The sequence below is a fragment of the Hyalella azteca genome, unplaced genomic scaffold (assembly GCF_000764305.2).
Source record: "Hyalella azteca isolate HAZT.00-mixed unplaced genomic scaffold, Hazt_2.0.2 contig1888, whole genome shotgun sequence".
NCBI lineage: Eukaryota > Metazoa > Arthropoda > Malacostraca > Amphipoda > Hyalellidae > Hyalella > Hyalella azteca.
In genome coordinates, this window is record NW_025932183.1 from 2256 (window position 1) to 74344 (window position 72089).

The 72089-nt window shown below is 38.6% G+C and overlaps 5 protein-coding genes across 5 annotated transcripts in view; 3 read left to right on the top strand and 2 right to left on the bottom strand.

Moving 5' to 3' along the window:
• The first annotated feature begins 4167 nt into the window (after window positions 1–4167).
• Window positions 4168–8356, top strand: LOC108675100 (aspartate beta-hydroxylase domain-containing protein 1-like). Its single transcript, XM_018163085.2, has 3 exons — window positions 4168–4899; window positions 5454–5586; window positions 5877–8356. Exons 1-3 carry the CDS (start codon window positions 4240–4242, stop codon window positions 6104–6106), a joined length of 1023 nt encoding a protein of 340 aa, XP_018018574.1. The 5' UTR covers window positions 4168–4239; the 3' UTR covers window positions 6107–8356.
• LOC108675099 (putative uncharacterized protein DDB_G0289263) lies at window positions 7176–43466 on the bottom strand. The gene is made up of 3 exons (XM_018163083.2): window positions 43320–43466; window positions 12492–13453; window positions 7176–12104 (listed from the first exon to the last, which is right to left on the bottom strand). Exons 2-3 carry the CDS (start codon window positions 13167–13169, stop codon window positions 9021–9023), a joined length of 3762 nt encoding a protein of 1253 aa, XP_018018572.1. The 5' UTR covers window positions 13170–13453; window positions 43320–43466; the 3' UTR covers window positions 7176–9020.
• An 8480-nt stretch (window positions 43467–51946) lies between these two features.
• On the top strand, window positions 51947–54943 carry LOC108675104 (NADH dehydrogenase [ubiquinone] 1 beta subcomplex subunit 2, mitochondrial). Its single transcript, XM_018163090.1, has 3 exons — window positions 51947–52089; window positions 54439–54562; window positions 54795–54943. The coding sequence occupies exons 1-3, from the start codon at window positions 51998–52000 to the stop codon at window positions 54870–54872; spliced, it is 294 nt and encodes a 97-aa protein (XP_018018579.1). The 5' UTR covers window positions 51947–51997; the 3' UTR covers window positions 54873–54943.
• A 2-nt stretch (window positions 54944–54945) lies between these two features.
• On the bottom strand, window positions 54946–60014 carry LOC108675103 (isopentenyl-diphosphate Delta-isomerase 1). Its single transcript, XM_018163089.2, has 4 exons — window positions 59656–60014; window positions 57692–57916; window positions 57103–57240; window positions 54946–56199 (listed from the first exon to the last, which is right to left on the bottom strand). Exons 1-4 carry the CDS (start codon window positions 59731–59733, stop codon window positions 55879–55881), a joined length of 762 nt encoding a protein of 253 aa, XP_018018578.1. The 5' UTR covers window positions 59734–60014; the 3' UTR covers window positions 54946–55878.
• A 3090-nt stretch (window positions 60015–63104) lies between these two features.
• Window positions 63105–72089, top strand: part of LOC108675102 — a 14649-nt gene continuing 5664 nt past the window's right edge. Inside the window, exons 1-13 of the mRNA XM_018163088.2 lie at window positions 63105–63429; window positions 63994–64170; window positions 65773–65883; window positions 66281–66409; window positions 67433–67599; window positions 68009–68129; window positions 68413–68541; window positions 69033–69164; window positions 69789–69947; window positions 70315–70542; window positions 70734–70856; window positions 71408–71518; window positions 71837–72010. Coding sequence (XP_018018577.1) covers window positions 63421–63429; window positions 63994–64170; window positions 65773–65883; window positions 66281–66409; window positions 67433–67599; window positions 68009–68129; window positions 68413–68541; window positions 69033–69164; window positions 69789–69947; window positions 70315–70542; window positions 70734–70856; window positions 71408–71518; window positions 71837–72010 — 1770 coding nt within the window. The 5' untranslated portion in view covers window positions 63105–63420. The remainder of the gene's footprint in view (window positions 63430–63993; window positions 64171–65772; window positions 65884–66280; window positions 66410–67432; window positions 67600–68008; window positions 68130–68412; window positions 68542–69032; window positions 69165–69788; window positions 69948–70314; window positions 70543–70733; window positions 70857–71407; window positions 71519–71836; window positions 72011–72089) is intronic.

Sequence of the window (72089 nt, forward strand, 5' to 3'; positions counted from 1 at the left end):
AAAGACTATGAGAGGCAGGAGCCAGCAATTTATGATGAGTGAAGCTAGAGTATAGACCTGTATTTTGCACGTTTCAATTCAAGTTTAATTTAGCTAGTAAAAAAATGGCATCATTTATAAAAAAAATGGTCTAAGTTACCCCATTTTACGGTATATCTCTTACTCTCCACACACTCTATCATCACAATTGATTTCCAGACTGCATTGCAACTGATTTCCTTCACTGCATCGCAACTGATTTCCTTCACTGCATCTTGATCCATCTGATGTACGGTACTGGAAATCACTGTGTGCGCTTGCGGTCTGCGAGATTTGCAATAATTGAAATAATTTCTAAGTAATTTCTAAAATGCAATAATTTCAATCCAAATGTGCTGGCAAGATCTTCTGAAGGTGTAAATTTTGCTGCTGATGCGTCACCAAAGATCTTATGATATTCATCCAATTTCTGCACCCTGGGCCTGGATGAGTGCACTAGAGTAGTCCACCAACAAAATAGCTGCCATTTCCTTAGAAAGTAACAAACTAAGCAACACATTGTAAGAAGATTGCACTCTTAGAGGGCTTTTGAATTGCTCCATCTCCCTCCCCAGTACTCAAGTGAGCATTGCTGGAGTGCTCTGGACGTTTGTGTGGATCTATATGACCTAGCAATTCCCCAATGCTTGTAAATTGCAATGGACCCCAGTCCACACCATTGTGAATTCTATGAATAGAGTTACTTGTGGCATTGTCATATCTGCTACCATTGAGTTAGCAGCAAGGTGAATTTAAAGAATCTATTGTGTCCTAAGATCTATTAAGAAGTTTTGCTGTGAAGAAGGTAACAAAACAAAAGCACAACATAGTTTTACCTTTATTGAACAATTCTGCTGTATCAAAAAATGGACTATTTGGAATGCTGCCTGACAACCGCCTCTAGCTTGTTCTGTTTCCACATGCTTCCAGGCACACGAGTTTCTTCCTGTTAAATATTTATTGCATTTGGGATCTTTGGATTTTTGGCACACTCCAAAATTACATAGGTAGATGGTCATTAACAAGGCAAATGGAATGGCACCATGCAAGTTAGTGTCCTATAAGTAAACCAGTGAAGATTATGTATACGTACCGTACCAGGCTATCACCATTAAAATAAATAGGATTAAGGTATTGAATGAAATTTTTAATGAAATGGACTGAGAAATTGTAATTTTGTAATTGAAATAAGTAGAAATGCGTAATAACTACCACCCAAGTCCCAAAGTGAAAAAATTGGCAGAACATACAATTGAATCAGACAAAAACACCTGCAAATCTTGCCAATTGTACCCATTCCTGGTTTTTCCCCAATTTCTTTGGTGAAGAATATAAAATGGCCTACTTTTATCTCCTACTAGTTTCTAAAATTACCTGTGAAATGATCATTTTCATCTGCAACATTTGAAAATTTCTGCCTGATATTACAAATTGGCCACCACTAATCATAATGCATGAAACATGTTATGTTATGTTGCCAAGTTGCCTACTTGCTGGACTTCAATGGCAATATTTTACTTTATTAACAATCTGAACATCAAATTTCTATTACAAGTGAAGTAGTTTTGTAATTATTATATATATTTTGAAGAAGAAGAAACCTTAACAGATTAAGATTACCAGATTGAAAAATTCCTATTTATTACTAAGTTTGAAATCTCAGAGCTCAACTGCAACATATTTTTCAATATTTTTTAATTTCATGGCTCAATCCTACACTTTTGTTAACATTATGATGAGAGATTATTCATCTAGCAGGAATCTTGCAGCTCCAAAAAAGGGCAAGAAAGCTTTAGGCCTAGTGGTGTCTTGTAAGAAAGTTTATACATTTGAATTACCATCATACTATGTCTGTGCAAGATTAGATCATTGTTCTCTTCAGTATTATTGATAGTTTCATCAATTAGAGGCAAGTAAGTGGCAGGTGCTGAGTGGTACCAGCATAGCTCATGTGTCAATAATGGCCATAATTATTATGATCTAAACCTCTTAGTTATTCTAATGATGTAGCACAAGTTATATATTCAAAACTCAGCAGATAATTGTGGCTCATGTACATATTCAAAATTGTACCAGCTTAAGCTAGGTCACTATCTCAATTGAAAAATGAATGCCAGCTGAGTTATAGACCACTGGGTATACCTATCTCCAGACTCCAGTGTGATAAGTCCCAGCTTCTTCCCTTTTTAAAAACATATTTTACTTTATTCTTGATTTTAATGTTTAGAAAATGAAGCTTCAAGCTTAATATCACTCTCAGCATAGTACGCAGATTATATAATTCTTCATTGATGTGAGATTTTCATCTAAATGGTCATTAAAAGTGTATTCAATGTACGTCTAACTCAAGTATTGCATACAACCCCTTGTCTTCAAGCAACTGTTTACTTCTGTATTTTTCTGCTAACTCCAAGTCTTCAAACTTCTATTATTATTGTATATTTTTCTTAGAATAGAATAGAAGTGTTGGCGTTGAAGAAATAGGCCCATGGCCTGTTGCCGATTCTTGAACTTTTTGTGACTTGATTCACAAGGGATCCGGCCTTTGGAACCCGATCTTTCCATAGCTGACGATTGATTGAGATAGCTGCTGGACTTATTGCCTGGTCCGTAATTTGCTAGGCATTTTAAGACTGAACATATGCTCCTGCGTAGCTTCGTCTAGTCTGTTTTTGAAGATGTTCATACTCGGAGCGTCAATGATGCTATCAGGGAGGCTGTTCCACATGTTGGTGACTCGAAGCGAGAAGAAATGTTGTCGCATGGATGTGTTCCAACGCTGTTTTTTTGGTTTATAGCCGTGGCCCCTGGTGTTGGTTCTTGTTTCAAATTCTAGTAATCCTTCTGGGACCTTGTATAAGCCATGAGTATACTTGTATACTTCAATGAGGTCCCCACGCAGACGTCGATAATGGAGGCTTGGATGCCTCATAATCTTTCATCTTTCCTCGTATGACTTGCCTTTCAAGCCCGGAACTATCCTTGTTGCGCGTCTTTGAACACTCTCTACTAAATTTTTGTCCTTTTCAAATTTCGGTGACCACACGACGTTTCCAAACTCCAGGTTCGGGCGCACGACAGCGACAAACAACTGCTTCATCGTTTCTAAATCTAGGAACTCGAAAGAGCGTCTGATCAGTCCAAGTTGTTGATTGGCTTTATTAACTTGACCTTCAATATGCTTAGAAAATTTCAACTCATTGTCGATATTAACTCCTAAATTCTTTTCCGTTGTCAACTTCGACATCATCACTCTGTCATTGCAACCATGTCTTCTCATACTGTAATCTTGCTGTTCATTATTCTTGCCAAGGTGGATAACTTTACATTTGTCAGCATTAAAACGTAGCTGCCACTTATCAGCCCAGTCAACCAGCCTGTCAAGATCACCTTGCAACTGTACTTTTTGCGACGTATTCTTCACCGTATTATAAATTTTTGTGTTGTCAGCATACATCGAGCAAACGCTAGACACAGCTTCTGGCAGATTGTTTATAAACGCAACGAATAGAATAGGCCCGAGAATGCTTCCTTGTGGCATGCCGCTGCGCACTGAAGCCCAGTCTGATATGGACCCATTAATTCTTATTCTTATGAGAAGACCATTCTTATACGGACCCATTCTTATCAGCAGTTAGCACAGTACTTTGCCACCAGCTAAGGTATGATGCTATATTCATAGTTGCTTCAATATAAATTTTGGCTTCAATTTAAATTAATTGTTTGTAATTGATATTAATGCAAGAACAAGCTAGCCATTGAGTATCCAAGAGAATTTGCTTTTGAGCACATTGTGTAGAAATAGAAATTTGCCTAAAAACAATTCCAAATAAGGAATTACCCTATCCCAAGGAATCCCAATTGCCCTACAGTTGCTGTGAATCTACCTCTAGCTAAATTTTATTCTCCACAGGACACTGTTCAACTTTTTAGAATATTTACACACTAAATTGTCTGTTCACGCTCATGATAGCTTGCAGGGTGTCCTCTACAAGCAGCACTGATTTAGTTGAGTCACAGGTGCTGCAAAACTGTACTGGCCAAATTTTCTTGTAGTTTTAAGTTATGGATTCCCTCCTGCCATTTGTTGTAGTAAAGTGATAATTACCATGTGCACTCTCCTAAAAAAACAAAATTAATTAATGAAACTAAAATATTGTGTGTTGCAGATCTCTTCTCTGTGAATGCTGGCTGCTACATGCAGCTAACAATATCCTGACAATGGATATGATAAGTTGGTCTCAGACAGAAATAAATAACACAATTATGAACTTGAAAAATTGCTGTTCTTCCTTCATTGGAATGTTGCCTGAGCCTGAATTGCAATTCCTGCCTGCATTTATTCTAGGAATGTTAGTTTCCTCAGCTGTCCTTGTTTATCTGGTGCAGAAAGATACCAAAAAATCCTATAAGGAATCATTTATGATTTTCATCAGGCAATTATTTTCTGCATATGAAAAAGATGGCTCGACTGAAAGGCAAATCAACTTACAATGCATGCTTGATAAAGCTAGCATGAGACTAAACAACACAGCCATAAAATGTAGTGACAGGCTAAGAAATTCTGTAAAAGATTTTGTTGAAAACTCAAATGAGGTTGATAACATGACCAGCAAAAATGTTTGTCTACGAATAGAACAACTTGCTTCTCATCATTTTTGGAATCAATTCAATGCATTTGATTGTGAGAAAGAAATAATCTTGAGAAATCTTCCAAAAATAAAAGAGGAATTCCTAAAAGTTTTTAAAGATTTTCAAAAAGGCATTTGTAAGCAGTGGACTAAAGATGAAGTACTAAGAGGACACAGCTGCCACTTCTCTCTCATCAGCAAGGGAGTGATCAACACAGTCAACTGTCAAGCATGTCCTAATACTTTCCAGGTGAATTATGTGACAGTAAAAAATGAAACATTTGGAATGATTTGCTGCATCTTTTTAATTCATCAATAATAACTGTTTTGAATATGTTAACAGCAAGCAATGGTTCATGAACTTGTTATTTGAACTAATTAATTTCAAACTTGTTATTTATATCATTCAGAATTAGATAATTACAATTAGGAAGACCATGTCTATTCTAAAATTATATTTGAATGTAATGATGTCAGGTGTAAAGTATCACTCACTGTTTCTTTTGAAATATCATCTGTAATGTTACCTACTAGGTATTCCTTGTTTAGAAGAATTCAGAATATATTTTTTGTTTATCCTGTCATAAAGATTAATCATACATTATACCTCACTAAATTTTATTATTTTGGTACAATTGAAGTTTCTGAAGCAACTTTGGATTTGGTGAAAGCTAACTCACTTATTCCCCTTCTTTAATTAATGTTGTACACACAACACTTGACTAATGTGGTAACTGAGAACGAAGGCCTTGTCTGTGAACAATGTTGTGTAAATGTCTTGTTTTAACCTCTCTCATTTTCCAGACTCTGAGTGAGTGCCGGGTGATGGGTCTCAGTGGATGTATGTTTGGGTCGGCAAGCTTCACTCTGCTCTACCCAGACTCCCAAGTGGGGCCCTCATGTGCTCTAACTAATGCTCTTGTCAAGTGTGAAGTTGGTCAGTATATAGAAGTAGATTGATATACGGTACCACTGTTGTCATGTTATGCCACTTTAAACTTTAATTCTTTGTTCTACCAGGTATAAATCTTATTCTCCAACAGCTATTTAACTGATTGTTTTGATTATTTCAGTTGAAATAATTATCATAATTGAAGTCAAATTTGATGCATCAGCTTTGGTCCTTCGTGTTCACAATATTAATTTATCCCAAATAATTCATTATTATTAAAAGGACACCCATTTCAGCCAGAACTTTAATTTTACCTCATATACTTTATCCGTCAGTGTTGCAAACGAGCACAGCGGGAGACTTACAAGTGGCAAGCAAGAAACGCAAGTGGCAGGTGGACGACATCCTGCTATACGACGCCTCCATCCCATACACCGCCTCGCTTGCCTCCAGCAAAGACATGACCATCCTGGCTACGCCGCTCGCACGGCTCTCCCTTGATCTATGGCATCCCGACCTACTCACCCCTGAGAGAGAAGCTCTTGCCATGCTGTTTTCATCATGAAGATATAAGGTTTAAATTTCTTTTGTTTTAAAAATACCGCCACACAAATTGATTCATGGGTTTTGGTTTAGTAAATCACGTGGCAAAATATTGATGATTGCTTTTTCAGTGTGATTATTAAAATTTTATCTTTAAAAATACTGGGAAATGAAATTTTTGGCTTCAATGTTTCCTCATCAATTAAGAATATGCATATTCTTATTTTGTCAGAGAAATATAATTACGCAAATTGTTTTTTACTTGTTAAATCAATTCGGTTTGTTTAGTAATTGATCTCAAATAGTCAATAATTTTCTCACAGGTAGGGTGTTAAGCATTAATTGTTTTCCAGATCAATCCTCGTTTCTGGGTAAGAGTAATGACGGCAATTTTTGAGTGCCTGCAATTATTTATCTTTAGACTCTCAAAATACAGATGGAGACTAGCAATAAAACTAGATAAGTACTGTAACCTCCAATTTAAGAACATTAGTTCCTGGTTGAGTTTCAGTGTTCATTCAAGCCTTTGCAGACTGAAATTCAGCATTTATCTTATTTTGATTTATTATGTAATTATCTGTTATTATATTGCATCGGATCACTTCCGTATCGTTATTGTAGCAACTCATTCAGCGCCGAATATAAGTACTGAGGACAGGTAAATTGCCTCTATTTTTTCTTCGATGAGATTGCTCTATGAAGATGTGCTATTCCTTCCAATTTCATCGAGTTTCTTTTTGTGAGCTGTTACAGTTTAATGATGCTGCCACAACGTTCATTTTATGAAATTTTCAGTAACTTCATGTGAGTAGAAATTCTAAGTGATGGATTGTTTGTGGGTGGGTAGAGGTATAGATAATAGCGGGTACATTTCTTAGAATTAGAGTAATCCATTAAAATAATGTGTAATATAAATCAATCCGATTAGTGACATGCAATTATTTTCCACTTTCTGTTGTTTCCATGTCATTTATTTATTTTTTTCATTTTGTAAATTCATGCATCTAAATAAATCTTTTGATATTCATAGTACTATTCCAGATTATATAGGTATTCCAATACATATGTGTTTTGGGTATTAAAATATTAGCTTCAAAAATATATGTATTTGGCAATAAGAAAAGTTGTTAAAAAGAGGATGAACTACATTTATTGCTGGCAAGAACCAAGTACTTAATCTACACTAGTCAATTGCACGTCGTAGTCACATAGCACTGAGTAATTACATTTGCCTACTGAATTGTATATTAATTAGTGAGTATTGTTCAATTCTAAATCCATTCTCTGCTAGCATACAGCTTGTAATTTACAATCAATGACTTGAATTTACAATTTAATAGTATTTACAATGAATTATCTATAAGAAAAACAAATATTCAAAGTGACTCTTCTTGAAGTCACTTGCTACGCATCTCCACGTCACTATTACGCTCTCTGCTCTAGCTTTTTTAGTCAAGGAAAGACTTGATTGAATTGGTGATTTATTGGCATTGATTAAAAAAGTTTTGAATTTTACTTCCAATAAAAATTTGCAACGTTCTTTTCCTCCACTAATCGTTCTTTCTGGCTTCTGTATCTGCCATGTAAGCAGCTCTATGGTGTAGCTAACGAGGGCAACCTATAGCTTGTTCTATTTATTCTGATTATTAATTGACAGACACGTGTCTCAGAGTAGCATCCAGTGTGATATTAATCTTCATGTTGATATAAAAAGTGTTCTCTCTACGGCTGACCATGTCGCCAGCTTTATGATATGTAATCCAACACAGTTAACTATGTCTAGTTGCTTAGTATCCTAAAAAGTGTAGCGCAGCTGGTTGTGTTAATGTATAATATAATAGACGTGAAGGCAAGAGCTAAGCATAAATGTTTACAATTTCTTATATTACTTTGAATTTACAAGATTATAATTATAATTGGTTAAAAATATTTTGTCATCTACCCGAGTTCAAGTTTAAACGATTTCGTAGAGAATAAATCAATTGGTAAAATTTCAATGCAATATCTGTTCAATTTCCCTGAAGCAAAAGCAACTATTTTTCAACGTCTCCACAGAAACGTTGAAAAATTACTGCTTGCGTCATTACACAAGCGGGAATATTATAAGTCTCTCTATTGCCAATTTAGTATTACTTTTCGAACAATTTACTATTGTTTCATTTCTGCTCAGGAATTGAACGAAACTATCATGTCTTTTTCTGCTTACGTTCTTAACTTTTTGCTATGTATGAACAGAATGAACAGTAATAATATTTTTAATTTTATGTTCAAACTCGAATTCTTATCCTCTCATTTGTGATAAATTTTTCTTAACGCTATGTACAATATATTAGAGTGAACTCGTGTAAATATTTACAAACTAAATGATTTGGCACTTGAAGAGAGCACACGATATCTTACTCTCTCGTGGAGATTTGACTCGGAATCCCTGTCGCTTTGAATTTCAAACATTTATTGGAACAATGACTTAATGAACGGGTGTTCCTATATCAAGTTTGTCACAAAAATATCGAAATCATAAAAAAATTGAAAACAATTCGTGCATCTCCATAGCTTCATGGGACAGAACAACTCGTTACTAAATTCAAGACAAGAAAGGTTCCCCATTCGGCGCTTGCTGACATGACTTGTGTTGCTTTCTATATGATTAGTTGTCCGAATAAGTCTAGCTCATTCTTGCAATTTGTATTGCTCTTTTAAATATAGTATTATTCCTATATGTTTTTTGTAAATAACTAAATTGTTTAAAAACGTGCATTGGGAGAATTATGATCAGTTTTCCTCATGGTTGGATTCAATCATGAGTTTTCCTTATCAACTGTAGCTCTCCCCTGAAACAAACTGCACTTCATTACAAATTTGCTTACACGCTAATTGTCATGAAAAATTTGTCAATGGCTTCCCTGTTTCATGACGAAGAGACTCATTTCACTTTTCTACTTCTTTCTACACATATCCGCCGGTCGACAATTGGTAAAAGCAAAAGACCCGTCACTTCGAACTGTGCCCTGGGACATAGTGCCGTGTTGGTCCATCGTCCGCCAGTGCCGAACAACTCCGTCAGATGTCGTTTCTGCAGCAGTTCCTGCTGTCTTGCTAATGGACTTTGCTTTTTCCCTATTAGTCTTCAAGGTTTGATCGACTTGTGTGCTTCGGCTACCCGAGATTTGCATGGGCCTGCCTCTAGACGATTGTGATCTGGGTGGCCGCACGCTTTGGTGCTCGCGGGAACTCTGAACTGAGTCAGTTCTCCCGACTCGTTTGTTTAGAACACGACCTGGGCTTCCTGTACTGAAATGAGCCAACTGTTGTGCTCTCGTGATTGTGCGCGTTGGTTGGTCGTCCTTGTCGGCTCGCATAGGTGATTTGTCGTCTTTTTCTTTTTTTGTTCCGACTTTGGGGACATTTGAACTACTCGGTGGTTTTGGGTCTGCCTTGCGTTGTCGCAAAGGAATCTCTTTAGCCAAAGCCTGTATAAGTAAATTACGCATTGCCTCTCCATTAACTGAATTCTTGCCGACTTCTGTTTCACCCTCATCCTGCTTCAAACCAGCTTGTTTGCCTTGTCTGTTCCTGGTGCTCAATATTTCCTGAACCTCCGGAGAACTGATGAGCGATGCTAGCAGCTCACGCACCACCTGAATATTATTCCTCTTCTTTTCCTGCGATTCGTTAGGTGTCAAATTTGCCGGAATTCTCGGAGTTGTTGGTTGTGGTTGCCTAGGTCTTTGTGGACGTCTTGGTGACGCCTGATTTATCGGTTCTTGGGATGTGGCTGACTGTGGAATTCTACCCGAAATATCTTGAGAGCTTCCGGAATGCAAGGCAACTGGGAGAACTGTCTTGCCCAAGTTCTGTTTCGGTTCTGTCGAAGATGGTGATGGTCGCCGATTGGCAGTTGTTTCCGAGAGCTGCTCACTGAGTTCGTTTAGAGAATTTTGATTATTCTTGAGCGTTATTAAGTCTTGCAGGAGCTTACCACTACCCTCAGCATCTAGTATTTCTTTCAATATTTTCATTTTCTCCATATGAATATCATTGAATTCAATTCCAGTGTCAGGCGTCTTTTTAGCATTGTTAAATCGGTCGTCGGGATTACCGGTGTGAAGAACTAATGGCCCTTGTGTGTGTTCTCGAGATTGTTGACCAAGAATACCGGACTGCGGGACTGACTGAATTCCTAAATTTCCAGACGCCATGTGTGTGCTTTGAACCGGTGTAACAACGTTTAACGAGCCAGAATGCACTGATAAAGGAACAGTTGATAATTGAGAATGGATAGTTGGAGAATGTGGCGCGTGTAACATTGTGGTGGACACTGGCTGAAGCTTGAGAGGAACTCCGTGTGGAAGAACCCTTGGGTCGTTCGTCGAACTTGGCGCTCCTGAATTTCCGGATGGTGCCACTATATGAACGAAATTTGGCTGGTTGTGGATAGGATGCTGTGAATTTGCACTGGCTGGTTGAGGTGCTGTGCTGATGGTGGGGGTTGATATCTTTGGAGCTGTTACGAAAGTATTGAATTGACTGGGCTGCGTTTGGGGAGGAACGTTTTGCAAGAATCTTGAGTCCTGATTATTTTCCGATGTCGTAAAACCAGGATTGAACTGATTCACTGTATGATGCGCATTTGAAATACTCGAGTCAGTTCCTTGAAATGTATTGGGGCTCAACTGTGGATGTCCGGAGATTCCTTGCTGATGACCATTGATCACAGCAGCGGCAAGTTGAAAGTTTAGTGAAGCGTCATTAGACTGACTGTTACTATTCTGCAACGCTTGATCGCCGTTGGGGTTGGTAAACCCCGCAAAACCATTCTGTTGGTTTGTGTTGGCAAAACTTCCAGCTCCGTTTTGAAACCCGACATGTCCCGCATTCAAGATTATTCGAAGAGGTTGCTTTTTTGACGGCGAATCCACTGCCTGAGTTTGAATTTGTTCGTTTACAAATGTTTTTCCAGAGCTGGGGACGTTCGGTGTCTGAGTATTCTGCTGGAAATTATTGGCAGTTGGTGGCAAAATTTGCACCGGTGTGTTGCTGACGATGACATGCCCTGCTGGAATTGGAGGAGGGAAGTCGTTCTGGCCTCCACTGAAGTCGGCTACAATAGTATTTCCATTCGAGCTAATTGACGTTTGTGGATGCACTGGAATATTACTACCGATCACTCCTGTGGTTTGAGAGTTCGAGTGAAAATTGTTTCCGTTTTGGCCAACACTTGCTTGCGAATTTGAATTAAAATTGTTAAAGGTTGCACCCCCATGTGAGTTAACTGGAAAGTTTTGCATGTCCGAGCTTATTGCGTGCTGGATGTTTGTAGGAATGTTGTTGGCATTAAATGGCGGGCCGTTCCCGGTTTGAAGGTTCTGACTGACATCGACTGGAGCGTTATTTCCGAGCTGAGGTACAATCTGCGATGGCTCGTTGTTCATTAAATTAGGCTTCATTTTATGAGATGGCTGAACGATAACTGGATTTTGTCTGTCATTAGAAAATTGACTAGATGGGCGATTCTCTGCTATTATTTGATCGGACATCTTACCGGTCACATGACTTTGGTCACCAAGAATAGGTTGCAAATTCCTGCCTGCTGTAATGGTATCCCCTGTATTCTTGTTGTTCTCTGGAGCTCTCTGAATTGGGCGATTTCCAGGGATGGGTTGGACCGATCGATTCTCATTCTGATTATTACTTGCGCCAGAGATGCTGCGAGGTCTTCCACCCGGTGAGGATATCGCGTCGTTGGACTCGGGCTTGCGTACTTTGACAACGTTGTGTACCGGCACTGGTTTTCCAGAGATTTCCGTGAGATGTTGAAGCTTGTTTGACGGTTCCTGCTCAGGGTTCAGATTAGTGAGTCGTCCGTTGTCTAGGTTGGGTCTGCGGATAGAACTTCCAGCTGCGTTTCTTGCATCTCCTGAAACTTCTACCACCTCAGCAATGGAGGCGTCCGGGCTGCCGAAACCAAGCCAACCGTTCTGATGGCACAGCACCAACCCGATGATTATGGCCATCACGAACTGCACACCGAGAAAAAATTTTGTAATACATCTCTGTTATTCTAGGTATTGAACAGTTATAAAACGATCTCATGTCCACTGCGCCTAGGAGCGCTTGAAATTAACTAACATGAAATTACTATCGTTCCAATACGGCTCTCTACTGGATCAATAGTAATACCTTCTAGTTAGGCACGTATCATATTTTCCCCATTATTTATTCCTTCAAACTATTACCTTGAATTATGGGCGATTTGTTCATTTCAGAAATCGGCATGATCACTGAATCAATTTGACGAGGAATGAATTATTAGGCAACGAAAAAATTGCAGGAAATTAGGCAACGAAAAATTGCAGGAAATTAGGCAACGAAAAAATTGATTGAACTCAACAAGAAACACCACTCACCAATAGCGTATAGCACCCAATGAGAAGAACCGTCTGTAAGTTGAACCTGTGTTTCCTGCTGTCTTCTTTGAACGGCAACCGGTTGACCTGGAGGTAGTAGTCCTGAGCTCTGTCTTGTACGGTTGGAATTACCGTGCCTTGTTGCAGACTCAAGTGACTGCCGCCGTGGGACCGCAGTGGCAGGTAAGCACTTCCCATGGTCCCCATGTTGTCAGGTAAGGTTTTCTGCAACGTGGCCCCTTGCTGCAGTGACAAATGACTACGGTTATCCGGGGCATGTCGTGGACTAGTCAGCTCCAGAGATCTCACGCTGACCCTGTCTCCTCCTATGAACCTGTGGCCACCGTCTGGCAACACCGACACTTGCTCGGGGTAGAGGTTTAGAGTGTTGCTTCTGCTCGCTGGAAGAGAGTGAGAGTTGTGCTCCGATAGACGAGCCAACGCACTCGGGACTCTGCCTGATCTACTGTGACGACGTTCTCGATCATGGTGGTGGTGATGGTGGTGATGACGGTCATGGTGGTGATAATCTCTGTCCATAGAACCACTCCTCGAATGACGCCGTGGTCGTGGAGGAGGTGATGGGTCGCGTAGTGTGGATGTGCGTAGCAACGTCGATGGGTGATTGTGGTCGTGAATGTGACACAGATGGCAGTCTTCCCTGCTACCGGGCGGCATCTTAGATTTTTATGTCAAGTTTGTATTCCTTAAAATATCTACTGTGGGGGAAATTTCTTGTACTGCGCAGTGTTAATTTATCACCATACCAATTTATCACCGCAGTGTTAATTTATCACCATAGTGTGTTCTTGACTGAATGTTACTTCTGCTAGAGGCTAGTCTGGAGTAACCGAGGCAAGATTCGAATGGCCGGACTTGGAATTGGTGAATTGCTTGTGCGTTGGAGGCGACGATATTCTTCGCACATATCGATGATCTCTCAAGTCCAGTGGCACCCCATGCTGAAACAAAAAGGAAAATCGTGTAACGATTTATAAATACAGTGGACAACGTCAAATCGTGTGGACTCGCTTCGGGAAATAGAATACGGCAAAATAATAATAGAATACGGCCATAACACAATACGGCAAAATTATTTCATGAGCGCGCTATAAACATCCCACAGAAATGCTAGGGTATGCGAGCTATAAAGCATTGTATTTAGACGTTATCGAAGTCTCTCGACTGTTGCTGGAATGTTCGAGCAACTAGCGTGTCGCTCCGAATATTAATGGTTAATTACTAAAGAAGTGGTCACTACACTCGTCTCCGATGGGCCCATAATTTATTTGTTCTGGGTCCCTAAAAAAGTTGGGCTCACAAAGTCGGACCAATTTCAGACCGAATAAATTTGAAGGAAATACTTCAAGCAGTCGTCACATGGTAGTCGGAAGAGAAGCCTGTCTATTTCTATCGAATAAATGCCATTACTAATCCAGTTGCAGAGGCTGCTCTCTTCTATCAGTGACTGTCGAAGTCGATGAAATCTGTCGAATAGAAAAAAGTCGATAAAAGCATGGTTTCCGTTTATCTCCAATGCTGTTCCTACCTGAATTGGACAACTAATCTTAAATTCTTCAGGGGCCTGTCATTGAGTGCTGATAAGGAAGGTACTAATAAGCAACGGAGGCACTCGCGGCACTCCAAATAAAAGGCACGAGAGCGGCGAGAACTGCGAGCGTGTCAAGCAAAGCGCGAAGAAATTCGAACTCATTTGCTTGAACGTCGCCTCAGGTTCTTTGAACTCTAAGTGAACCTGCAAAACCCAAGGTTGCGAGCGTTGCTTTCTCTGGCTATCCAAAGCAGAGTAATTCTTTACATCGTGGCTGATGATCCAACACGCCGAGGCCTCTGTTTGACCGATGGTTTGGTTATATGCTAACTTCGGCGACCGATAAATCGTCGAGTACACGATGAATAAACATTTTTGCTTTGCACTGGCAGAGCTGGGCAGCGCTACTTGGAAATGTAGCGGCGCTACCGCTACCGCTCCATGCTCTAAATGTAGCGGGCGCTACCGCTACCGCTACACCCACTAGATTGTAACGGGCGCTACCGCTACCGCTACACCCACTAGATTGTAACGGGCGCTACCGCTACCGCTACAGTAAAATGTAGCGCGCTACATTAGCCGCTACAATGGCCAAAATTATTACTTAAGTAAAATCTAAAGGCTTTATCTATAAATGTAGCGGTAGCGCTGTAGCGGTAAAACCTCGTATCGCTACTTAAATATGTAGCGGGCGCTACGTACCGCTACCGCTACATTGCCTTAAATGTAGAGCCGCTATACCGCTACTGAAAATGTAGCGGCCGCTACATGTAGCGCGCTACTGCCCACCTCTGTGCACTGGGTTTAATAACTTATTTTCTTCCAGCCTTGTAGTACATAAAACATAATGTACATAATGGCTCTGTTTTACGAAAATGGTTGAACTAGACAATCTCCTGCTTATACATCATTGTTCCGCAGATCAGAAGGAAGTTTGTAAAAATTCTGCTAGACAAGGCTAGGTTTCATATTTTTATTTTTTTTTTTTTGTGCGACAGAAGCCTCAGTGATAAATGAAATACAAATTTATCGAACGCAGAAGGCACCGTCAATAAGTGATACGAAAGTTGCTGTTAAATTGTTACTTTCCGGATGTGGAGTAATGGATTACTGGAATAGTAATGACGGCGACAGCAGCAGAACCCACTTTGAACCTATACCCGGATCTGGGCAGCGTTACTTCGTTGAAATGTAGCGGCCGCTACCGCTACGTGCTCTAAATGTAGCAGGCGCTACCGCTACAATTGCTTAAATGTAGCGCCGCTACCGCTACTGAAAATATAGCGGCCTCTAGTAGCGGCCGCTACATGTAGCGCGCTGCTGCCCACTTCTGGTAACAACTAACATGTTGACACTAGTAACAGGCTGAGGTTGACAACATTACAGCGAAATCTTTCGTACAGTTTTATTCTGTAATTTATATTATGTATGTATCATGCTGGTTCTTAAATAATATTTAATACAATTAAGTAAAATCTAAAGGCTTTATCTATAAATGTAGCGGTAGCGCTGTAGCGGCAAAACCTCGTATCGCTACTTAAATATGTAGCGGGCGCTACCGCTACCGCTACAATTGCTTAAATGTAGTGCCGCTACCGCTACTGAAAATGTAGCGGCCGATAGTAGCGGCCGCTACATGTAGCGCGCTACTGCCCACCTCTGCGCTATACCAAATGCAGAATAAAGGTTAACAGACGATTCGTGGAGAAACATCCGCTCGGCTATTGCTTGGCAACATTGTCATGTAAATTTCAGCCTGAAATTTCCGGTTTGTTGAAGCAATTCATTTCTGCTCGGACCTAACGGAGAACAATGACTGTTCGAACAAGCCTTTACGTAGCCCCCAGCCCTCCTGTTTTTTAGAAGGTTTTGGGGAGGTGGGCTTTGGAGTGAAAGTGGGAGGCAGACAGTCCGGAAATATTTGAATCACCGGAATCAGCGCGACGGCGCGACGAGTGCCGTATGACGCGTTAGCTTCGCTTGGTTATTGTAACGCAGCATATCTGGACAAACTCTGCGTTACCACTGTACAGCATTACTTTCACTTAACTTTGTACACTGTCTTAATCTTTAATTTTCTCTTAATTTGCTCCAAGGCTCCAACACAACTCTTATACATTGGCGTAATCATCATATTCGAACCAGGCAATAAGTCCAGCAGCTATCTCAATCAATCGTCAGCTATGGAAAGATCGGGTTCCAAAGGCCAGATCCCTTGTGAATCAAGTCCCGAAAAGTTCAAGAGTCGGCAACAGGCCATGGGCCTATTTCTTCAACGCCGACACTTCTATTCTATTCAATTCTATATTTCCAGGCAGCTTCAAAACAGTACTCACAAGTACGCGTTATCGTAAAACTTCCACTCATGCTTTAACACTGCTCTTATACTCACACTTTGCCTTGTCACACGTTGTATGGAGTATAACACGCATCGCAGTCATGTCATTTTCGTCCATGCTCGAATATAGCTCTTAAATTTACGCGTTGTCCTGCCATTATCTCACATGCTCTACCACAGCTCATACACCTATAAGCATTGGCATGAAATTACCATAAGCACCCCAACCCTGTTCTTATTTGGAAGCTTGTCATACCTCGTATTCATCAGCCATTGCAGCTGATGCAAAAACGCAGCTCAGTGCAAAACGTGATAAAAACGTGAGTTGTATTGTATGAAAACTGTCTTAACGCGAACTCGAACATATTGATTGAGCATGAATCTCTCGGAGATTTTTAGTACTAGAAAGCGGCCTGAATTTGTAAGTATTTGCTACACATTTGCTTTCCATGTATCCGAGAGAGTAATAACGATTAATATGGTAATAAAAAGTGAACAAATAACACGAAGAATCAAACGACACAGAAAATACAAAATTATTGAAAATTAACGTTCAATTAATAGTGCCCTGCATTAAGAAGCGCAGCAACAACATCGAAAAAGTAGCATGACAGCTGTCATTAGCGGTCTTAGAATTATATTAAAAGTAATACATGGTAAAACGATAAATTTATTGGACGTGTAATTTTCAACATTGTTGCCATCAGCAAAAACTTGAATGAAATCGATCAACAACGGTGTGTCATGAGCGCTTCATCTGTGGACGAGCCTAAGCCTGACCAAACGTCGCCGCTCAGCAGGAGGCGCGGCCGCGTTTATCCTCAAGCTTCTGCTCTACTTTCTCCCTTGTCAGATTTGCTGCACACAGAATTCCTCTTTTTATGAAGCGCCGATTAATATGCGCTACTCACAGATTCATCGAAAGCACTTGCACTTGTATAATCCTTTGAATGAACAATTGAATCTTGATGAGGGGACGATTTTTTATGTAGAGCGGCTTGATCCGCCTACTTGTTTGGGGTACGTTGAGAATCGTCAAAAAATGCATTATTAAAGACTAGTAATTTTTCTCGTTGAATAGAACGAAACTGGTACAAAATATAAAAAATATTTCAAGTTTCCATATAAATCATGAGGAAAAAGTACAGGGTTGCACTATGTTAATGATTTATTCCGCTTTTGTGAAGTGACTTGCGCCTTTTATGCTTTTAACAAATGGCACGAGTAACGAGGCATATTTTTCGATAGCTACACCCAACCATCATCACTCAAAACCATTCACTTTTTGAAAGATTACGTACCGCATGCAACGTGAGGTATCAAGCTCATCGTACCAATTTATGTGCTTCAACTCCCATCACTTAGACGCAATCAATATTATTCCAAGGTTCACTGCAGCTCGCTGCCTGCAGAATATAACTGATTCTACACCAATAATCACTACTGAATAACATTACCTGAACTTCATAGCTGCATTTCACCGGTACATTCCATGACCCACGAGAAGAACGTCTGGGCTTCACAAACATACAGACAAAATTTCTATCAATATCTCGGTTCTAAGACATACACTTCCGTAATTCACGTTCTTTGCACAATATTATTGCAATAGAAAGTGGAAACACCAATTTTACATTTTCTTGTTACGGGCTCGATAGAACATGATTTCAAAACCGCATTGACAGGCAAATCCATACAAGGAAGTTCCTTTCTCCCCACAAGTGTTTAAATTGAACTTATTTGACCAACTGCGTCCATCTACTCTGACTTACCATTGGCGAAAATTTTCTACTAAACATCGCTACAATTGGGTAGAACTTTTATCGCTTGTACTGGGACCGCAATTATTGGGCAATCAAGCTCATGTCTTCATAGCTGATCCTGGAGTTGTTGACGAGCGGTCACACACATGGTACATGAAAAACAGTGACCGCTACAGCACATGACCTGATGTTTTTTTCGAGATCGTACTCACTTTGCGTAAGAATGAGGCCAACAGGATAGACTGGAAATCACCTTTGCTCTTTACTACACTCACCATAGCGGATTATGAGCGTCACAAATATACGAAATTATGAGAAGCGAAATTCATCTCGAGATAAAATGTGATACGTGTAAATATCTTGCGAAAATTTCGAAAACGTCAAGTTAATTTTCAGCCAGTGTAATAATAAAGTTTAGAATTGCACCGTGTTGAGTTTTAATATGATAAATTGCCACTAAAAAATATTTCACAGTCCAACCGATCCCGGTATGTATGTATTAACGAGATTTGCAGTAAAAAAAAACATTTAATAATCGTCAAATTTCAAATTATTGTACACTTAGTGAATTTTTTTTCAATTACTGAAATAAATTTGGGCATCCATGGCGATATACTGTTTTTAATTATAAAGTTATTTCGGGTTCATTATTGTCAGCGGCATACATGCTCTAGCCACGCCCTCCCTTCAGTCACCGGCCGGCCGAGGACGACCACTTTGACCAACGCATCAAAATTCAAAACATTCACATTCTGTGAGCGCCATGGAGCCACTCGCTGGCCCCGCAGTAAATGAACGAGCCTCTTCAGTGAGGGTAACAAGAGTCTGGAGAGACAAATACTGCTAGTGAAAAAACAAGTGAAATTCACTGGGAGTTTGATGGAAGTAACAAAACCTATATAGAGCGAAAAGTAAGTTTGCAATGCTTGTGTCCCTCAAATATGTTATTATGTTATATAGACAAACGAATAAAATTATTAATAAAACCTACTTTAAGTGGGTACCTTTTCTGCACATATTTCAACTCGCAAAGGAAGATAAAGTATAGTTAATTGACAATTAACCGCAAATGTATGATGGCATAATGGAAAACCTATAAATTCGTTTCGAGTTCAAGTGATGCAATATCTGGATAAGCTTCATCTGATACGACCTGAACTTGTTAAGACTTGAATCTCCGACTCGGATTAACGCCGCATTTCTTGCACGCACATTATGAGTATGTTACTAGAGCTCATTCCTTCAAGATGTTAGGCAATCCCGAATGACCAGATGAGGGCGGAATGTCCACCACATGCAGAGCCCTCATCAGTGCGAGTGGGAAAAACAGAGCTTCAATATCAAGCAGGTAATAGGTGAACAAAGAGCATTACTAACCAGTCTTTTGTAGCTTGATCAAGCGATCTTGCATGATGTAGATAGGGCAATTAGAATGGTTGCCGTATGACCTTCCAGCTCACACAGCAGACTGGGATGGGGCTGAAGCGCGGCTTAGTAAAAACAAGGTTTACTTGAGTAACGAGAAAATAAATCCCGTTTCGAATCACCTTGATGAAGAAGTCACACTTAATCAATCAGCTTCCACACTCGGCTTTAATCAACATAATTCCTCTCGACACAGTCTATTGGTGGTGTTTATTTGAAAGGGATTAAGATTCAAAGTTTTTAGGCAGATCTTTACAAATTTGAAAAGTTACTTTAGAAGTAATGTAGTGCGTCACTATAGGCACGAGCATCATTAGAATATCGATGTCTCTGACAAACGCCCGAACTGAGGGTTCATTCAAATTCGTCAGTCGAGTGCATGAAAGTTTCGTCTCAAAATTATCTTTCGGTTTCAACACCCAGAGATAAGGAAACAATAGTCCAACGATAACGGTAATTCCTAGAATTGAGGAGAAGATCCTATATCTCATCAATGTGATAAAATATGCGAACGGATCCGTTCATTTCCATGAACGGATAATTAATAATATAATTACAATTAATCAATAGCAGATTTGGTACTTTTTTTCTGAAATACTTAGATTAAACTTATACCCCAATTACTCAAATGGGCTATAAAAGGTAATTTTTTACCTTGTCAAAGTTACAGCACTAAAACCAAGCAATTTTTCCTGATGTACTCTTGAATTAGGTTCAAGTGGAAAAATTACAACACTTTAAAATGTTACCCGCTCAAATGACATTGCTTTATTGACATGCGGGTCGCGCTCGCATCCTCCCACTAAAAGTAAATCCAGACGAAATGAAGAGCTACATCCGGGACTTTCATCAGTCGTTCTGTGATAGCCTTTGATTAGTTTGATTCATGAAGCTGGATGAACGCGCCATCGAAGGTTGCGTTACAAAATTAGTTTGATTCATGAAGCTTGATGAATACACCTTTGAATGATGCGTTAGAAAAAAATTATTTTATTCATGAAGCTTGGTGAACTCGCCTATAAATGTGGAGTTGGAAGAAATTTATTTGATTCATGAAACTTGGTGAAAACGCCTTTATTTGGTTCATAAAGCTTGGTGTCCGAGTCACCGAATGTGGCGTTTAAAAAATAGAGCAATGGAAACAGTGGTTAAATAAGTCGTCTTTTCTGTTCAAATTATTCGTAGCTCCTCGATCGTTGTAACAAATTTTTAGGCTTATTTGCGAGATGTAATCGGCAATTAAATTTAAAATATTACCAGGGAAGCGAAGCTCAGATATTACGTAAGATGATTATGAAACATTGTCAATAAGTGCCTAAAATTAATTACATTATACGTGTCAAATAAATTATTCCAATAGAATTTCACACATCCAACACGAACGAAATATTCTAAATAGTGCATGGCCTTAAGTATAGCAAGCCTCATCGTTTGCAGCTGAGTCATCCTGACACATTAAAGCGTTGACTTAGCACCGTTCACACGACCGAACAAACAACGACACGAATCTGGTTTGCAGAGCAAACCGAATCTGAAATGTACAAGGTCGAGTATCTAATTTAAGGCCTTAACTAAATTAGAAAGGAAGATACATTAGGTCTACGAATTATGTGAATAAGAAGGCTGTGATATTAACTTGAATGCTTGCTCTCGTCAGATGTCAGCGTTATCACTTTCTGAAAAAAGAATCGGAGTAGAGAATCTTAATTTGAAAATCGGGGTAATTAAAACTCCCAGTTCTTGCAAGGGGTGCCAATACTCAAGAAAATGACGCGCCTCATCTTAATTAACCAAGTTCTTGCAAGCATAAGTAGCAGGTGAAAGCGGTTCACAATATTGCGGTCACGACTTGTCGATAGTTCGAGCATGTTTATTTTATTCTAAAAAAAATTAGAATGTCAAGCATTTAGACCCTAGAGGTTTGATTTCTAAACTCTTCTCGGAAACGCAATTGAGGCATCGCTGAACAAGGAAATTATGAGTGTCGCAGGAATAGGAGATAAAGGAATAGGAGATAATTTGTGTAGTGCAGCTGGACCTATCAACGAACAAGGAATAGAACAATTGTTTAATAAGATTACGTTGCCAAGATTTTGGTTGACGACGAAATCGTCTCACGACTGTAATTTAATCTTAAGAGTACGGTTAATCTTCGTGTGGAGCAAAAGAATTCTTTTTACTAATTAGTTTACACTTTTAGGAGCTTTTGCATTTGTTTTAATGCATATGTTCAGGGAACTTTAAGAGCGGTAACTGACACTACTTTACCAACAGAACTTCCAAAATAATGTCATGTTGCCAAGCCGCCACAGCCCATGCAGCAGCCATAGCAAAGTATGCGCTTTTGAAAGGTCAATCTTTTACAGAACGAGCACCACTCTGCTTGACACCGCCTAGCGTTGTACTCAGACGTCCACAGTCTACACACTTGCGCATGACCGTAGCTAGTCGGGACGGAGTTGCAGTATGGTTTGTTGCATGAGCCTTAAATGCAGGTTAATATTCAGTCTCGTTGAAGTCAATTGCACTATGCATGCAGGCAAAGAAGTCAACATTGCGGCAAAATTTTCGATGATTTGAGAAGAACAATAAATTAAAACTATGTCTGTGCAACAAAATCACTCATGACCGTGCAATGTCTGTAGACTTTAATGGTTACATGAAACTAGAACACAACTTGTTTGCATCTGCGATGTAATGATAATAGTAAGAAATTAAATATAGGGTTTTATCTTAATCGAGCATCGTGACAAAAATTATTCCTTATACTGGCTTTACATTTGTCTTTCAACGAACGTTTTTTTTGCGCAGGCCTAATTTGCAAGGTTCAGAAGGCTCAGTGAACGGCTTTTACAGGCACGTTCTGACCTCGCTTTGAAAAGTGACTGAAGCTCGGCAGCGATAGCAACAATTGCTTTGTGGTCTCTTTTGAACCTCAGATCACTAAAAATTCCAGAAAGAAAACTGGGAACACAATATAAATTATTGTTTGTTTAATTCATTTAAACTTTGGTGTAAAAAGGCTAGTGATAAGTTCAAATGAAAATTACCTCATGGTCACTCCACATACCAGCGTAACCAATTAAACTTTAAATCAGAATAAATCTAGGACCCTGCAAAAAATGATTGCAGCAGCTGCACGACTGAGACGGCGAAAGTCTGCATGTATGACAGACTCGATTCTACGCAACATGCTTTAGAAATGGAATTTGAATGCCTTATTAGAATTCTTTGTATTCATCCAGATCAAATAATTTAAAAGAGTAATGCGCTTAGTTAATGAATAACTATAATAAGCTGGAGGCGACGTACATCTTAAAAATTCAACAAACCTTTCATCAAAAGAATTTTATCTTCTAGTCTTTAAGAAATTAACGCATAGTAGGGCAACATGGGGCAGCGCGCCCCCCCCTTTTTTTAAACTAAATTTTTGATGAAGTTTCAATTGATACGAGGTGGTTCTTTGTTTTGTTTAAAGGTGCAACTAATGAGGAATGTATGATGTGAATTAGACACCTATATGTTCATTCAATTTTTAATGAAACACTGTTTTGTAAAAAGTGTCAAAATGTGCCCATTGCCCCAACCCTGGGGCAATGGGCCCATGGGCTTGGGGCAAGGCGCCCATCCATGGTCCCTTTACCACAAATGCATATTTTTCGTTTAAAAATGATAAAACAGCACTTTACAGTTAAAAATAAGAAAATGCAATAAAAAATATGACATTCACTCATTCATTAACAACTCGAAAAATCATATACTTAACTTGAAAAAAATATACTCATGGCTTAAAAAATCTATCACTGACGTGAAGAAAAATATTTCATTGACATAAAAATATATATCCCTGACTTGAAAAATATATCCTTGCGATAAAAATTTCGTCCTTGACATAAAAAAATGTATCCTTGACTAGAAAAAATATATTTAGTTGATCAGAAAAAAACTTCGTTCCAGTTACGTCCATAATCCAGATATTATGTGCAGAGAATTCGTACCTAATCGTGATTTCAGCCAACACCATAAAAACTCATCAACGTTTGGCTCATTGGTGTTGACTGAAATCAACTTTTGGCAAGGCAAGAGTCAAAAACTCGGAAAGTGGTCATAAATACGCATAACTAGAAACTAAACCTGCTGCCTTGAGGCGGCAAATAAAAAAATCATGCAATATGAAGTGTAATTTGTAATTCAAAAAGCTAGTCATAGTTTGAAAAGGTCATTGAGACAAATCTAATGATGTATAACACAAGACTTCACCATGGGCGCTTTGCCCCGTGACACGCGTGGGCCCGTTGCCCCCACTAGGTATCATTTCAATTTATATCGTGTCAGCATTTTATTTTAAAAGCTAATAGTCTAAACTTGGTCTCAAAATTATCCCTATAAATATTACTTTGAAAAAATAATTCACAGTAATTTCAAAAGCTTCATCTATAGTAATCGAAAAAAACTTTATTTAGCGGCAAAAAAGTTTTTATCTGGACTAAAACAGTTATTCGCAAAGAACTTAATAACGCAAACACTTAGCAAAACGTAAATCCGTATAATTAATCCCAGTGAAACTGTCGACAGGCGGTAGAGAACACGGACCAATATCTGCCATACTTAGCGAGAAACCCGCTATGGGCCCGTGACCCGCAGTGGGCTCGCTGCCCCATGTTACCCTACTGTTAGATAGAATACATTCATTCATGTTAAAGAAACAGTTTTCACCATTTACGGCCAATGTCTAATATTTTTGACTTACAAAATTTTTGGATATAAATTCAATTGACAGCGTATACCGTACACGAGTTGCACGAAGAAAAAATTGGCATTCAATTTAATATTTACAACATTGAATCTTTTACACCATATTCATTGTCCAATTCTGCAGCCTTAATCGAAATATCGCTTAATCTTTTTTGTATCTCAATTATTCGACTCGAGAACTGAGAGAGCAAATTACCGTCTTGGAGATAAAATTTACAATCAGCGTCGGACCAACGGTCAATAAAAGCACTGATCATTTTTTTCGGAGTCGGAACGTGTGTTGTTGCTGCGGAAAAACAACCCCAAATTTCCTCTTGCGCGGGCATTTGCTTTTCGAGTGCGCAGCTTGGCTGTGACACAACAGCGGTCGTTCGTGCGTGACTCGAACTCGATATGTCACAACACGTCTGGGCGGTCATATGCTTGGGCAGTGGGCACCAGACTAGCGAGTGTTCTGAGAACACTTTCATGATGCAAAGATAACTCAAATAGCTTTGCTTACATACTCAAGTTAGATTTAGTGCCAATCCCACATTGCCAATTACGATATTTATGATATATGAGACAATAAATATTTTGACAATAATTAGATTAACTCATGCGATTTAAACAATAATTTTGTTTTATTTCATTCATTCTACTTTGTGCCTTCAAGCAATGAACGTGGACTCAACATACACATAGCTTATAGAAATCGCAGGCGTAAAATCATGATGAGCCAAAACAATGAAAAATATATTGTAATGAAATGTGTGATAAGCGCGCTGAGCATAAATTGAAAACTAATTAAAAAAATATCATAGGGGTCCCCCTGGCCTACAACAATTAGAGTTTATTTTAAAAATTTCGCGAAGATGCCCATGCAAGTGCGAGGAATTGTGTCCACGTCGAAAGCGTATTCGAGATGAGCTGAGAAAGGCTTTCAAGCCATCCAGCGAAGAGTTAAGCTTTGCTGCTGCAGCTGGTAAGGTCTGAATGCGGGGTATTTATCTCCACTTGGAATATTTCATAACACCACAAATATTTTAAACTCAAAAGAGAACACTTGAAATGAGATCAAGAAGAGAAAAGTATTTAATTTTGCATAATATGAGTTGATATGAATATATGTGGATATCAGTACATGCTAAATTGCATTATGTATTCCGGTTTACTTTTTGTAAATGAAACTCTATCGACAATAAAGTGAAAGCAATGGTCACAACTAAAAATTCCTGCTATATTAGAATGTAGTTATGGTGGCCCAGCATGAATGAAGGCTACCGCTAGACTAGTTATTCTCCAAGCGTGATGAGTACAGCAAGCAAAATGGCTTAAGCTGGCCTTAAAGTCTAAACAAACATGATGGTCTCAGCAAACGAAATGCCCCTATAACGAGGGCGATGGTTCCAATCAGCGTGATGGCCAAGCCTAACGCGGCGGACGCAGAAAGCGTGATGGACTCACCTAGCGTGATGGACCCAGAATGCGTAATAGACCCAGCAAGCGCAATGGCTCAAGCGAACTTGATTGCATTTGTGCCTTATTCTGTAAGGTTGAACACAGCTGTTGAACTCTTCGTGACTTTCAGCAAAGAAGTATAGGTTCGTAAAAAAATCATATCATAAAAACGTTATAGAAATTTTCAAGTAGGTAACAAAAAGTCCAGGCTTGCACGAAGGTGCTGCAAATTTTACCCATTCTACCTTCAAAGTGGAAACGAATTGTTATTTTAATGGCTTTGATGTTCTATTTAAACTATGATATATGGCTAGCGAGATACATTCTCACAATCACATATACCGATTTTGCTTCGGTTTAACTCAGTAAATTTAAATTTTGTATGAGCTTTTTTTCTAACTTCACACTAGATGCATGCAAGTTCTCTTCTTATTTTACCTTAAATGTACCTACTCAATCATAAAATGTTTTTAAAGCACTCACTAGCGATTTCATAAATCACTCCATGCCTCTATCTTCTATAATCAGCATGAGCTCAAAAAGCAAATAAGAAATAACATTATATATTCTATCCTAAATTTAGTAACAGTCTACATTGATAGGTCAGTGCACATTTAAGTAAGCCCTTCAACGCCTTGGCTTACTGCTGTCGGCAATTTTTGTTGTGACATTTGAGGTCGTGCGTAAGAGGAGGTAAGCATTTAATGACCCAACCAACTGTGCGTTTCTGGGGAAAAAACGAAACCGAAAAAAGCCGCTCACCTCCATTGTTTACAATCTCTTCACTGCCCCCAAAACAACAAACTTAGGAATGCACGATCCTAATTTGACGTGTTCTACTTTTATCAGGCACCCAAAGGTTTGTAGTAGCGTTTGATTGCCCAAAATGATAGTTTTTTTTTACATGTTCCACTGATATTTTAGTCTCGTTGTTTTTGTAAGCGATTATTATATTTAAGTTTCTGTATGGGACGAGCATTGTAAAAAATAATGTATATTTCATGGGCATTGTTGTAGAGTTCAGATGTGCGGCGAAGCTTTAACCTTTAAAATCGTGTATGACTTCGTTCTTGGTTAAAGATCTGTTGATCTGACCGAAGTTTTTGGCTTCAATTCTTGTAGGAAAAAAAGAAGAAATTGAACCGAACTGCCAAAACGGGAAGCTCGGGAGAAAAATATAAATGGCGGGAAAAAGTTATTGGTTTTATGACGAGAATGAACTTAAGAAATTGGTACATTATGGGCTTTCAGCTTTCGAAATTTCGACTTTATTAAAGAGGCTAAATGGTTGAAATTTTTTAACTGAAACATAGTACACTCAGATAAAACTAAAAATATATATATTTTAATCCATGTAGATTCCGAGAAAAATTACAGGGAAAAAGATTTTCATGAAATCCATTAGCAATTATTGAATTTATTTAGTTCAGAAGAAAGGTGAAAATCTATTAAAACTAATGAATATCGAAAGCAGTTGCTATCATGTATATATGCATCTGCTGTTCTCTTTAGTGATTTTAAATTGTCTGAAATTAATAATTATACTTCTAAAAATATTCATTACTTCAAAACAACGATGTTAAATCCATATATAATCAAATTTAAGCTCAAATATTTACATAATTAGCTTGAACCATGTAGTAGGTACAGAGCATATAAAATACCGCATCGTAAAGTTATTATTAAGGACTTGATATGAAGTCGCACTCCGCACTCCGTTCATTTATTTCCCAGTTGATGCAATCTCCTCTATAGTGCAGGTATTGTGATGACTTCATTGTCGGTTTCTACAAGAATTCTGATGCAAATCTCAAGTCAATGACCTCGCGAATTTTTTATGTCGCACACTCTAGCTGATGGTATTGACTACAATAAATGTAATGCTCTTTTAAATATCAATAGCCATTGAAGTCGCAAGCAAAACTGTACGCTCTACAAATTTTCTCTTTTATATTTTGCTGCAGAACAATAATTATGATCAATCAGGAAATACACATTTACTATTCGATTTTCATAAGCCAAAAATGACATCTAATATTTAAAGAGATATCAAGCCAGAGCAACTTATAAACACTTCCTTGGCATTTACTGGAACCAAAGATCACAACTCATTGCCCAGACCGAATAATAGAAGCACATATTAACAGAGTTTACCATGCAAATTCCCATCCTGCAGCTCCCACTGATCATAAAAATTAAAGGTCATAAGAAATTTCACCGTGAACGCCCCGAGCGAGCACAACCTTCAGAAGAATTAAAGAACATGAAAGGGACTCAGAAAAATATCGCACTCTTTTGTTTTATTTAATTGACCTTAGGCATTCACCTGCACAGTTAAACAGCGAGGAGGCATTTCGCGATTATCTAAAATACAGGCTTTCAAAGATTTGAGTCTTAAGTGAAAAGTAATAATATTGTAACCTTTGTTCTCGTTATAAGAAAGGAAGTATTCTGAATATCTCGGAGAAATTCTATTTTTGCATAGCACAATCTGCTTACTTGGAACAGTACTGTGAGTAGCATTAGACAGCCACTACGTAGGTCACAAGTTCATTGCTTGGAGTCTTACGGGCGCACTTGCGTGCTCTTTAGGGAACCATCATGAGCTTTGTCCGGCATTATCCATGACGGAAAAACTAAGAAGAAAATGACCTTGAAGCGCAATGTGAAACGCCGAGATAGAAGTTATGGAAACTTCAACTCTGCGCTGGTAATAATCCAACAATAAATAAGCGAGTTTGTTCGGCAATGGCCACAAGAATTTCATTAAATGAATGATGAAGATATGAACCTACAATTTTTGAATGTAATGTAGATTTATTTATGTAATATATATTACTTATATATTTGCAATGTAGAAACTTAGAAAATTCTGTACCCCCAAATTAGCTTATGATTTAGGCACGACGTGTACACGACACTGTAAAATTTAAAATATTTATAGAGAATTCAAATATTTCCGTTTGCAAGCTTCCTGTGCTTACTTTAAGCAAACAAAAACTGATTTTCTAAACCAGACAGCTGTTCGAAAGTTCTGCTCAGCTCTCATGAGCGTTTAACTTCTTCGACGAATGCATCCGTTTCGAAGTCAAGTCTCTTGCCTCGCCTTATGGACTTGGAAGAAAGTTTTGGGCGCTGCTGCAAAAAGCAGGACAAGTTTGATCGTCCAGACGAAGTTGAACGTGGTCCAGCCAACGTAAGAGTGTTTCTCAAGCACCCGCTCATCGATCTTACAAGAAAACAATGGCTTATGCAAGGCTATATTCATTTTTAATTTCTAAAGCTTACTATGAGATCGTGGCTTCTATCACGTATATACTGAACGTGCGAGGGAATGTTACCACACCGAAAGGCCGTTCACCATCGTAGCATCACATAGCTACGTTTTTCGGGGACAAAAAAGAGGTCATAGATTGGCTTGTAAGAGGAAACCAAGTGAAAAAAAAACTCCTCGCATAATCCTACGTGGTATATGTTAATGTTGCGCAAGCGCAAGAAAGCTCACACTATGCCTAGCAAGGTTCGCTCTGGTGAGCCTTGAGTGTACATGTTGCTGCGAGAAAATCGGTCGCACGTGATTCTTTAAGAAATCTTGACAGCGGAACGCAAACATTGTGGTCGGTCGATATGCTCGAGCCGCTGAATTTAAAGCTAGAAAATAATCAACAATGTCAACACCGAGTCTCTAATAGAACACCGACGATATTACGACCAATCTTAACGAAAAATTATCAGCCAAACTATAAACAGTAACAATAAATTTTTCGAAGATAAGTCGATCGTACTTAGCACTGTCTTCGTGCACTTGCTTCTAAGAGTGGTTCTTGATTTTTTTCCGCCTTAAATACCTGCGAGCATGAACATCGGATAGCCCACATCACGTTGCCGACCTCGTGAGCCACTGAACTGCGCACCCGCTGCGGTTGCCGCTTGTTTTGATCCACTTTCCAGGCGCTCTCTAGCTCACGCGAATTGTTGTTTCCGGTGAAGATTCATATGCAGAAGCTCCTTGTATATTATTATGCATCAGTTAATAATAGTATTCAGATGACATGTACTTTCAGATGACACAGAAGTCAATCTTCGTGCAAAGGCATCATATGCACGATTATGAAGTCGGCAATACAGAATTTAAGGTCAATAATCTCGATAACGTTGCATCTTCCACATAATAGTTTATGGGTAAACCTTCAATTGTGTTTTGTTTTGACGATCAAAGCTGGCTTCTTCCGGTTCATTAAAACACCTTGACAGTAGAACATGTATAGAGTGGTTGAAGGTAGTAAAGTTCTACGTATGTAGTTTTCAGTAATTACCAAGCTGCTGCTGCCATTCTCTTGTAAAATAGCCCTCATCAAGCCGACTGCCGAGGTCGCCATAATTCTTTACAAATTCCCATTAAAACAGATCGAGGCGTGTAGCCTTGCAAGTCCTGAACAGAGCACATAACGTCCATTAGAGATTATAATCGAACGCCTTTCGAAACTCGAAGAAATAAATTATGATTACAGAACCATGACCTACCATTGAATTTTTTATATCTTCGATTTCATGGCAGATTTGGAATTATCCTGAGCTTCAGCAAAACAGGGCCTAAGCATAAGCAATGGTCATCATTAACCAAACGTAAAGCAATTGTTATTTTAATAGCTCAAATCAGTGTTTATAAACAAATTTGCTTTCCACATAGACCTAATATTACACAATTCAATCGAAGTTTCGCACTTTCAGTCAGAAACAGTGTGCATTTTCTTCGGTCACATGCATTTTTATTTAAATTTCGTTTTAAATTTATATTCGCATTAACCAAAGGTATTAATAAGAGTGAGTACCTATGGACCACAATTCCTTCTTGAAAATTGATGCTTCAAAGCCATAATAAATTGTTCCCAGACAGCGGACACGGAAAAGATATTTCTCGCTCCTCAACAATCTGGTATAATAACAACCTCATTGTGAGAGGTCAAGTGTGCATGCACTTCGGGATTTGTCAATCCCCCGCCAAAAATTATGAGGTTTTCCCCCTAGATGACGCGGTGCAAGAGTTTACCACTAGATGACGAGGCGCAAGAATACCTCCGACCTTTAAAATCGGTGTTAAAGAGTCCTTCACTGCGGTGCTTAGCATCAGTAGATAAACATGGCGGCCGCGCTGGAAAACCGCAAATGGTTTTGCATTTCACCGAGGCTCTGAAGGTTGCATTTAGCATGTGCTCTAGTTTAAAATGTATTTGTTAGCAATTATATTTCCATTACAAAAATCAATGGAACATGATACTGGCCTTCATTAGAAAGTAGTTTGTTTCTATTTTAAATTGAATAGTATGGAGAAATATTGGACGTCATACATAGACGATCTGCATACCGGGATTGGCTTTGATGAGTAACGTAATGTGACAAAATTATGTAATTTTTTAATTGCGTCATATTCAACACATGAACGTAAAGTATTTCCAATAAAGTTGACGCGCTTTAAAATTCCATTTGCGATGCGATTAATTATTCAAGTTTCGCTAAGTCTTGGTTGGTTCATTGGCTTCTCGGTAATTACTATTAAGAGTAACCATGATTTACAGCGGTAATTTGCTGATGAGCGTAGCGGTCGTAAGTAATTAAGAGATTGCATTATAAGAGAAGAGGTGAATGTCGAACATGAAAGTAAAGGAACAGGTTGATAAAAAAACGCCCCGTTGCAACACAGGATGAACCGTCTATGAATTCAAGTTTTATCCAGGAGGAAAAATTTTCAAGCAATAGCCTATGGAATCAATGTATTGATTGTGCACGGAGATGACTTCGTAATCTCTTCATGCTCGTATCGGTTTCAACAAAATAGAGAAATTTCGCAACGGTTGAAGTTTTTGAAATTTTTACCTCCGAACTGACGACCAAATTTTTCTTAGTTACTTTAGAAAATTCTAAATAAATCTGCAAGTTCTTTATATTTGTTAATAAATTAATATATAGATTAATTTTGCAGTGTATGAATAAAAACTCGTTAGCATCGACATGCAGTAGCCAAGACCAACCAGACATCTCCTGTAATCATATTATTATCGAAAACTCTGCACAGTTTGCACGGTGATAGAGCACTATTGGTGCAAAGCGGGGGAAATCGAGGTAGAATTGGAGTTGGGAAGGCCGAGCCATGACCATCACAGAGTCTCCGGTCACTACTCGACCAAGATGCTCGACTCTAATACAGGTCCCGTAAACAAGGGGCCTCTGTAAAAGTATAAATCAAACTTAGAACTTGAGAAGAAAAGAGGTTTGCGAAAGACCAGCAGCATTGGAATTAATAGGCAATGACAGCGCAAACCGATCTCCTATTATTAGTGCCAGATCGATGCTTTAATTGGCGCATTAAAATGTCTCTCACTACTGAACGCGGTCACTTTCAAGAGCTCCCAGAGAGGTCAATGCGGAAAGTATATCCAATGCATTCTCTCGGCCATCTCTTCAGAGAAGCAACTCTTATTCAGTCTCAAAAGATCACGAGCGTGAGGTAATTTTTACGCAAACTCCCTGACAAATTGGCCGGTGGCAGCTCTTTACGGCCAATTGATCGATGCGGAAAATTTTACAGGCCGCGATAGCCATGACTCGGCTGGATGCGAGTCCAACATTCCCGCGATGTTGAGATGCAAGCCGAAGGGCCGTCAGGTATCTAGGCATTCGGACACACAAAGAGGTTTCCTCATGATAAAATGCACGTTTTTTATAGTAGGCAGTGTTAGAGAAAAGCATTTGTTTTACGAGGCAAATTCTAAGAATTCAATGCAGCTTTCATGTTTCATGCAACTACAACCTCAAAAGATTGTGCGCAGTGAAGGGAACCGGCTCTTTCCCGGAAAATTCAGTGTAATGAGTTAGGTAATTTCTTGCTAAAAATTGTTAAATACTTGCATCATTGCCATTCAATGCTTGTAAACAGTTAGAGTTTCTTTCAACTACCTGCCAAGAATACATTCTTTGTAGTCTAATAGATCGTCTCCGAATGATATTTACACAAAATTGCAATATGATTAGTGAATTCCAAAAATTGTACAAATAACAGCAATCCACTAGCGCAATAAAATATTTTCGATTTAAATAAATCGATTGAACCTTTCGAATAATATTCCGGTGTTAGATATAAATGTAAATAAATTAGATATATATCTTATATAAAATGTATAAGGTAGGTGGTCAGTTAGGCGATGTACGAATACAGGAGCTGATGTTGATCAGCTCTAGGATCACTAGGTTATGATCAGTTACTGGAATTTAAATGATTGAACGAATACACATGAGACCATGTTAGCCTCGCTCTAATGACACAAGTTAGAGTCAATTTGCAATTGCAATATTTGCAATATATGTCATTCTAGTGACAGGACAACGAGCTGATTACATACTCTGGAATATAAATGCACGGATGGACCATGACACATCAACACTGAAAAGAAGATGTTTGCTGAAACTCAGCAGTGAACTTTATAGGATACTTGTGAATTGAAAGAATAATCCAGCAATATTTACTGAATGAAAGTAAGCTACAAAGGGCGAGATATACAGTTGAGTGCAACTCATTGAACGGAAAAATTCTAATCTCAGAGCGATATGTACGACGTGATTATCAAAGGGCACTAATTTCCAAATTAGTTTCCCTTCTGTAAAATGTGATCAGCAAAAGATCAGTGAACAGCAGCTAAATGTGGCAACTCATTCGATAGCCATATTTCTCTGGTTGTTTCTGGGAATATAGGGCAAGATAATTGCAGTTCCAGGATTATTTTCAACATCGGTATTTAACAATAGAAATCTTTGCTCGTCGAGGAGCTACGGAATGCATCGTTCGCCTATCCGATATACGGCACTCGAGAAAATCGAGTGCACGGAAGATCGTAAAACCAAACAAAAACTACCGCAATTATTTCAATGATTTATAAAGTTATTACAATTCTAAGATATTTTATTACGAGCACAACATTTTCGTAATATTAATAGTTACACCTCAGAAGTCGCCTCCAAAAAATCAGGAATAACATGCGGAAATTATTAGTGAAATATTTAAAAGCGTTACGTGTTTTTCTTTCTGAAAATACGTGCCCCAGAAGAAACACGTAATAAGTTCCTTCAAACGACGCTTCGAGCTTCTACTGCCAGCGGCATTCAACTTTCACTGAACGTGACGATCGATCGAGTCAACAGCTCTCATCAGTTGAACAGCTTCTGTGAGGTCAGTGTGGCTCGACAACCTCATAAACGGCAGCGCTCATCAGTTGAACAGCTTCTGTGAGGTCAGTGTGACTCGACAACCTCATAAACAGCAGCGCTCCTCAGAAGAACAAACTATGTGAAGTCAGTGTGGCTTGAAATCCTCATAAACGGCAGCGCTCGTCTGAAGAACAACCTATATGAGGTCAGTGTGGCTTGACAACCTCATAAACGGCAGCGCTCGTCAGAAGAACAACCTATGTGAGGTCAGTGTGGCTCGACAACCTCATAAACGGCAGCGCTCGTCAGAAGAACAACATATGTGAGGGCAGTCTGGCTCGGGAAGCTCATACAAAAGCGTAGCTGCGTAGGTCACTCGAAAAACTTCTGTAAGTTCAATCTCAGTCGAAGACCTGATAAATTTACAGCTTCTTTACTCTTAACTGCTTGCTTCTACAAATTTTAATGACTCACATCTATAAGATTAAATATTTCTGCATACAATGAACATAATGTGAAATAACAGCAATTTAGTGATTCATCTGCCGTAATAAATTCCTTCAAGTATTTAGGCATCATTTGTTCAACGAATTTCTCCAAGCAGCGCTCAGCTCTGTGTTAATAAAGGCTTTGATTCCTAGTGACGAAAATGTACGATTTTTCAAAATCCCGGATAATTTCTGATCTTGTCTTTCACCGGACAAGGTCACTAAACAATTCACTCGGCCTCTTGTTGTTCAGACCGACTGACGCGCAATCAGAGCAAGGCTTAATCTAAACAATGTCTGACTATTAAAATAATTTTGCATCAAGGAAGTGACACAAGCTTTGTTGGCCTTGCAGTGGTTTAGCGAAAAGAAAAATGTCTGAATAATGATCACTTATACTGTTTTATATGCTGGAATTTTTTTGCGAAAATGATACAAAATTTACATTGATATACATCTATATAGACATACCCGATCTCAGGCCTATAATTTCTTGAAACTCAATACTTAGTAATTCGGAAGTTATTAGCAGTAATTCATAATTATTTGTATGTTAGTCTATTCCTCTAAATAAGATTTTAAATTTATTGCTCCCATTGGATAAAATAAATGCATAATTAAGTCAACAGTTCAATCTTCCAGCAAATTATTTCAATATATTTATTTTGACAGAAATTATGCTTTATAAATGAAGAAAATAAGATTGCAAAGAAATAAGCTCAAAAACACGTGCCTAAAACACAAAAAATGAAACCAACATGTTTGAATGTTGATTGAAAATACTTGTTTAATTCGACGTTTACTATAAAAGCGCAAAAGATTCAACAATAAATACATTCTAATAAGATTTTCCATAACAAATATAATCACCACTGAAGCAACGATTTCCAATTCGTTTTATTTACCAGTATTTAGATTAATGGCTAATGATATGAAGGAGCAATCCTGATAACTTTACAACGGAAATACATCCATTTCCCATGTATGCCAGCTTCAGAGATGTAGCTACAGAGATTTCATATCAAGGCTCTAGAATAGAATAGAAGTGTCGGCGCTGAAGAAATAGGCCCATGGCCTGTTGCCGATTCTTGAACTTTTCGTGACTTGATTCACAAGGGATCCAGCCTTTGGAACCCGATCTTTCCATAACTGACGATTGATTGAGATAGCTGCTGGACTTATTGCCTGCTCCGTAATTTGATAGGCATTTTAAGACTGAACATATGCTCCTGCATAGCTTCGTCTTGTCTGTTTTTGAAGATGTTCATACTCGGAGCGTCAACGATGCTATCAGGGAGGCTGTTGCACAAGTCGGTGACTCGAAGCGAGAAGAAATGTTGTCGCATGGATGTGTTCCAACGCTGTTTTTTTAGTTTATAGCCGTGGCCCCTGGTGTTGGTTCTTGTTTCAAATTCTAGTAATCCGTCTGGGACCTTGTATAAGTCATGAGTATACTTGTATACTTCAATGAGGTCCCCACGCAGACGTCGATAACTGAGGCTTGGAAGCTTCATAATCTTTAATCTTTCCTCATAGGACTTGCCTTTCAAGCCCGGAACTATTCTTGTAGCGCGTCTTTGAACACTCTCTACTAAATTTCTGTCCTTTTCAAATTTCGGTGACCATACGACGTTTCCAAACTCTAGGTTCGGGCGCACGACAGCAACAAACAACTGCTTCATCGTTCCTGCATCTAGGAACTCGAAAGAGCGTCTGATCAGTCCAAGTCGTTTATTGGCTTTATTAACTTGACCTGCAATATGCTTAGAAAATTTCAACTCATTGTCGATGTTAACTCCTAAATCCTTTTCCGTTGTCGACTTCGACATCATCACTCTGTCGTTGCAACCGTGTCTTCTCATACTGTAATCTTGCTGTTCATTATTCTTGCCAAGGTGGATACCTTTACTAGCATATAATGTAGTAACTGTATTGTACTAACTTCAGATGTACTAACTTTAGTTTAGTAGATCGGAGGTCATCTAGATGAAGAATGTCAGCTTTATCGATTGAAATTCATTTTTTATAACTATTTTTTAGTGAAAATCACAGTGATCGTTCAGTCACAAAGCTCTAACAATAATTCAATTTTTTTAAATTAAATTTTTTGAGGAAGTGCATTCGTGAAGTGGCATTTTCTATAGCTGACCCGTAACGCGAGTATAATGCCAGCGAGTCACCCGTTCCAGGAACTTCTACCATAAAAACCAATGTATGAAAAGGTGAATATAATTTACAAGCGTATTGATGAACAGAAACGTTGAATATATTAAACGTTCCTTGATGCATCACTTTCGAAGACATGAAAATTTTTGAAGGGAAAAATTTACATATTCGGGATCCAGCCGCCTGTGACCGAACGATTTCTCCCGCACTCCATTCGAAAATGAAAATAGAAAGTTGTGGGGTGCCGGAACAACATTCAACGGAAAATTCAAAATTACCAACAAGTGCTCTAGCTAAGTTATTAGAAATTAATTAAAAATTTTAGAGATGAAACTTTACGCTACGCTTTTTGCTATACACTAAGCATCCAGACCAGTGCATCAAAATTGTGAATATACATATATTTGATACTTTCAAATGTATAGGATAAACTTGGGCGCTTGCCGAATATCGATCCGATTCGGCAAATTCTATTCTTCTCAGAAATTCGATTCTAAATGAATATCCAATGGAGCTTAAACCTGAACCGGTCTCATAAAAAAGGGTGAAAACTTTCATTACTGGTAGCATCAAACTCTTTGTTACTCACAAACTCTGAGAGCGTCTGACTGGGCAGACAAAAAGTAAAATTCATCAATCTGGGAATGAGCATAGGAAGGAAACAGCCACAGAGTTGCAAGTGGAAATAATTCGCAGTGAAGTCTTTCTAGGGATAGAAAAATTCGGAACGAGTATAACAAAAATCGAAAGGAAAACTGGCAAGCAAATAATTATAATTTATAACACTGGGTGCAAAAGAAAGTGCTATGTAGTGATTGCATATTAAGGATGGATGACAGCCACACAAATGCTCCCAGACCCACTAAATATTCTGGATCTTATTAAATTCCGCAAAAAGCACATTTAAGTCGCTTAGTCGACTTACTACTGTAATTAGAAGCAAAGGCAGCAAACATATGAATTTACAAATACAAATAAAACATGTTATGGTGCCTGGAGGATACCGAGACATGAAGGCACTCCAGATACCACTACATGAAAGGTACTCCAGAGACCACTACATGAAAGACACTCCAGATACCACAGCATGAAAGACACTCCAGATACCACAACATGAAAGGTACTCCAGATACCACTACATGAAAGGCACTCCAGACACCACAACATGAAAGGCACTGCAGATACCACAACATGAAAGGTACTCCAGATACCACAACATGAAAGGTACTCCAGATACCACTACATGAAAGGCACTCCAGATACCACAACATGAAAGGCACTCCAGATACCACTACATGAAAGGCACTCCAGACACCACAACATGAAAGGCACTCCAGACACCACAACATGAAAGGCACTGCAGATACCACAACATGAATGGTACTCCAGATACCACAACATGAAAGGTACTCCAGATACCACTACATGAAAGGCACTCCAGACACCACAACATGAAAGGCACTCCAGATGCCACAACATGAAATATGATGAAAGTCACTCCAGATACCACACATGAAAAGCACTCCGCATACCACAACAGCGGCTTATGAACTCCGACATGAAAGACTCTACCACAACATGACAGGCACTTCAAGCCTGACTTGACGAAGCTGCAGGTAATACGACACCAGCTATAGGTATCCTAATCAGCATGGGGGCACCGCCAGTCGCACGTATGCCAGAGGAGAGAGCCCGAAACTCTCCACAACCCTCACGTACGCCACGCCTCAGGACGCTATTTTTGCCCGCTGGATAATCGTAGATTTTTTGTTCGTAGAAAACCATCGACTCACTTTTCCTGCCTGGCTTATCGTTCAGTTACGAGAGTAGCAATTAACGCCCAACCATTTAGTCTAAAGCCGATGCCCCAACTTTTTGTATTGTATCGACTGACCGTAAGAGTTTCACTTGCGCTGCACCTAATCTGCTAAAATTAAAAGTAAAAACAAGTGATGTAAGGCCAACGAAATGGATTATGTTTGGTGCGCCGTTACAGGATTGCCATGAAGAAAAAACGTCCATTTAGATTCAACCCAGTCGCTGAGCTTTATCTTACTCTATGAAATAAATTGCTTCTTTCGATTTAATTCGTCCTAACTACAGCGAAAAATATAACAGAAGAAAAACTACATACTTTTTTCTTTGCTCGGTACATCAGAGTAAGAAATGCGTCCTTGTTACTATGTTCGTTCTTATCGTTCATTGTTAAGTTCTAGGCTTAGGCGAATTTTTCGACACTCAGATTTCCAAGAGCTTTATTGAAGAGTCTTGTGAAACCATAGTTTCTGCAGGTGTGACATGGAAAATGTTAGCTATCTACTATAAATTTTGACTGACAAAAGTCAAACAAAATGCAAGCAAAATTAATTCCAAGTAAACCATAAAATTTTCACGTCAAATAATTATTAACGACTAATGAGTTGCAGCACCAAGTTAGCTCACTGAAATATTTCACCACTAAGACAATTATGAACTGCAACTGACAAACTGATGTCCAAATTCGGGCGGACGACTGAAGGTCTGAACTAAAGGAGCACGTGACGCGTACATGTGAAATTGCGATTACATTCATAAAGGCACTTTTTCAGCTTTTTTTCGATGATGTTCGTAGATATCGTAAACGTTTTTGATCGCCAATAGGTGAGCGAAATTTGAAAACGAAGTCGTACCTCACTTCGTCTTGCGAACTGCAACCTCGTTCCTTGGCTGCGTTGCGGCAATGAATTTATTCCTCGAACCTGAAGCGCGAACCAAAAATACACTTGAGAATTAACGTCAGCTTACCATCTACCATTTTAAGGGCAAATCATATGTTGGCTTCAATATTGACTAGGATTGTCGTCCTTGTCGTCGAGAGACTTAATAATCAACAAGGTTTTTGATTACTCCTCTTTTGAATTTCACGCGTTTTTTATCAGTTTGATTTTGATTCAGCAATCTTCTTGTATATATTTTAAAATAATTATCAGTGCCACGGATAGTTATTATTATAGACTAATATATTATATATTATTATAGACTGACATATTATTATGGACTCATGCCACGGAGAAAAAACAGAATATCTGTAGTTACATTCAAACCAAATTAAAATCACAGGCATACGCCCATTCGGAATACGTTTGGTTTTGAAATTCAGGTAATTTAGACGTCACGGTACATTCAAGATTAAGTTACCGACTTCTGAAGCGTAATGTCGCCATACCTACACAGTTGTTTTGACTACGAAATTGCGACACGACGGTCATTTTCCTTCGTAACTTCAGTGATCCTTCAATATGGCTCTCTTTCAGAAATGAAAGAGACCAATATTCTGCAAACGTACCGAACGGTCGGTTGCCCACATAACAGTTGTCGAGTCTGTGGAACTTGGCGACGGCGTGATAGGTCCAGATTACAATTTCCTCACACAAAATGTCAGGCCATTGTAAGCATTTTTGCTAGCAGTCGTGCGTTGGAATTAGAGGCTCTCTTGCTGATGATGCAGGCGAGGGAAATAGTCGAAATGTCACGTAAACTCTCGACCTAAAAGCAAAGATAATTATAAAGAAGGCGTGGTCTTGCAATTTAAAAAGCCTCTCGAACTAACTTTGTCGATGAATGAGTTAATGTGAAAGGCTTCCCTTTCCTCGCCGCGGTCTATTATAGAAACTGTAGCGCTATTAATTGCCTAGTCACCACCGTCATGATCTTGACAGAAGTAATGCAAAGTCCGACCTTCAACTCTCCTTCGCTGGTTTATCAGCAGGCGTTAAAGAGCATCAGATTCTGACCCTTCGAGTCGAGGGAGTTAACACTTTTTAGGATCGAGAAACATCAGACGCCATTAAGCAATGAACCTTCGAGTATCTATGAGCATGAGACCTTGGAAAAGAAAATATAAAATAAAAATGTCACGGTAAAAATCTGCAGCTTTTTATCGGGGACACCAAATACCCAAATCTCTTTGAACCTTGAGCTTTAAACACAACATTTCATCATAGCCACGATCATAGTTTAAGCCCATGAAACTTCCATTTGAACTATATTAAAGTCATTACTGAGACATATTAATATTTTTTAATTAAACTCATTCTTTGTCGCCAAAAATAAAAAATAAAATCAGTGAAAAATACGTTTAAATAGTTCAAAGCTACCAACTTTCGCGCATCGGTAGTGAAGCTAAACACAACGTCAATGAAGTGCTTTAGCTTTACGACTCATAAGGCGAGAGCCCAATTCTTATGCAAAATTAAGCCAATCAAGCCATAACAAACAATTTATAACCACACAATCAGACTACGTACACGAAACTCGACCGAGCAATCATCGTAAGCGTCCGGACTTTGTAATTATTTAACGGATCAACGGATTTCTGAATGATAAAGTAGCTTGTTCGAGCACCGTTATTATCCACGAAAATGTTATTTTGTGTTTTGAACTTTGACTTTAAGGTGTTCTGCTATTGCATTTTTTCCCCATGAAATTGCCTGGAGCTGGAAAGTCGCGAACCTAGAACCATCTAGATTTGGGCACAGTGCATGCATTAACAATTTGAAAATTACTTTCATTTCTGAAGCGTCTGGGATACGAATGAAACGAAACTACTTTTTTAAAACAAAATATGAATTGAGCGACTTATCTCCTGAACGCAGCAATCGCAGCAAAAAACAATACAAGTAATAGTCAATGCTTTAAGTTAGCATTTGCGGTCTCGAAATACTAGATTTTTTTCTCAAATTTTATGAGTTTTCGCTGTGGCAGTGGGAACGAGGCATTTCACTTATTTAATAATACAGAAAAGAGTCTCCGATGTTTTTTAAAAGTCAGAAATGAGGTTGGATTCTTCCAAGAACATTAAGAAAAACCAAGAAAAATCAATCACAAATTTGTCCAATCTACACATTAAATGAATGCACTTCCATTCTTGAAATAAAGAGCAGAATTAGACGCGCGAACTCATTGTTGTTTGTTACACATAGCATATTCCCAACACTGCTCTAATAACTGCAATTTACTTCCAAAACAAATCCCAACATTCCAGCAAGCATAATCACGCCTCGAGCTACGAAGCCAAGAGCTGTATGGCAACCAGACGTTATGCACCAAGCCGAAATTCGATCCCTCGCAATGCCCCTGATAAGGTAAATTTCAGGGCGCAGTTTGTAGGTCATCGCGAGTAATGCAGTCGCTTGGGAGGGGTGACTGCGATGGAAGGGGGAGACCAAAACCTGTAAGAGAAAACGCCGAGTGAGAGTTGCCTTCTCTCTCGGTCAACGCGGCCAACTTCCGCTTCGACTCGCCGCGCGGGCACCAGCTTACGCTCTCAGAACTTTGCACTGCCTCCAGGAAATTTTATATGAATTTTATCAATTTCTTACGACATTATTGGCTTGAATATATTTCACGAACCCTGGTTCATCAAAAGCTAGTTCCATGCAGATAAAAGAATTATTTTAATTAAATCGTTATTCCATTTGACACGGCACTTTAAATTTGTTGAAGTTTTCTCGGCAACCAGAAAATGATAATTGTAAATGAATAGTAAAAAAAGAACATATACGATAAAAGTTACACTGGTTACTGATTTAATGGCGAACCCCTTCCTCTCTGACTATTTGAATTAGATTAAAACTTTCGCGCTAATTTAGATGTAATTTAGCTGCTAGATTCAGAACACAAGTTTTCAACTAGACACGCATTCAATCAATCAATATTAACGCGACTCGTGTTAAAATTCGATAGGCAATAGCTACTATGCAATTCACTGCAGCCTCAATACAACAAAACATGGCCATGCACTGGCATTATGGTTCAAATGCAATTATTATTCAGGCTTCTCCTTGCCTTTCCAGCCCGCTCTGCTCTAACTCTCCCTCATCTCGACTCCTTCAAACACTACCAAATATTTCTTCAAGGTGCTCCTTGTAGAAGGGAACAGAGAATGAACAACTTCTCACGTAATGAACCGAAAGCGGCAAAGGCACCGAAGATTCGAAAAAACATTTTCCGACTATTTTCTATCACCAAGTGAAATTGAAACGGCAAACCACTTAAGATTCCAACTTGAATTTTCCATGTGATATTTTTTTTCTATTTTACGAGTTTATTCGAGTTAAAAAAGAAATGTAGGGGGAGACAAATTTTGTAGAAGAGAATGATCAAGAATTCCCTTGATAATCTGAAAATGCATCTACGATTGACATTCAGCCTACGATTGTATCCAAGAAAATGTCGCGACACTGGATACGTAAAAAATGACCTTTATTCTTTTCAAGTTATGGACTCGCCGAACATCTTACATTTTTACTTATCGTACAATTTATACTATCTTTTTAATTCAACGTTCCATGTACGAATTACTCAGTTAATTGAGAAAATTGCTTCTCAGGCTTTTAATTTTTACGGAACTAATTGTCAACGAATTTAGGCACATGCATTATTTACAGTGGAAACAAACTATCGGTCTTTATGAAAAATACAAGAATTAGGTTTAATTCTTTATGAGAAAAGGCTGATTCGTCCCTCCAAATTTGAAATTAAGATCGCATGAAACCAAGAATGCATAATTAAATAAGATCCACTCAACTGCAAAGAAGGTATCATAATTTTTTCTCATAAATTTCACGCCATGCAGGAACTGTACCCGAATAAAATAATTTAGTACACCAATACATAGAACTAATATTCTATTGGAATATAGAACTATGTTAGCTAACTCACTTGATATTTCAGAATATCATGCAGTGTGGGTATTCCAGGTGGCCCTGTTTCAGTTAAGTATCGTCAGTTTCTCCTTAAAGTCAACAAAAACTCGAGTGCCCAGTCACATCAGCATCATATCGACGGCACACCTCACTTGAAGACAGCCGCGCGCCAACTGACCTCAAATAAGCCGAGACTCTCATACGTGCTTGCCGGTTACAGCAGTAGGAGCTGCTAATGAGACACGGGCCCGAACTTCACCATTACGTCTCATTTTGCCGACCATTTATATACAAGTATAAAACAATTTTTTCATGAACTCGGAATGATTTATTTTGAAAGTTGTTTTTAATCTTGTAATAACTATTTAAAATGGAAGCCAGCCTATACATTCATTCATTTCTAATGACTTCTTCGACCAAGTATGAATATTTCCAGACGATGAATAATTATTTATTTTGTAATTTTACTTAAATCCCAAACTTAAATTTGAAAGACTGAAACTGTCCAGTGAATTTACTATGTGTAACCACTCCGAATTTTCTGAACGGAATCTTTGGATTATTTATTAGCGTATCCATTCTATGCATAACTTTATCTAATCGAAATCAATCATGACCCTGTTAGAAACGAAACTTTTTATCCACAAGACACCCATGCGAGCGTTGTCCAAATTTTCGCCCCGCTTCATTTTCACGTAGCTCTCCAAACGCAAAATTAGATTTGCGTGAAAAAGGTGAGTCAAGCGTTTAGCGCTTTAATCAAAAACCAAAAGGGCAAACAATGCCTGACAATGTTCGCACGAGCGTGTTGTGAATGAATAGGGAAGCCAGAGCGCTAAAAATTTGCTCCAAAAAATTCGTCCCATAAGTGTCGGACTGGTCGTATTTCATTGAAAACATTTCGGTGATCAGCTCCAACATTGGCTTAAAATGTCAAAATTACAGGGACAGTGGATTGAAAAAAATGTATATACAGTGAAGAGAGTATATTTAGGTAACGAATAAACGGGCGTAAAACCTATCAATTAACAATTCCGAGGCAATGAAGTGTGAGCGTTATTGAACAAGGTTTATGTTGTAAAAAATTGCAGGCTCTACATCAGCGAGGTATGAACTCTGTGAAACGCCTTGAGCAGGACAGGAGCGCAGTCATTGCCCACAACTTCAACGCAAATTCAACAATTAGCTCTAAGACAACGCTCCGCCTTAACAAGCACAGCTACACCCTGCTAGGAAGTCGCATTGCACGCTAAAAACACCGCAGGCCACAGCAGTTCCGAAACGGAGTGTTCCAGATTTTCGTTACCTCCTCAGACCTGTCTTTCGTTTCCTCCTCGATCTGTCACCCGACCAGGCCCGCGAGAGTCATGTAAAATTCCCTTCTCTAGGCCCACGAGGTTCGTTTTTTTTTACAAAGTAAACTTTTCACCACTTTGGTGTTTTACAAAGTTACTCTTTTACATCCCAGGTTAGGTCCAGTCAGCCAAGTTCTTTTTTTTTTTACAATATAAAAATGTGAAGAAATTTTACCGAACTTGACCTAACCTTATCTAACCCTAACGTCCGAATTCTCCATGTAAAATAACCCTATACGGTTTTTTTTACTTTGTAAAACCTTTATTTTATATGTAAAATCGACCTGTCGGGGTTTTTGAGGGTTCATACCAGATCCGACAGGTTACCAGAAATATGGTATTATTCCCATTAATTTCATACCAGAAAATACCACGTGACTTAAGCCACGGTTCAAAGCCATAGATATCGTCGTATATATCTGCAGCCTCTGCTCAAGTTAGTATAGTCTTCATGAATTTGCGTCCCCAGCATGACCCATGGTTAAACTATGTATTAGTTCAACCATGAGCATGACCTACCTCCATACTAACCCAGCCTCTTCACCTTGCTGCCGTCAATGACCGGGTCAAGTCCCATCTTGTCATGCTTCTCCGACTTGAAGAAGCCTATGAGGTTAGGGTCCAGCTGGGCTTGTCAGGGTTGAGACTCGGTATAAGGGTGGAGCTGGGGTTGAAAATCGACGAAGACTACATCAATTATTTGTGCAGTGGCTGCCCGAGGAGCGCATTCCGATGCCCGCTATCACACTGAACAGTGAAACATGCTTGTTTCTGATATCTTATGTGATTATATGTCTGATATATGATATCATATGTTTCGTATAACTTATTTCTCTAACTCGGTTCTTCTCCACTTTTAAATTTCGGTATCTCATAAGTTTTTACGACCAATTCCCAATGGCAAGGTGGCCCAGTGGTTAAAGTTTAGAGTACCAAGATTGGCGCAGAGAGGCGCGGGTTCGATCCCAGCTCTGTGCGCCAGTTTCTGGTCAGAATCGGCGAGGAGGCCGGGCGGTTAAGCGCAGCAGAATTGTAGCAGTGAGTTGCGAGTTCAAGCCCGCAAAATGCTGTGAATGTTCTGCGATGTTCAGAATCGGCGACAGGCCTACGACCTAATAAACGCTGAAACCGCTATATATTAATGGTCATTGGATCGATTATACTAGTATTTTTAAAGTTGTCGATAAAATGTGGTAAATTTAGTTGCCGTTTTCTTGGTCTTTGAATTCTTCTACTTATCATTTGACAATCTTAGACAATGTTGAATAAACAGCTGAAATTCGAATGAAAAAGCATTCAAATTGATTTTATTTGCAAGTTGAATTCTCAACGGAACGGATTGTATGTCTGACTCTGAAAAATCCGGCAGACCTCTGGGTGAGGAGTTACGAAGAAGGGTGTTACTTTTCTTAGTTTACTTATGGGCGATAGACGATTTGATCGTCCGTGGAAGATGCTTAAGAAGGCGAATCCCGTATCTCATTTAACCATTGATGTCCGTGATCTACGTAGCTTTGGTTGATTTGCAGGTGCAGCCGCCACCGCCAGCCGTGCAGCTAATGTCTACATTCTACAGAATGATTCTTATGCTGTATGCCTGCAGGTTAGGAGTCGGGACTGTCAGGTCCACTCAGTCAAGACCTCACTGGCCACTGCTGGCACTGCAGACTGCAGTCCTTGTCGGTCACGTCAAAGATTTACAGTGGATAAGCCTAACACCTTTATTCTCATGTAGGAAATTTTTACCAGCAAAATTTTTCATGACCTAATTTGAGAATTGAGACTTAGTTATGTTATTTGTACGCTTGTTTGTAGCTAGTTGTACCTACAACAAGTTTAAGGCTATAAGCTGTTTGTTTATATTGTAAATTATTTGTAACTACAGGTCTAGAACAAATATTATAGTGCAACATGAATGAGAAGTATTTTAGTTGGTTAAAGTCAGGTAAATAAGATGGATTGGATGCAAGTTTACTGTTTGCAAACAGCAGAGTTATTAGAATTTTTGTCCTTTTCTTTGCCTCTGGAAATTGGATGCAATGTAAATTCGAAAACTTTGTATTAATTATGCAAAGACTAATCATCTAATGTAGTACCTATAGAAAAATAACTCTGAAAACTATCTTAAAATTCTAACTAATCCGGTAGTTAGGAGAGTCCAATCTGTAAAGATGTAGTAGGGTTCAGCTATTGTTGGTCAGTTGATGTCAGGCTGCTGCTTGCTGATGATGCTGGTGGGTTCCTCCAGCATTATGCGAGTGATGGTTTGGTTCAGGCTGGAATTCTAAAATTCGTGGTTCACATAAAAAAAAGCTTTCCGCCTTAAAAAAAGGTTCCAGGCAACTAGAAACAGGTTTGCAGGCCATCAGTAATCGGCTTCGGTTACGGTAGCTATGATCGTATGAACGTCAAGTCAGGCAACACAGAGAAGGTCCCATGCAAGATTGTTAATTGCGCGCGTTACTCACAGTCTCATGTGTTCATTTGAGGCGGTCCCTTCTAGCTTTCTATCGCTGATTGGATTCCAGTGGCTGTGACGTTGCACACGTTCTAGCGATGATTGGATCCCTGTGACAGTACGTTGGACGCGTTCAAGTGTTGATTGGATTCTTGTGACTGTTACGTTGGACGCGTTCAAGCGTTGATTGGATTCTTGTTACTGTGATGATGCAAGCACTGTTTTTTTCAAAGAAACAGCTGTGGCATCTTGCAGAGACTCATCAGTGATGATGATCGACTGAAAGTGGAAGTGTGCTGGACGTTCCAGATTTTTAGGTCCTGCTTTCCAATTTGCCATGTTTACCAGTTAATATATTACCCCTCTGGATTTCCACACTGGTTTGGTTGCGAGCTGGTCTCACGTGGTCTCCCTCACATTTGAAGGGAGCTAAAGAGACAGCAATTTGGTGTGTTGGTTGTTAGTCCAATTTTTCTAATGTAGTCCAAATCATAAAGAAGTGTACAACCTTCTTTGATGCAAAATTTGTAGACCACACCGGCCTCTTGGGTAACTCCCATGTCTTTGCCGAGGCCATTGTTGCATTTAGTTTGGAGTTAGACATTGTTGTCAAGGGTATTGCAAAGCCTGTTGAATTGAAAAGCTTGAGATGAAGTTGCTTGTTTTTAATGCTTTCAGACCTGGACTGTTTGTGAGCTTGTTTCAGGCCATGGTCAGGAAGATGTGCCAGGTGCGCGGGAATTTATATTGTCATTTTAACGACCTGCGCGGTGCGCCGTACTATGCCGGTAAAAAAAAAGTGCCGTGCGCCAACAGCGCCGTACTTTTAGAAAGCTAAAATAGTTTAAATATGGACGCGCGGCAATGCAAATTACGTAATCACACTGACCGTACACACAAACGTGTATCCGCACTGTGTTGTGGTTGGATACGAGTTAACTAGATTGCTAACGCGTCAACTCAGGACTCAGGTTCTATAAGTCGGCACAGTAATGAATATTCATTCATAGATCACAATTCAATCGGTCATGAATTACAGAACTAAAGAAGGCAACATGGCTTTAGATGTGCCATCGGTGCCTTCTAATGAATGACTGCACTGGTTGCGGCAAGTAGGGTATGAACCTGTATGTCAACAGTACAATCCTCCCGGTGGCAAAATCGACACGATCTATACCTAATAACAATGCGCGTAAATGGACTATACAAATTAGGTCAATATGGCATAATTACAGAGCGTAATTATGCTATGTGATACATAATATGAATATATATATTTGCAAGATAAGTCAATGGTCTGTCGTTTATTTTTGCTTCATTTGAGCAATAATGGTTTCCAAATCTGGTGTGTGTTATGTTATGTCATGTGTACTTTGAATGTGCAAAAATTATAACTATCATATGAAAATTGTTACGTAGGTTATCATAGCACGAATCACAATAGAGTATCAAGATTGCAGCTGTGCCACTAGCCTTCATTGAATTATCCCGCCTTTTTTCTAAAATTCAATAATCTCTCCCAGCAAAGTTTGCGAAATTCATTAGCTGCATAAAATACTCTCTGCTGTGGTGTTCGAGTTCCGGTTGACATGAAAACTTGCGGTAAACTTGCGGTTCCAAAAATGGCGGGAAAGCTCTAATCGCGCCGCTCTGAAGGCAATAGCGGAATCGATGACCGTGATTTGCACAAACGCCTGCGCGAAAAAAATATAATTAGATTGATTTACGCGAGAAATTTCCCCGTTTATATACATCTTCCTGAGTGTGGGTTTCAGGTGGTAGGAGAAGTGGCCATTCCATCTCTCAGCTGCTGTTACTCCAATAACTCTAATATAATCTAAAACATGAAGTCTATAACTTTCTTTGAATTAAAGTTTATGGATTACACTGGTCTCTTGGGGAACTCTTGCTTTTCTGCAAGGCCATTGCTGCATATATAGTCAGATGGGGTAAGACAGGACTGAAATCACTAACAAGCCTGTAGCGTAGCATCTATACCATGAATAACTAAAAAACCCTAAACCTATCACAAAGTGTAGTTATGCAATAGGCTTCTAAGCTACAACTCAGACATTTTGCATCTAAGATCGTTTTCTGTACAGATTAAAAAAAGTGAGCTGGTCCCATCTTACCCCATTGGGGTAAGATGGGACCAGGCTGGGGTAAGGAAGGACCAACAGGTAATTCTTATGTTACAAGGTTTTTAATAAAAGTACAAATCTGATATTCAATGTTATCCATCTAGAAACACATTATTCGATTAAAAAACCACTTGTTACTGTTTTGTGTTGCGGGAAGTCAACTCTAATATCAGTCACATTGAAATTTTTGTCATGAGAAAACTTTGTTAAGCATAGTACTAATAGTGGGTTGGCTTTGGTTCATTGTAGAGCACTGCTAAATGCTTCATGAATATTCCATTACCTACTGTCATTGTCTGAAAAATGTATCAAATTAGTAATAAAAGCAATGGATAATAACTTAAGTGTCAGACGTCATGTGTTTTCTTGCTAACTGCATTTGTGATGCACTTCTTCAAACATAGCTCATGCCCTCTCACAGAGTTGTGATCATAATTATTTTTCATGTTTCACACAGTGATTTTTCCCCCAGCCAATCTTGCACATAGTTCTGCAGCTCACTAATGGGAATAGACATCCCTATTTTCTATATCCCTTTGATGCAATTTAAAATAGTGCAATAAATTTCTCTAATTAAAAAAGCTAACAAGTTATAATGAAGTTTGAGCAAAAGATAAAAATTTTGACCAAAATACTCCATGTACTACACAGTAATAGGTATATTCATTTAAAAACTATTTTTGATAAACTGTAGGGTAATAGAGGACCATTTGTGGGGTAAGACAGGACCATTTGTGTGGTAAAACAGAAACATTTAGTGGTCCCGTCTTACCCCATGTCCGGTCCTTTTTTCCTCCATTTTAGAATACATATCAGGCAGTCATGGTAGCAGGTAGGAATGCCTAGTATGCCTAAAAGGTTGCCTATTACTTGAGGTTACCTGCCTACATCCACAAACCTGGCCAAAAAAATTTTTGTCTTTAGACAGAGCTTATTTCCTGAACAGGGTTAACTATTTTGTGACCCTTCTTTACATAGGTTTTATTTAAAAATTAGCCAGAAATTCATTATTTGCAGAAGAGGGTTGCCACAAACACTGAAATGACAGGCAATGATTGTTCTAACATATTCTTTTGTCAAAATGAATTCAGTGCAATTAGAATGCATGCCATGGGCTGGTCCTTTCTTACCCCATGAAGGCTGCAGTCCTGTCTTACCCCATTTGACTATACCTATTCTGGGGTTTGATGTTGTTGTCTAGGGTGTCATGAAGCCTGTTGAATTCATCAATGATCTTGAGATGAAGTCACTTATTTGTAATACTTCAACACCTGTTCTGGTTGTGAGCTTGTCTCTGGTGGCAGAAGAAAGGGCTGTTAAATTTCATAGTTGTTAGTGCAATTGTTCGAATGTAATCCAAATAATGAAATAGTCTAATACCTTTGAAGCAAAATTTACAGATTACACTGGCCTCTTGGAGAACTCCCACTTTTTTGCAGTGGCCATTGCTCCATATTGTCCAGGGTTTAACATTTTTGTCAAGGGTGTCAGAGCTGGTTTAATTCATTGATGAAGTTGCTCAATTTTAATACTTTAAGACCATTTCAGATACGTACTTTTTTAAGTCACTCGCATATTGCTGGAGAAACCCACCAGCATCGTCATCAAGCAGTGGCCCGTCATCAACCAACCAACGATAGCTGAACCCCTCATCTCTACGGATCGAACTCCAACTTTTTATCTCCTAACTACCTGATTTATCTGAACTTTGATATGGCTTTCAGTTATTTTATGGTTCAAAATTCAACTGTTGCATCCTATTTACGTATGTTATGTAGGTACTTATTTCCACCAAAATTTCAATATTTAATGCTTCTTGTTACTTTAAAATTACTTTTTGTTGCATTCAAAACTTTGTTAATAATCTAAAACCACTTCCTGAAACATGCCTATTGATCTACCAACATCATATGAAGAATTCTTCTCCTGTCTGATAATTTAATTCATCAAATTCTCTGTTCATTAAAAGCATGCATATAAAGAAATAGGTATATATGTAGGTACATAAATTGGATCTAAACATTTTTTATTTGTTAACTATTGTGTGAATCAACTTCTCATACCATACCATATATGTTATTTCCAATGTATACCGTATCGGCGTATCTTAACAAAATAATACTTTTTTCTCTCAAGTAGCCAAAAACATGGGTAACAATGTTGCACTGGAGACAAGTGTGAGGTTTTTCAATTGCAGGAGCAGTCACAGAATGGTCATTTTAATTTATAAAATTGGAAAATTAAGTTGGACGAATTATTATTATAAGCTGACAAACTCGGAAATTAATTTTTGGAAACCCTGGCTTTGTTAAACCCCATGCAATGTAGCTCATGGTATTGCCATGTTGAACTAAATTTCTCACGTATGTGTGGGCAATGTGATATCAGCAGAGTCTTGGTCATAAATTTTGCCTGATAAAAAGCCTTGGGACATTACAGCTACGGTAATTTAATCTGAAGACTGGTTACATGCATTAGCAAGATAGCAATTCAGAAGCCAGCTGCTCTTCAAAATGATCTCCACATTTCTCACATTGCCTCTATTTCATTAAAAACAAATAGAAGTATTTATCAGATTGATATAAAAAAATATCTTCCAGCAATAGATATCTATATAGTTTCTTGTCAGTAGGCTCTTGCCTCAATGTTATCCTCTTTTAAACTATTATATATAGTAAATATTGTCAATGACACTATAAACGTATGTTTTCTTCCAGAAAGTGTGAACATTTTTTCAATTATGTTAGGCGCCAGAGGCCTCAGTCAATTACTGAGAGCTGCACCTGCACTCAGAAGAAGCCTTCATGTTTCTGCACCTAAAAATGGAGGAGTGTAAGTGTGAATTTTCTCTTTATCTGGAGCACATTTGAACCATTTATCATGACATTGTGAAAATTGGCAATATTCAATTAATTTTTTATAGAATGTTTGTTTTGGAAATAACTCCAAATCTACATTAAAAATTTTAGTATTGAAAAGTTTGAAAATATATGTATATACTTTTGGCATGCAAAGGGCGTGGCTGAGGTTCATCAGCAAAGGGGAAGATAAGCAAAGGCCGGAGGGAAGGTCAAGAATGTTGCGGCCTCCACGGGACTTGCGCAGAGAATAGTTTGGTCCAGAAAAATCTAGTCATTGCTAAATCGATCTTGAGAGTGAATGTTATTTTGGAGGGCTACTCCCCATTCAAAAACCAAGTGCCGGCAAGAGTTAGGACTATTGGAGACTTTCCAGGGCAGGCCCGAGGCTGTTCAACACCTAGCAGAAAGAGCTGAGAGGAGCTTCAGTTCATCACTGACACATTCAAGAGAAGCAGATGCATTCTTGAGCTCGATCCCGGATACTTGCCACTACCCTCGGCAAGAACTGTTATAGAACTATTATATAATCACTACGGAACTTATTTATAACAGTTATATCCAGGGCAACCTAGGGGAACATGCTTTATTGCACGTATTTCTACTGGGAGCCACAAGCAACAGCATTTTGCATCATTTGGCTCAAATGCGGATAGATGCACGGTTGTCATTTTCAGCATTAACTCTGGGATCTTGTGGGGATACGATCTGCCTGTTGATGGCTTAGGTAAAGAGAATGACAACAGCGGCGCATCAGCATGACCATGAACAACGACTTGAGTGAGAGAAACGGCTTAGTCAAGAACTTGGGAAGGGTTGGGCAATGGATGTGTGTAAGCTCAGAGTAGAGCCACCCATGGCTTGATTTTAGGGCGAAGTTACTGGGAGGAGGCAAAGAGGGCTAGGTCGTCAGCGTAGATGTATGGCAATACAGAGGCTGAGACTTGACAATTGGAGAAATGAAGTGATTTTGCAGTGCAAGGACGATGACTGCCCCTTGGAGCACTGCCTGTGCGGCTCTGAATCGAGATCAAACCCTCTGGTAATGGTAGGATGCCAGTCTTACTCTACTTGAGGAAAGCGTACCTCCTACCTTCCTCTTTGCTGGCTATATTGCCAGGTGCAATGTAGCCAGCAAAACGGACTGTGGTGAAGACCGGAGTCTGCAACCACGGAGAAATGGAAATCATGGTCGACAGTGTCGACGCTCGTGGGAAATCGACATGTGACACAGTACTGGCGAGTGGGTCGTCACTAGTTGATATTGGTTGGTGATTCACACATTGAAGATATGTAGGGCAGTGGTAGAAACTCTGGTCTTAAGATGGTCCGAGCTTGGTGATGGGGGATAGTCAGGGAGTTATTAAAAATGGTCGTGATGAAGGCAGGGAAACGATATGTTAGAATGGTAGGTACGAAATAGGCTTATGTGTTGTTGAAGTGGACGGTGGTGAGGTTGAAGTGGATAGGCTGGCTTGGTGGCGGTTTCAATGCTTGGAAGATCTTGTGCGCAATCTAGCAACGTCATGTCTCCAAATCATGAGCCATACGAGGACTTGAAAATCTGGTTGATAGGTATTCGGCGAGGACTTGACAATCTAGTTTATATCTGATGTCGGGGATATTAGACTGTGAGAAGTCCTTCCAAAAGATGGAGTGGATAAGATTTCTTGTCACCATCATCCGGATACTTCTCAGTTAGGTACCTCACTCCATGCTAGGTGGGGACGGAAACCCTTGCAAGTGAGGCCTGAACCGCGGTTGCGAAGACAGAAAAGTTGGCGTTATGTAAATTGCGAAACTGGGGCAGTAGCGAAGTACGGAAGCAAATCAGAATGACCGAAATTCAGTGCGACGTACGAGGCTACGGCTGTCAATGAGAAATTGCGTGCTGATGATGGTTAGATCCATCAAAGAAGCAAGTCTATGGGTCATATACGCGGGTCGGTGATCTTTGAGGCTGTCGAAGGAGAACAATAGCCCCTCTCATTGCTGCTCTCAGGTCGTTTGAGGAGTAACCAGGACGCGGTGGGCGTCAAAATCGCCCATCTCTTTATGACGTGTGCGTGGCTGCGGAATATCCTGTAGGAAGTGACAGTTTGGTGGAAGGTGCAGGTTAACGACACACAGAGTAGCGAATATAAGTGACATTGGGAACAAAAAGGCGGTAGGCAGAATTTTTAGATCCGAACTTAAGTGATCAAAAACACGTCTCAATAGTTGAGGCACAAGGCGAAAAAAAATGTACAGCTATGATCTCGCAATTAATTTTTTTCTGTCGTTTTAATTGAAGAAACTTACACTTATATTGATACATTTCCAGGACGGTGTATCGCAGTCCTCCTGCACATCCACCCAAGAAAAATCTCATCGCGGCCGAGCTCCTTGGTGGCTTCGTGTGGTTCTGGATCTTTTACCGTTTCTTCAATGATTATGAAATGCTCACCGTAAGTACTCGTTGAATAATAGTTATCTTAATGCCTGTATTTTATCGCGCCAATCCAATTTTTTATCGCTCCAATTGTCTGCTGCTTTTTGATTATCTACCCGATTTTTCTATTTATTACATTATTTTCGTGTTGCAGTATTGATATAATGAAATGTCAGTGTATAAAACGCTTTCGCTGAAAGCAATTCCTACGTTTAAAAGCGCATCACAGCACTTGTTGTCCGTTTCAGAATGAATGGCCGTATCCAGACCTGTCGCAGTGGAGTGATGAAGAGCTGGGGATCCCCCCTCTTGATGAAGACGATTGAGCTTACAGAGAAGCGTTCATAAGCCATCTCTTTGTATTATACATATAAATTTTAAATGAAAAATGATAAACCATCTCTTCTCATTCACAGATTTGGTACAAAATTTCAGAGATAAACTGCAATACAGTAACTGTGTAAATTGGAAAATATATACCTATGTAGGTTTTGTATGGTCTGCTATTGTACAAAAAAAACTATAATATACCACTCACAGTAGACCAGTTTAATACATCATAAATTGTTTGCTATAAGCTTTAACACGGTTACTAAACAAACACGTCTCGAAATTTTGGTCACGTGCAAAAAATTTTACCGTATATTTCTAGCTGAAATGAATGAAATTTGCTTAAAACTACGCTTGGGATACTTCATAAGCTTTCATTTTCGTGCTTCCATATTATGAAAGGGAACCAACAAAATTTATTCTGCGTCAACGTTACGTGAACCAAGCTTTTATCTCACTGAACCAGGCAAATGAGAAGCTTAACGAGCTAAGTACATGTTTATATCTTTGGTTAATATGAAAAGTCTATAACAATGCACGCTAACTGATAACAAAGGATAATTATTCGTGATATTTAATGGTATTGAAATAGGTAAAATAAAAAAATTCTAATCTGAAAGTTTCGTTAGGCAGACCTGGATTTTGGTAAATATAATATTTTTTGTAACTACTCCACTGTAAAATGACGTTTTGAGTGGAAATGATAAATTCTATTTCGAGCCATTTAAAAAAGCGAGATATACGGTAATCTGGAACCAAATCCTTACACTACAGTAAGTGTACCTACGCAACAAGTAATTAAATTTTGAGATAGCACGAATAATTTAATCCTCTGCAAATGCAGTGCCTTTGTATATGCAGCCCTTGCATGCAAGCGAACCACAGAAAATTCAATCCTACCTTGCCAAATCCACTGAGAATATAAAAATAGGTATACGAGTACACTGTAGGATAACTCTTTTGCCTAGAAACTTGACTGAAAACAGGTATTCCTAGAAATATTCATAATTTGTGAATACGTTCATGGTCCTTGAAGTCAGACAAAGATGAAAGATTCTTCCACCAGACAGGCAAGAAATTGCGGCAAATAAGATTGAACCATGGAGTGGTGGGTACATCATTCTTTTTCAATCCCATCATGAAGTCGTTGAAGCGCTTTTGTGACACATACTCGACTCTTTGCACTTCATCTGGGTTTGGTTTCAGCTCGAGGTCTTTTTGCAGTACAAATATGTAGTCGATTTCGTGTTCTGCAAACTGACTGCCATCCACTCGACCGTTGTACCAAATGCGTGTCAGATACTGAAACTCGTCCAGTGATACCTGCCGTTATGGGTACTGTAAAATTTACTAGGTAAATACAATTTGAATTGCAATAAGGTACTGCTAACATCACATCTTTTATGAGATACTGGAAGCAACGAATATTTTTATATCCAATTTCCTAGAAGAATGCAGAAATAAGTACCGTAAAATGGGGTAACTTAGACCACTTTCTTTTTTATAAATGATGCCATTTTTTTATTAGCTAAATTAAACTTGAATTGAAACATGCAAAATACAGGTCTATACTCTAGCTTCACTCACCATAAATTGCTGGCTCCTGCCTCTCATAGTCTTTATGTAATCTCAAAAAAAGTAATGGTCTTTGTTACCCCAGCTCCTGGGGTAACTTAGACCGGGTGGTAAAATCAATTATATTTTTTGGAAAAATAACTCCAAATAACTCCAGGTTTTGGTGCATTGTAGTAGAACTCTACTATTGTGTTATGTAGCCTCAGTATTAGGCCTTTAATGCCCATTGACAAAATTTTTCTATGTCAACTAGTTTTTGAGTTGTGGGGGTTTTTGTTAAAAAAACGAAAAGTGGTCTAAGTTACCCCGCCGGTCTAAGTTACCCCATTTTACGGTAGGTGAACGCACATCGGAGGGAGGCACCAATTTAATGAGGTTAACTATCTTCTGCAAAGAGCAGGCAATGAACATTGCAGAATTTTTAGCATTTATTCACTCTTTCGGATTTAAATTACTGTATCTTAAAATTAATCACTGAAAATATCTAGTATGTGGTCTAATAAATATCTATGTGGTGGTCTAATTTGTTATTCAGATAATAAGCACAAATTAAACGAAACTCTCAAATTTAGTTTCACAATAGTCCAAATATTATCAAATTCGTTCCCTCTGGGGAAACGAGATGAACATTTCAAAGCTACAATCTCTCACTTGGTCATGGGCGATACCAAGCTCAAATTCAAGGCGACGTCTTGCTGCAACCATGGCGCCTTCAACTCCATTTTTCTCCACCTCTAAGCTCAACGGGTGTGAACAGCAACTGTTGGTGAAGTGTCCAGGAAATGTCACCTGCAAATTAGGAACAGTTGAGGTTTTTCTATAGTCAACTTGTATCAGGAATATTATATCATTTCTATAAACAATTTGAATTATTTGGATTTGATAATTTGAGAGAAACTAAAAAAAGTGATTTGAAATTCTTGTGAATTTGAAATAATCTATATTTTCCTCAAATAGCGACTTACTTGTATAAATTTTTTATTGAATATCATATAGTAATATGTGGGTGATTCAAGAGTGTTAAAATGATTAATTTCATTTTGATTATTTGATCCCAGATTCCCACTTAAACTTTTTTGGACATAGATAAGCGTTAAATTCAAATCTTCACGATTTTATTGTAACTATGAAAGGTGTCATTTGAATACAGTAGGTATTATTTTTAACTACAATAATATGAACTGTAGATTCCATATTCAGTACAATGATAAGCAATTTTATTCATTAATATAAAATTAACTTTTTGAGAAGAGCGTTGTTGCAAGAGTAGTTCTCCTTGTGTGTTGAAGAGAAAGATGCTGAAAGCCCTGTGCAGGGGAGAAGACTTGGTGACTGCATCCCACTTGTGGCAGTCTAGTTTGCTGGCAGCTCCAATGATCTGGTCCAGTTCATTCACCAAGATGCATTGTTCCCTCAACAGAGGAGTGAGCTGGGCTTCCTGCACCTGATCCAAGATTACTGTGCTCTGTAATAGAGTTGGTTTAGAAATATCATGTGATTATTTCAGAAATTAATCATTCAATAGTATAATGGATGATAAAATTTTATGCCTAACAAATATGCTCAGGTACAAGAAAAATATTATACTCGAATTCTTATTTTGATCTTTTGAAATGTTCTAGGTTAAGAACATAAATAATTAAGCAAGAGCTTTTCAACAGAGCAAGGGAGTGATTATAATCAGTACCTACCATGATTGGAAAACAATGACTCAGATTCTGTTGCATGATTTTCAAATCCCTACTTAAAAAACACAAATTTGATTAACTTTGTCATATTTTTACCATGGATATTATTCAAATATGTTGTGCACCCCTATAAACTGTGCACTGCCCCCTGCCAATTCACAGTTGATGTACAGCATCAGCATATACTGTACACCCAATGCAGGGAGGAAGTATATTTATAACTTTTTTGGAATTCTGTGACCATCTGCTTTCTAGAATTCCACCATGCCTGAGTTAGCAATTATGGCTTTCAGTTCATCCTGACGTATAAATGAAAAAACGCCTCAGGTGACAAGTTCTACAAAGTTATGAGATAAGTTTTCAATTTTACAAGCTGTAAATTGTAAAACTTTTACCAGCACACTTCAGTTTTAAAGTCATCTACTTTCTTCTACTCTTATCATTTGTTGCTTGAAATTTGAATGTTCTAGTTAACATCTCTACATTTAGATGCAAAAAAAAAAAATATATGTTGTCAGTTGGTCAAGTTGATAGCAATGCCAGTTGTTAAAGAGCAGACTTATCTAGAAATAGTGGGTAAAACAATATTTCAATTGGTTAAATTTGAAAATTGTAAGAAAAAATGTTCTTTTTATTTCTTAATCTTCACAGAATAAATTAGGCAAAGGTATTAGAATGGGTAAAATTTTCCACATGCATAGACTTGATTGGGTCATTCATGGGTAGCTTTTGCCCATTTTTTTCAGTTTGGCAATTAAATTCAGAAAATTATGTCAACTATAAAAAACATTTTCAATATTCTACTTTGACCAATGCAGCTGCTGCACTGCAGTGTGTGTCCAGACTCCAGATAGTCCCAGTGTGAATTGGCAAGCAAAACATCTGTTTGGTGTCACTTTGGTCCAAATTCCAACTTCCAAACATTAAAATGATTTTATAAAAACTTCCTTTGAAATATTCCTAAGCCCTAAGGCAAATTTTCATGTTCTAGAAACTTCATTAGCTAGTTTTTAATCTCTTGATGATTTTTCATGATCAAGGCAGGAAAAAATAAATTTAACAAAATAATTGATGTTTAACTCCTGCATCAATGATGCTAATAATGAATAAGATACCTATAGCACTCAATTCTAAAACAGCTGCCTTTATCTATCTTTAATAGAAATGATTTATAATGTACAGTTTGTAAACCAAACTAATGCTTTATACTTTATAGCAAAATTGAAATCATTGAACTTTGAGAGTGAAACAGCTGTAAACTTCCTATGTAATATTATAATGTAATCCAATTCTATTTATTCTTATAACTTATGATGACTAGTATTATACTATTATAGGGTCTTTAGTAACTCTCAGCGTCAACTAGGTATGTCGTAGGTGCAGCATCTGAAAAGTGGCAACTTCTGTGTCATTGACGCTGACGGTACATCAATCAATGTCATTCATTTGATCATTTTGACGCAAATGAAACTCGACTTCAACTGTAACATTTAGCATTAATTACTTAGATACTTACCATCAATGCATGGCTGTTTATTCGAGGAACGAAACTGGTGCGAAGAGCACGTTTTGCAATACTTTGAAGCAGTTGCATAGCATCTATTTTTGACGATATAGTATTCTTAAGCTTTTCTCTACACGTCTCCTAAAGTTTCAACCATGGATGCGGGCAGCTGGCGCTCTGAGTCGGAGCCTCACCGAGTCGGAGGCAGTGTTGATGTCGGCAGGCTGTCCAAATTTAACAATTTACTTTTCCGCTTCGTTGCATTTGATTTTATAGAAGTGATTTACAGGTTGCTTATGGGATTTTGACAGCCCTTACGTGAGAAGTTCACCATTGTTTTTAAATTTAGTGGAATTTGAACTTGCCTAGAAGCAAATTTTTTATTTATCATTCCAGAGTAAAACAACGTGCTTAGTTCAATATAAATTTTTTAATGACGCGAGCACAGTGCCCTTGAAGATTTGAACTGCAATTATTGACACTAATGACGAAAAGGACGTATTATCCACGCTTCTTTGGATATAGAAATTGTATTGGGTTTGGTTATTCAAGCGTCTAGGGGCAGGGTGGCCCAGTGGGTAAAGTTCAGAGTACCAAGATTGGAGCAGATAGGTGCATCCATGGATAGGTGTGGGTTCGATCCCAGCTATGTGCGACAGTTTCTGTTCAGAAGCGGCGTGGAAGCCGGGCGGTTAAGCGAAGCAAAAATTGGAGCAGCAAGTTGCGTGTTCGAGACCGCAATAGTCTGTAAATGTTCTGCGATGGTAATAATCGGCGATGGGTCAACGGCCTTATAAACACTGGAACCGCTTTTATTTATTAATATTGTCATCAGGTACTCGCAATGTTCGATAGATCTGGAATTTTATTTGTTGCACGCGAGGTCTTGTGATCCGTGAGTAAAATCGAAAATATTTCAATTCAATCTTGGAATACTTTAAATTTAGATTTAACAAGCAAATCCAATTTTTGTTATATATTTTCCTTCAATTAGCCTCTGCTTAGTTTAGAAATGATCAAAAAAGTTAAAAAAAAAACATTTGAAACAGAGTTTCTCAAGTTTCAAAGATTATGAATCAATTTAAGCATCGAGACTGTCTGCTAATAAGGCTGTAAAAATGACTAGGACCAGTAAAGTAATAAGTGGCCATTTGCTCTGCAGAGGAAAAGAGCTGTGGAATAAGGATGCATGTGCACCTTGATGCTGCGTGTGCAGTTCTTGGTTATATTTACTCAGTGTAGAAGACTGGCGGTCACCCAACTAATGACGCCTCAGGCTTGCCAAGAACTGAGTCTCCTTCAGTAGCCCTCTCGCTTTGTGCTCTGCATCACTGCAGGCTGGGCAGTGCAGCCAACTTTGTAATGCAGTGAGAGTTATGAAGTCGTCTCGTCAGTCTTGTGATTTTAGTTGGGTCCGAAATTCTTGTTATTCGTTCCCCTATGAATGTTTGATTTGATAGGTGACATTAATGCTGACAAATATTTTGACACATTTTGACTTTTTTTAAACATAATTAACAAGAGACGGTCAGCTTTTTTAGGACGATTTTTTAGGCTTCGAAAAAGTATATTTACTTTATCTTGCCTCAAAATACCATACAAATTTCATGATTACGGTCACTGCATCGGTTTTAAACTGTTTCAGCCCGTTAGATGCTGTTATTTGGTTCCATTTAAATTGCATTATTTTTTCACGTAATGCAAAATTTATAGTGTATTTTATAACAATTAATCTTTTAGTTAAGGAAAAAAGTAGCGCCCTAAATTATTTAATTCATTTGGATTGTACAAATGATAAAATTCATGGATCTATTTTTTTGTGCATCAATTACACTATTTTGGCATAATCTTAAGGATGCAAAAATTGATTTCTCTACTGCTTACGTTTACCTATGCGACCTTGAAACCCTGCAACAATATAATGTAGGCCTCAGCGAACCATATTGAACTTACGCTTGAGTCTCTTTTTTATATTTAATTTAAAGTTCGGTGGTGGACCGGATGTTGTGGAGGTTCTGTGTTCCCCAGTACACAGGGAGTTGGGGGCCTGGCTGCGCGCCACGGCGCTATGGGTTATCGCTTAATAAACGCTGCCTGCTCGCCTACTTAACGTCATCACACGCTGTTTATATACCGCGAGAAAACAGCTTACGTCACCTCCTTCGGAGCGGGAACCCCGTCTAGCACTGATCATTCACAATCTGTTCAGAATATAATGCCATCAGAGGTGCATAACGCCCGCTTGATAATGCGAACCTGTCTAGAATATAATGCCATTACAGGTGCATAACGCCCGCTTGATAATGCGAACCTGTCTAAAATATAATGCCATTACAGGTGCATAACGCCCGCTTGATAGTGCGAACCTGTCTAGAATATAATCCATCACAGGTGCATAACGCCCGCTTGATAGTGCGAACCTGTCTAGAATATAATGCCATTACAGGTGCACAACGCCTGCTTGAAAGTGTGAACCTGTCTAGAAATACTGCACTCAGTGAAGCACAACGTATAAATAATAGCTTGAACCTACCTAGAATATAGTGCCTTAACAGGAACACAACTCCTGTTTGTAAAATTATATATATATATATATTTTTTAAAGTTATAAGTGTGGAGTAGAGAGATCTAACCATTAGTATTTCCTACCGAGCAACGAAATCACCGCAATAACGACATTTGAATTATGATCAATGCCGAAAGTCTACCCATCAAGTAAATTAAATATAACCATGCATATAACTTCATTTGGCATGAATTCATAAGCTGTCTCATTATAATATATAGGGTGGGTGATTATTGCCCAGCTTATAATTATCATTGCCACAGAAGCCAAGACTGATAAATATATTTACATTTCGAAATATTAGCTACTGACTCTTTAAGCCAAAGAGTTAGTTATATAAGTAAACTGAAAAATTGTTCATAAATGGATTATCTGATTGATTATTTGATAAATTGATTATTACCCTAATCGCAAATTAAGTTACGCACAAAACACTGCCGAAAAATTCATTTTTGTCTTTTTGAAAAGCAACATGAACTAAAAGAACTTTAATTTCGTTTTAACTTTTGCAATTAGATAGGCATTACGTGACCAACATCGCATTACAGACAAACATCCATGCTACCTGCGCCTCGAACGCACTCCTGCAGACTGCGCAATGTGCATGACAACAACATGCTGCCTGCCTTGTGATAGTTGTCTACCATCCTCGTTATTCTTTCTATTGACATGCCATAAATCTTTTGTACACACTGTGTTAACGTTCAATGTAATCTGATCAATGATACGATCGTAAGCCATTCAACCGAGTATGTTCCAGTTCAATTGTTAATCTCTTGATGATAGGTATGAACAAATATATGTAAATAGATTATGGTGTCTGCCTTTAGATAGCCTAATACTCCGTCTGACATACAATAATATAGAAATGTTATGTTGTAACCTTATTTTTTAGCCGTTTAGCATAGGAATACAATAACGTAAACGAAAAAAATAATAAACGAGATCACTTGAAATCTATCTATCCTAATGATGGAAAACTTTCCGCGCCTGTTTCTCTTACGAACATCTTTCAAAAAATCTGTTATTTATATTACAAAATTGTAGTCCATTCGTTGGCATTCGTCGTGATTAAGAGCGAAGATACTTTCCTATAATTGGAAAATACGTGTTTAGCCTAGCTATTCTCTTTTGATCTTCAGTTACACTAATTAGGTCTTTCGTCGTCAAAGACTGCCGCCTGAGACTTCTGCATCGCTGAAGCAAAGGACATGACGACCGTAAGTTTCTAATGCCGGAAAGTTTACTAGGAATAAGTCTCGCCGACAGCGTGAATGTTTTCGAGGTTCAATTTTTTTAAAACTTTTAGACGCGCCTTGTTTATTCTCGATGCAGAACTGAGAATCATTTGTCTCATTTCACTAATTTCACAATTTTGGTTCATTGCTTTTTCGAATAAATTTGCCTAATGAAGGCTACAATAAAAAATTGGTTCGAAGAAATATTCAAAGTGTACAGAATTTTTGTTCATTTATTTCTAAAAAATTCCATGTGCCGACTAAACTTTTGTGGTGAAACTCAATATTAGTACTAATTGATATTAAATTGAAATCAATACTAATTAATTTTTCACTACAAAGAATCTACTTCAATCCATAATTTAACTCATAACTTTGTTTCTACAAGAACGGTAACAATTTTTATTTGGAAAATTCGTTGCAGGCAAATTTAAAGCGAAGAGCGTCAGTTTTTTTAAGGAGCGATAATGTTTCAGAAGAAGCTTATGATTCATCGGAGAGGTCCATGAGTCACAGGAAACCAAACCGTATTTTTCTCTGCGTCAGGACATCACCCAAGTGGTCGCAGACATCCGCAAAGGGGATAAAATTGGCATCCTCGTGTTCTTGCACAATGGCGGCGATGCCAATGCTCGAAACAACATGGGATGGACGTTGCTGCACATCGCCTGTTTTGAGGGCAAAACGGAAATCGTACAAATTCTACTCGACAACGGCGCTCAGGTGAGCTATACAACACCAGAAGCACTGTATCCATCGGGCGTGGCGGCTGCTGCCTCGATCGCAGTTTTCGTTCGGAACTTAGAAATATTTTGCAGAAAGCCTCAAGTTAACAGGTATTGTTTTAAACATTGTGCAGAATCGATTCCAATAATGAAGAAAAGATGGTCATTTTTAAATAAAAAGAACACATAAACTCTTTCAAAAACCTTTCTTCAGAAAAACTTGCGCACTCAAGGTGTGATGCTGTGTTTTTTGCTGCACGTATGATGCCGGAACTGAGACATAAGAGAAACAGAAGGAAGGTTTTAATTGCCATCTGTATTAGTGATAGCTATGGAAATAATATTATTTTACGAACGTTAATTTCTCATTCAGAGAGGCTCCAACAAAATTGTACTCGGTTTCCTTGACTTCAATGAGTCTCAAGTGATTTCTGTGGGCACGGCCAAGACTCGCCTGTCATAGGATCGTGTATTTCTGTCGCTCAGCACGTGACAGTTTAGCCGAGACATAACGCGCAGTAGAAGAGAAACTTCAACATAATAAGAAACTTCTTCATTACGACCTTGTTTTCCTCGTCTGCCATTATATTAGTGATTTTCTCTCACCTTGCCTAAATAATTATTGTGGATGCAAGCACGATGATAAATGAATTTACCTGTTTGACTATCAAACGGCAATGAAAGAATCAGCATGTGTCAAAAAAATAGAATTTACTTCGAATTGGAATTGTGTGTTGTTTACGTCCTCGAGTTGATTTTCCACTTTTTTTATTTCCGTTGTAATCACTGTAGTGCGAATCATTGGCAAGTAAGTGAGACAAATCACATCCAAAAATATAAATTTTCGATGTTCTGTAGAAAACTTTTACGAAGGAAAAGAATAGAGTGCATTTATTCATTGATTCAATTAACTTAAATTCTGATTTCGTTAATTAAAAAAATATCTCTGTCCAGCACGAAGTTGCTTTTGCAAGTCTAAAATTAACTTAGTCTGACCTCGCCCATGTAGTTGCAGTGCCAGGCTCACAATGGACGATATTGTGTTCTCCATGAGCTACAGTCAAACAATGTTAAGTGCTGTACAAAAGGTTCACGTTTGGGCTTGCCAGTGTAAAAAAAAAATATATTATGTCATTTGTGCAGAATGCTTCCAGGACCGTTTTTTTATATAAATTCGATTAAAATAATTTCTTACAAACGATATACAAGCTTCGACTTTTCGCAATAACGAGAATATTCCAATTGATGTTTAAGGTAGAAATTTATATTCATTCGCAGAAACTTTTATGAAAAGAAAAACGAAAATGAAGATGATTTATGAAAAGAAGATTTTACTTTGGCTTTCAAAGCAATTTGAAGCAAGCACATCGTAGATGTGAAACGATAAAAATATCCTTAATTCGATCATTTTAAACTGATGCGGGTGTGTAGTGCACTGAAGAGTAAAGAATTGTCCGAAGTTTATTAGTTTAATCGACTCAAAATTTCTTAATTGACCTATTCTTCAGATATTATTATTCAGATATTATAATATTAATTATTCTTCAGATATTATACTTAAATATTTGAAGAGTTGTGTTTTCGACACATGTTCTCCCAGGTGAACGCGTGCACCACAGACATGGCTACTCCGCTGCACCGCGCTGCTGCTCAGGGCAGCCGCGGCGCTGTCGCTGCGCTGCTCAACAAGAACGCGTACGTCAACGCGCAGGTCAGAACTTAATTAAGTGTTAAATCCAAGCACTTCAATGAACATGTATTCCATAATGCTACATGATTATTTAGTTTCATATGGTCCTGTTGTGAAATAATGTGCACTGATGAAGGGTAATGTTTTTATGTAGGAGTATGTTTTTGAAACAACCAAGAAATTAAAATGATAAAACTTTTAAGTTAGTTATAAAATATTATGACAATCGACGCTCGTTTAATGGATCTGTTCTAGATTCCGCCACATTGTTCACCGTTATCATCTGTACAATGTATCTCCGTTGAGCATTATATTAAATTGCATAGATCTACAACAAATTTCGTAAGTCAAATTTATCAGAACGTTTCCGTAGATTATTCGAAGACAAATTATTATTATATTTCCCTGATGTTTACAGGACCAGAACGGCAACACGCCCCTGCACGAGGCCGCCAAGGGGGCCTACACCTCCATCTGTAAAGCCCTCATCAACCAGAAGGCCGACAAGAACAAGCTTAACAATAGAAAACAAAAATTTGTCGAGTTGGTGAGTTGCGTTATTTATTTATTTATTTTTTTGTGATTAGCTGCAACTAAATTTTCATTTTTTTTATTTTTTTTCTTGAGTTTCTGCGACTAAATTTTCATTTTTTTTCATTTTTTTGAGTGGCTGCAACTAAATAAAGAGTAGCAAGGTATGAAATAAATTATAATTTAACACAAAAATCCATTCATTAGATTTATAACGTAGATACGATTTTTGCTGTCTTTGTTACATTCAATATTATCCGACAATTGGTTTATTTCATCGGAAACAGCCGCCGCAAAAATTACGGCCATACTCGTAATTCCCTTGAATGTTTACGCTCTAAAAGAAAGTATCTGCCAGATATTGATGGAAATATTTTTTTACAGATATTTACATTTTTCAATATACAACGAAATTTAAGCTTTTGTTTGTCCAGTCAAACATTCACATTAGTTTTTAATCATGAATTGCATAAACGATAATTTATGATATTATTTTTCATTACCCACACATTGAAACAAATTATTTTGGGTTTGAATGATGAGTCCATTTTGACAGATGCATATATGTTGGGTTGTAAGGCGTATCTCGTAACTTATAACTCCGTGGCATATGTATTTTATAATAATATAATTTCCTAATTAATTGGTGAACCTAATTAATATTTTTGTCATATTGATTTTTGCATTCGTGAAGCGGAGATGCGAACGCTAGATTTTTCCCGTCTGCAGCCAGTAGCGCTGATTACGTCTTGATGGATCCTTCAAAGGATAGATCGTTTCAAAATATTTATTTCTGCATTGTGTCTTTAACCAACTTATTATTTCATTTAAAGTTTTTACTCCCATTCCAGATTCAGACGCTTTTGATTTATTCTCCTGAATGCTATGTGCTTATAAGCATACTTTTCTTGCCAGACATCAGTCTTGACGCATAGCTAACTGATTTATTTGGAGAGGACCATTATTCTTGATGAAGATAATTCATTTCACTTTTCCCATGAAAGTGAGCAGCGTCTGATATAATATTTATTCTGAACAGGTAGGACAGCAACTGATGCCGGTGGTGGCCAGCGGTGACACAGAGAGCCTGTCGCTGTGGCTGGACTGGGGCATGAGCCCCAACACCAGCGGCAGCCTCGGCTGGTCGCTGCTGCATCACGCCTGCGTTAGCGGACAACCTGATATCGCGGCACTACTTATAAAAAGGTGACTTATTTAGTAGAAATTTTGGTTTTGTAGACCAAAAATAAAAACACTTTTAATTCCATGTGAATTTTTATTTTGTAAAGGAGTTAAACGTCCTCAAACACCAAATAGATTTATTTCTGTCGTGCAATCAGCTCTTCTGAAAAACATTCAATAAACGTTTTGACAGATTGAATGGAAGCAAACAATTCATATTGAAGTTGTTACGGGTTCACACCCTTTGCTAGGATATTTTCTTGTGATTGTTGTGCCTCGGAGCTAGAGTGGAAGAGTCGTAAATTTCCGCCTTATCTATAAATTCTACTGTTAGAAAAAAACACGATTCGCTCGAAAGAATTCTCCCTCGTATGCTCGTTGGCGTTATTTGCTGGCGTTATTATTTGCTGCAAAGTTTCTGTCTGTCTTGCAGCGGCGCAAATTTGCACATTTTAGACAGCAACAAAAGCTCTCCCCTCCACGCCGCTTCGTTCCATGGCAACAAAGTCATCGTGAAGCTGCTCCTCGACAACGGAGCTAACCCTAATCTTCAAGTGAGTATATTTGTGGCAAAATATTACTTTCGCCATTCATTGTGCAAAAGAATATGGAAGAATTACAGGGTTTTATATTTGAATGGTTGATCGCAGGATGACAAATTACGTGAATCACGAGTGCGCAATTGAGTCGGAAAAAATTAAATCAATGTTAAAGTTGATGGTAAATATCACGACGATAAGGATTCTTGCCAGAGAAAACTACATAGTTATAGTTTATCAGAACTTCAAATATAAAAATAAGCTCAATCTTTATAAAAATAACGTATTAATTACACAGGACCAGCGAGGTAACACTCCTCTGCACTCGGCCGTGTCAGGAAGCCATGCTGAGATCATTAATATTCTGCTAGACAACGGCGCTGACACGTCCATACCCAACCACGAGAACATGGTCTTCAAGCACATCGTAAGATCAGCAACAGATTTCAACATCTGCGAAGAAAATTCGTCAATAGTGCAATACTTATTGAACGCGATACAATTCATGTGAATCGAAAAGAAATACCATAATGGGGAATGTTGGGAGAAACAATTGGGTTATTGTAGTTTACTTGGATTCAAAATCAGAGACGTCAAACATATCTCATCTCTTCAGTAATTCGTTTGGGAGAGAAACCTTCATGTTTGTTTTGTGACTTAAAAACGTCTTAGAGCAGACTTACGTTTAATTTTCAATAAGAATAAGAATAAGTAGATGAATCTGGAGCAATTCACTTAAATTGTCTTTTTATTTCGCACGGTATCAAATTTTTTGTCAAACTGGCCACTGTTTCAACGTTTTCACAGCATATATAAGTGTCAGCAGTACTAAATATTTCAATCAATTAAATATTCGTATGCACTGTGTACGAACAAATTCAAGAGCCTGGATCTCTGAGGGTATACTCTGTACTGCAGGTAAAAGACGTGTTGGTGAAGACCGTGCACGAGGGCAAGGTGGCCCAGGTGACAGCCTTGTTGAAGAGCAACGCTGATCCTGACACACGCGACGCATTCGGCACCCCACTTATTTGTGTCGCTGCCTTTAACGTGAGTTTCTGATGCAATGAAGTTCCAAAGTTTGACGATAAATGAAAAATAATCAGTACCATGCAGCACTGTTCATCAACAGACACTGATCAAGCAGTAAGAGAGTACCTAAATATGAAGCGAACAGTACCACTCTTCAGCAAGTCACTGTTACAACAGTGAATTTCCCAGTAAGGCGGCATATATAAAATGAATTGTAACGCGGTTAATGAACAGTCACTGTTTTCACAGTAAGACGGCAGATGTGAAATGAAGAGTCCCACACTTATAGTCCGACTCTAGCTGGTCTAGCTGGAACTCTAGTCGACTCCAGCTGGTCGATAATCGGCCTTCTGAAAACACTCAAACAATTGATGTTTGAAACAATCATAGACACACGAGAAAATACTGGTAGAGTTTGATGACGGAAGCTTCTCTTTGTAAAAATGAACTTTGAACATTTATATATGAAAATATTCATAAATGTACGGTGTGAAATTAATTGCGAATGTAAGCGATGCCTTGAACACGATACGAGTTAAAACTCCAGTTGTTTGCACCTGAATCGTAACGATACCTCAATGCACAATTTACAGCTCACATTTGCTAAAAGCATAATTCAATGATTCTTTTCTGTTTCTTCAGAAAGATTTACTGATCGTGGATGCCCTCCTGGAAGCCGGGGCTAACCCGGACCTCTGCTCCACAGACTCACAGAAAACGGCCCTACACTACGCAGCCTTTTGGGAAGACCTCTTTATTACCAAGTCTCTTTTGGACAAGAAAGCTAAAATAAATCCTGTGGTGAGTTTGCTAAGAAATTTTGAGTTAGTATACATACCATTCTTTGAATATTGGTTTGAGTTCTCTAATTAAATTGCTGTCTTTTATACAGTAAAAATTGGTTAATGCTGAATATTATAAATTTCCGAATTTCGAACGTTACCACGCTATTTTGAAGTCTTACTGGTAGACGTTAGCTGATCTCTTTTCATTCTTTGATAGTTACGTTTTCCTGTGAACCTTTTTCATCAACCCGTCAACCCTGTTTTCATGGCAAATTTGACAACATTCAGTCTACTACATCATAGGGGATATCATCTTAGCAACATACGCAATTATCAGATACCAGATAGTCCCAAAGATTACTGATAAGTGGGCTCGTGCGCAGGATAGGTTGGGCAACACCCCGCTGCACGAGGCTGCTCGGGAAGGCCACGTCGACCTGATCACGATGCTCACGGGACGCATGGCGCCTCTCAACGGCCTCAACCTCGAGGGCAACACCCCTCTACATGTCGCAGCCAAAGCAGGGCAAACCACCGTCGTCGAGATGCTGCTCGAAAAAGGCGCAAATGAAAGCATTCTTAACAAAAACGGACAACTCTATTCAGACCTGGTACGCTAAGTATTGTGCGGCTGGTAATTGTGCTAGCCGTAGTGTTAATAGTAGTGTAATGTTAATAAGTTCTCTTGGTTTTAAAATGGATTTTGTAGGGATTCGAGTTCAGTCACGATTTCCGGCGAATTTGGTTAATGTGAGGAAATGTCAACCGGCCAAGAAGCTCTATAAATGTTCACTACTTGCAGGCTTTAATCAACGCCGTTCGGACTGAGGCGCCAGATAGAGTGATGTCGGGGTTAGCCTGGGGCGGCAATCCCAACTCCAAAGATCAGAAAGGCTGGACGCTCCTCCACCACGCCGTATTCAAGGCATGTTCTTGAGCAAGATATTTTTTCGTACAATTTATATTAGCGTTTTCATGACCTCTCAGAATTAAATGTACCAGATTGCTTCTGGTGCCAAAATTGAGGTATCATTGTCCAATGCTGAACCTGCGAAACAAGTGTAAATTTTTTTCGTTTCAACTTTGTCGTTATCTCTAAATTCTTAGTATAATTTTATCAATAGATAATCTTATTAAATTTTTAAATTATCTTTTTTCACTTAACTGTTTTTTAATGTTTTTATTTTTGATGAAATTACGTTTAATTTCAATGATGAACAATTCTCAGTCGCTTGTGTGCCCATATCACTTCCATGTAACTTCATCTGACGATAGGACATATTTTGAGATTTTGGTATTTAATCTCAGTATTGTCTGGTTTATGAGATGATATTTGGGCATCACACAGGGATCGTTGGATATTTAATCTCAATATTGTCTAGTTAATGAGATGATATTTGGGCATCACACAGGGATCGTTGGATATTTAATCTCAATATTGTCCAGTTAATGAGATGATATTTGGGCATCCAACAGGGATCGTTAGAAATAACAGCAATGCTGCTGGAGTGCGGGGCTGAGGTGGACGCCACAGACATCCACGGCAGAACTCCCCTCATCCTCGCTGCGTATAGAGGCAACTGCTCGGTCAGTGCCAGCCAATAGCTTCCTGGGAAATGCGTGCTCCTAGGTTACTATGTGCGTTCAAATTTCTATTTCTGATATGCGTGTTCTGATCAGAATTTATTATTTACAGCGATATTCGCCTTATTGTTCGATTATCAGACGAAACATGCAAATTTGGTTCGCTAAAAAATCTTTTTAAACATCAAGGCGTTTAAAAAAAACATCAAATTGGAGGCAATGAAGATTCTTAAGGCAACTGAAATATAAAGTATATTTTCATTATGTAATCAAATTTACGAGATATCATTGTTTCGTTGAGCCAAATTTCCGCTGATGCAGATAGCTTCAAAGTTAGTGGAGGCGGGTGCCAACTTGGAGTGCCAGGACTGTGAGGGCCAGACAGCACTGCACTGGGCGGCGCGAGAGGGCAGCGTGGAGACTGTGCTCTTCCTCATCGATAAGGGCGCTGATACCGCCATTAAAGATAAAAAAGATAGATTCTACAAACACTGGGTGATTACAACTGGAGAACAATATGATTTTCATCAAAGCGTGCTTTATATTCTGTTGAACATTTTTTGGAGTTGAAAGT

What these genes read in the sequence shown, in the direction of transcription:
- LOC108675100 (XM_018163085.2), top strand. Translation starts at nt 4,240, where the DNA reads ATGGATATGATAAGTTGGTCTCAGACAGAAATAAATAACACAATTATG. An exon ending in CATGTCCTAATACTTTCCAG is followed by an intron (nt 4,900 to 5,453) that starts GTGAATTATGTG and finishes CTCATTTTCCAG; the next exon opens with ACTCTGAGTGAGTGCCGGGT. An exon ending in TCTTGTCAAGTGTGAAGTTG is followed by an intron (nt 5,587 to 5,876) that starts GTCAGTATATAG and finishes TTTATCCGTCAG; the next exon opens with TGTTGCAAACGAGCACAGCG.
- LOC108675099 (XM_018163083.2), bottom strand. Translation starts at nt 13,169, where the DNA reads ATGCCGCCCGGTAGCAGGGAAGACTGCCATCTGTGTCACATTCACGAC. An exon ending in TTGGGTGCTATACGCTATTG is followed by an intron (nt 12,105 to 12,491) that starts GTGAGTGGTGTT and finishes CTCGGTGTGCAG; the next exon opens with TTCGTGATGGCCATAATCAT.
- LOC108675104 (XM_018163090.1), top strand. Translation starts at nt 51,998, where the DNA reads ATGTTAGGCGCCAGAGGCCTCAGTCAATTACTGAGAGCTGCACCTGCA. An exon ending in GCACCTAAAAATGGAGGAGT is followed by an intron (nt 52,090 to 54,438) that starts GTAAGTGTGAAT and finishes ATACATTTCCAG; the next exon opens with GACGGTGTATCGCAGTCCTC. An exon ending in ATGATTATGAAATGCTCACC is followed by an intron (nt 54,563 to 54,794) that starts GTAAGTACTCGT and finishes TGTCCGTTTCAG; the next exon opens with AATGAATGGCCGTATCCAGA.
- LOC108675103 (XM_018163089.2), bottom strand. Translation starts at nt 59,733, where the DNA reads ATGCAACTGCTTCAAAGTATTGCAAAACGTGCTCTTCGCACCAGTTTC. An exon ending in TAAACAGCCATGCATTGATG is followed by an intron (nt 57,917 to 59,655) that starts GTAAGTATCTAA and finishes ACTCTATTACAG; the next exon opens with AGCACAGTAATCTTGGATCA. An exon ending in TTGGTATCGCCCATGACCAA is followed by an intron (nt 56,200 to 57,102) that starts GTGAGAGATTGT and finishes CCATAACGGCAG; the next exon opens with GTATCACTGGACGAGTTTCA.